Source organism: Rutilus rutilus (assembly GCF_951802725.1).
Source record: "Rutilus rutilus genome assembly, chromosome: 6".
NCBI lineage: Eukaryota > Metazoa > Chordata > Actinopteri > Cypriniformes > Leuciscidae > Rutilus > Rutilus rutilus.
Window position 1 is genome coordinate 29,398,537 of NC_140214.1, and position 72,089 is coordinate 29,470,625.

Consider the following 72,089-nt stretch of genomic DNA (forward strand, 5'->3'; position numbering starts at 1 on the left):
AATGGATCCTCTGCCATGTGTTGCAAACCATCCCGCCCATGATAAATAAATGAAAGCACAGATAAACAGCTCTCATTCATAACAACGCCTCAAACAAATGGAGGGAAATCAAAGTCTGCACATGTCAATTTGCTAGAGGGGGTTTGCTCAGAACCCATTGAAACACAAAGGGCATGTGGTAGCTTAATGGTTAAGGCATCTGGATTGCTAACACAAAGACCCCTTTACGTCTGGTACATCGGTCAGTGATCCGATCAGTGCTACAGTAAATACAGGAGTAAATGGTTTGTGATCCTCAATCCCATTTATAGGTAAAAACACATGTCAGCACAATGGATTTTTATATTGTAGATGCTGTATCCAGGCCAGGGCAACCGCAAAATACCTTTCTTTCCTCCTATTGAAAGTCATTGATTTTTTCTTTAGCTATTGTAGTAGATCTAAAAGTTTTTAATTAACCACTATAGAACTTTTCCCATCTATGACGACTGTTAAAAGAGTCCATTTGTAATTTTCCATATATATATATACTGTGCCCTCTAAACATTTGGAAATGCTCCAGTTTTCGAAATGGGTGTTTGGACATAATATTAGCTTAAATCCTTATCATTTATTAGCATAAATGTAATAAAGTAACTTGCAATTATCATTGAAAAACAGCAATAATATTTTTTTAATTGCATAATAATGCAGTATGCAGTCATAGCCAAAAGTTTTGGCAGTGACATACATTTTGTGTTTTGCAAAGTTTGCCTCTTCAGTGGTTGAGATATGAATTCACATATTGTGCAGAGTGATCAGATGCATTTTAAATAATTGCAAACAGCTTTACTGGAAAAAAATAATAATAATCACCTTATGTTGGCCCTGGCACAAAATGATCAGCTAACATCAATAATCATCAGCACATGGGAAAGTGACTTGCCTGAAGTATACTCACCTCTGTGTCCAGCTCCTCGTTCCTGTCTCCTCTTCAGTCTCCTAATTCCTCGTTCCCTGGTTCCCACATTGAAAACTTGCAAGACAAAGGAAAGTTATCATTGCTACTCAGTGACTGTTAATGTGTGTGTGGATCTTCACCTGCTTGTTCCCCCGTCTACATTCACTGTCATTGCTGCCTGTTGCTTTCACTCTGCCAGCTTCACCTTATTGTTCAATAAAGAGTTTAATTGTTTATACAGTACTTAATGATCTCTCCAGTCTGATGGAGATCAAGATCAGACCACAAACGACTGCAACATGAGCATACTTCTCTGCCTGATAGATCTATTGTACTCCCTTACTCAAAATGTCCATCCAGCTGAGTATGCTGAGGATTTCCTGGAGCTGGCTGCTACAGTTTACCTGGATGATGATATGCTTGTTTATTTTCCATGGAGGTTTAGATGAACCTTTGCGTTCTAGGATGACGCGGGATGTGCATAGCTGCAAGTTGGAGCAACACATTCTCTATGCTCTCCTATTCAGCAGAACCACTCCTGAAAGGCTGCTCATTCTTCCTGTGATCCCTGAGTCCAAGCCAAATCAGAGTCCAATCCAGTCTAAGCCAATCTGGAGTCTACTCCAGAGTTTGCTCAGATCCATGAGTCTGTCCAGGAATTCACTCCAGGCCATGAGTCTGCTCCAGAGTAACTCCTTCCTGTGAGATAACTCCAAAATGTGCTCCAGTCCTAGAATCAGTTCAAGAATTTCCCCAGACCAAGACTTCTACTCTAAACCATGAGTCAGCTGATGAGCCCGTTCATGTTCCCGAGCTCAGTCAAGAGTCGGCTCCAGCGTCGGCTCCAGCCCCTAGAGCGAGTCCCATCGCAGACCTCAGCCCAGTACCCGTCAAGGCTGAATTGGCCGTTCCTGTTCCCCATGCATCTGGGTCCCACGTCTCGGCGCCTTAGGACAGCCTAGTCTCCTGTCGTCCTGCTCCTCCGTTGCGGTCATGGTGACCATCATGAGCATCCTCGTCACGGCCATTGCAACCATTAGAAACTCCTGTCTCCTGTGTTCCAGCCACGGCAGCCATTAAAAAACTCCTTTCTCCTGTGACAAGGCCACGGAGGCCGTCGCAGAGACGCCGCTCTCCCTGACACGGCCACCAGTCAGTCAATACATTGCTAAATCACCAATATGGATCATAAATATTTTTAGACCTGTACAAATTTGCTTAGATGTAACTGCCATTACATCTGTTATGCAAAAAAATGATCTGACAAGCCAAAAACAGTTTTTAAAATAAATGGGTGCCTTCCACTCCTCCCATGTGTTTCTACTTTTCACAGTTTGGCTAATGTGATTGGTGGTTCCAAAATATATGGTCACATGGCAATAGAAGTGTACAGTTGTCAAGATAAAAGGGGGTGGGTCAACTTACCCACTGGCTCATCTTACCCCACTACCTATTTTAATCACAAAAGCGACTGAAATGCGTACACTGGCGAGCCCTGTGTTAAATGTTTCATAGTTTGTTTCACCACAAAATAGGAATTTATGCTCATATTGTTTAAAACCTCTTGTCAAACCCCACAATACTTTATCTTGGATATGGCACCTGCCACTGAAAAAACAGGACCAAAGGGTTTTTATTTTTTTATTTTGCAGCCCTCACTTGGGCACTTAATCTCAGCCTTCTCCAGGGGGCCGGTCTCTCAATCACACAGTATGTTGCTGATAATAAAAAAGCATATTCTGAATTTAAAGAAATCAAGTAACAGATTTTAGGCTCAGCATGATTTTTCATTTCTTTTCTAGTTGCCTCCAAAGATCATTCATGGCTGAAATTAATAGGTCATGTTCTGTGAAGTACATGATTGTGTGATACAATCACATCAGATTCCAGATGTTTCAAAAAGAGCGTACAGTACAATAAAGGTAAATTAATGTAAGAAATCCCTTATGTATCTTTTACAATGCAGACTAAGGAATATGAGAGATGTTAATAGTAAAGTGTTCATTTTCAGTCATGCACACGCTGCGACAGTGATGCTTGCCCTGCCAAAGGTTAATAACAACCCATGGAACTACATGGGATATAATTAAAGAACTGGGACTTGGCAGTATTCCAGTGCAAAACATTATGAACCTGAAGAGAAAACTACTATTTCCAATAATTATCCAGCATGCAGAAGCCAAATTATTTGAGAAACACCCTGAGGCAAAGGCAAAACAATGATGGTCATCTAACAGGTTGTCCTCATCATTTTGCAAAGCATAACTTACTGTACATCTAGAAAGGAAAAAAAAAAAAACTCCTCTTCTTTATCCCGCAGCAGCGGTTAGAACGGGCTGTGAGTCTGTCCAAGGACTATTGCCTTGAGAATTTCAGATTACTATTCCCTCTAGTGACATTGAGTTGTAAATCATTCTCATGTTACATGTTGACCTCTATTTTGACATAACTGCATTTACATGAAGTTGTTATCTTCAGATAGACACGTCCCTTGGGAAAGTCAGCGGCCGTTCTACAATGTGGTCAGCACTGATATGAAGAAGAATATGACTGTGTGTGTGTTGAATACTAAGCAATGCAGCATATGGGCTGTGATTTAATTCAAATCACACATAGTGAGATTAGTTTCATCTTAGATTAAAACTCACTGTTGGATTTCATATCAAATACATCCTTATATGAGTTTAGTCAAATTAGCTTATTTTCAACCATTGTACATGGACAAAAATGGATGCATATCAGCTATATCTTTTTAAGAACAGGAAATCCTCTCTTTTTTCAATAATAATTTTTTGTGTGCCATTCTGAATTAAATTGTGAATGTCTTTTGAATACTAAAAGGCATTATCAATAGAATTCAATTCTTGAATTTGCGAATTTGAATTGAGTTTTAAACAGGCAGCCAAATTGTTTTGGAAAAAAAGGTCTGAAATGTGTCCTTAAACAGAAATTGTGATAAAACAAAAAATTTTTTTTGTAAATGTAAATTTCTCTTCCTGTTTAAATCACCTTTATGAATCAATATGGAGCCACTTTCTTCAATTCTGAATTTTGCAAGGATAAATAAATAGGGAAGCTGCCACTGTATCTTCTTTTTCTGAGCAATAACAGTGGAAATGTTTTAAGACTTTAAGGTATATCAGAGAAATGATAAAAAAAAATTACCCCGAAATATGAATTGGAGTAAAAGTTGTAGCCTTGGCCTCCCCTAGATTTTAGTTTGTATTCAACTGCATTATAATAAACTTCATACATTAGTAATGGTGTGGGTGACTGACTCATATTGCCGTGAGGCATGATTAAACGCCATGGCTGAACGCTGACCCACAAGCAGCCTAAGGCGAACCGCTTTACTAATACTTTCTAAATATCTTGCCATTAATGCCATGTAGTGCAGACTCTTGATATTTACTCTAACATGTAATGACAATAGCTGATCTTCTGCACGGCCCTGTGACTCAATATAACCAGAAGCGCTGTTCAGTTTTGTATTACAGGATTACGTGTTAAATTACACGGCTCATTTTGTAAGATGGCAGTTCTCTCACCTCACCACATCAGAGGTCAGGAGTCACCGGTGATTTCATGTGCGAAAGGCGACGCGCAGAATTCGATCGAAATCCGTTGCATTCCACAAGGATGATTCTGTTTCAAGGTATTACTTTTTATTACTTAATTTTCTTTCCTCCAGGCTTTGCTGTGTTCATTTTGCCCCTCGAACGGAGGCTGAGTAAGCAAATCGATGCGGTAGCCCAGCATGTTGCCTGGGGTTTAATTTGCTGTGCAGATGTAAGTAATCGAAGAATCTAGAGAAAACTATTCAAGGTAAAGGACCAAATCCATTCACACTTAAAATAGAAAGACCCTACAGTACTGTACTTCACGAATACCGCAAGCCACATATGTCTACCTGAGAGGATTGCATCAGATCTCGTAACAGATCAGCAACACCGGACTCCACTACAAAGAGCATTTAACTCCGATTTTGAATACTGCACATTGAAATGCCTCAAAGAACGTTTGTCAAGTGATGTAACAGAAGAGAAAAGGGGTGATTGTGAGTGCTCTTGTGTTTTGCTCCTCTGCCCAATTTAAAATGCTCTAGGTCCTTTGCTGTGGAAATGTGACTCAAGACACAAAGGGCATGTAGACATGCAGTGCAGAAACGGTAACCGAGAAACAGTGCGGTGTCAGAGCTTTGATACATATTGTGATGTTTCCGTTCAGTACCACTAATGAGCCAAGTCAAGACAGAGGGCTGGAAAATGATTTCCTTTCCCTTTGATTGTCCAGCATTTCTGAGGACAAAGCTTGTGCGGAAAAGAAGGAGAGTTTTTTTATTTTAAGGGGAAAGATGTTCACAGACTAACTTCCACTGTTTCAGTTTTTCCGAAAGCATTGTTAGCTATCTGTGGTCGCAAGATACGTCGTTACCAACATAGTTCAACATTTTGGCATTTCCTGAAAACAAAGCTCCAACGAAGATTCCCAAACTTCACTACAGCTACAGCCCTCAACCTGTGGTTAGAAACTGTACGTGATAAATGAAACATCAAATAAAGTAAAATGACAGAGAACAAAAAAAGTGAAGATGTTCATTACAACAGCACACGCTCTGAGAGATTACGTAGAGGATAAAGATGCTGAATGAATGAACCACATGTGTATGGTAGTAAAGTGTATGCCAATTACATACTGCATGTTAACATGATTACAAAAAAAAAGGGTTACACTTTATTTTGATGGGCCACATTAGATATTCTACCAACTATAATATGTGTACATCAGAGGTGTCAAGTAACGAAGTACAAATACTTCGTTACCTTACTTAAGTAGAAATTTGGGGTATCTATACTTTACTGGAGTATAATTATTTTTCCGACGACTTTTTACTTCTACTCCTTACATTTTCACGCAATTATCTGTACTTTCTACTCCTTACATTTTAAAAATAGCCTTGTTACTCTATTTAATTTCGGCTTGTTTTCATTCCGGCTTGTCGTCGTTAAAAAAATTGGCCAATTACACAAACGGTTTAGAGTCCCACGTCTTGAATACACATCGCTAAACTGATTGGCGTTGTGGGTCTTTCTAACTTGTGAGAGGCTGTAGTCACATTTGGTTGTGCAAAGCGCCAAAACTCCTCCGAAGGAAACCTAGATGCGGTAAGCGAGGGAGAAATCGGGGCAAATCGCGTCAAATTAATCACAGAGAGAGAGAGAGAGAGAGAGAGAGAGAATTGCATTTTTTTTTCTTACATTACTTTTACTTTTATACTTTAAGTAGTTCTGAAACAAGTACTTTTATACTTTAACTTGAGTAAAAAACTTGAGTTGATACTTCAACTTCTACAGAAGTATTTTTAAACCCTAGTATCTATACTTCTACCTGAGTAATGAATGTGAATACTTTTGACACCTCTGGTGTACATCAGTGGCATCTGAAATATAAAAACAGCGCTTGCTTTTTTTGAATCTCATTCACGCTGATCACTTTCTTCATTCCAGTCGGCTCATGTTATTATGAAAATTTGTGCATTCGAATGCTCAGGTAAGATGATGTGCAAGAGATAATGTACATCCAGCCATGTTGCTATCACAGAATAAACCCTGACAGGGTGATCAGGACCCCGACACGAAGCAGGTGCATCATTTGGATGGCGCAATTGACCAATTAGAAGCAAGTATTCCACAGACCTGTGTGATAAAAAATTATAGCCTTCTGTCTGTACACTGTACAAGTCTGTCACTTTCACTTTTATTCTTGTGCACTGACTCGTTCGCTAAGTTGAACGGCCAATCAGAGTTCTCTCTCTCACCAACAGACCGACGCCGATGCAAAACATCCAAAAGCCAAACTTTACTTGGTGCCTAAATAGTAAAACCACAGCTGACCGCGATGATTCACACAGATCTCTTACTAGCCCTGTAGTCAAGCCTGTGACGTAACTAAAGCTTACTACATTTATAACAGGATTTGGGGAGGGAATGAGAAGTAATTATTTCTGTTCAACCTTTAACTTTGCTGCTCCTTCAGAAGCAGTGAAAGCCAACTATAATCTGCGGTTTAATAATCATGCAGGGCCATTTCATGATTTCATTGTAAATAAGATCAACTGTGCTGCTTAAATCATACCATACCAATGTCTCAGTGGTTAAAGTCTGCTGGTTTCAAAGCATTTTGCTGTAGATGGTTTCCCGTTGTTTTTTTATGTGCCGCTTTCAGACTTGTCACTTTGGGAATGTTGTTTTTTTCTCATTAATATGAGTTCTGAGAGCTAAGCCTTATTGTTTCTAAATTGTGCATTTCAGTTCACAAACTTCCTACAAAGTGTCTCATCTCTCAAAAAATAATGGCCATTTCTATCAGTACATAAGGCAAGTGTATTTCTCAATTTAAAATGGAGAAATCTTGACAGATTATTATAATGGTTCCACATACTATTTCTTTCTCATTAAAATTACATTTAACGCTTTCACTGCAAATGTCACATCCGTTGAGATGGATTGTTCTTTCATTTGTAACTAACTGCTCTTCAATTATTATTATTATTGTGAATGTGAATCATTTTTAACACATTCACGCAACATTTCTGTAGCTCAATGGGAACACGATGAGTTCCAAAGAGATGCTTGCCTCACTCTGATCTTTTGTCTTCTGCAGAGTTTCTATAGAAAATGAATCATTTACACACTATTTCTTCACATTTTTCATGATATTTGGTTTATTTTCTTTTTTTACTGTTATTTTTACAGTACTGTTACTGTTATTTCCCGGCAGTGCCGGCAGAAGGCAGTGCCTCTGAATTTGAGGCACTGCCTTCATTAAATTCTCTGAGCAAACATCTTAAAGCCAAACCAACAACACAAAACACAATTCATATTTATATTTTTGGTATATTTGTATGATCTCATTTGTGTCACTGGTTGATTGAAGCAGAATCTAAATGCAGTAGTTTTAATTTCAATTACAAGAACACACTCAAATCTCTACAAAACAGAATCTTAGGAAAAAGGATCACGAACAGAACAACCAACTTAACATAGAACCGACAATGATCTGGAAGACACAGAGGATTTAAATACACAGCAGACAGAGGAACTAATGAGACTAATTAACGAGACATAGGCTACCTGAACAGAACTAACTCAGTCAGTAACCAGAGACAAAGAGGGAGAGACTGAAAACTGAACTAATTAACAAACTGACAGAAAAAACTTTTGTTTTCGTCTGATATTCTTATGTGTTACGTTAGGAGTGGATCTTCATGCTCTTCATGCTTAATTTTTTTAAGTTTAAATATAAAAATCCACACGAAATCACCAGTTACGTTTTCCCATGAGGCTGGGTAGCAAAAGGCCTTAAAATCAAATAAAACAAGAGAGGTTTGGGTGATATTGATCCTATAAATATACAGAGATCAGTGTATCAATGTAAGAACTCTCAATGTATCATGACTCAGCAATAAACCACTGCTTAAATGAATACTTCACTCAAAAATATGAAAATGAAAACAATTATGAACCCACGTTTACAGAGCCCAATTCAACGTCAATAACATCAAACTTAGTTCTTTGTGTTGTGTGTTGTTACGACACCAACATCAATAAGCCAAGATGTTATTGACGTGTAGGGATATTTGATTTGGGCTCTGTGTATACATGAACTGATCAATGATTTGATTTTTTTGCGAATGAATAACCACATGAATTTCTTGTCGTCATCAAAAGTGATTGTATTGCTTCAGAACACTTGGATTAAACCAAAAAGTTGTTTGGATTACCCTTCACGTCCTTTTTGGGTTTTTTGGACCCCACTGATTTTCCAGCTTCATAGGGACAAAAACAACTGAAACATTCTACAAAGACATCTTAATGAAGTATAAAATAAAGTCATTTGAAACGATAAGTAAATGGGTTAGTAAATGATGACTGAATGTTACATTTTACGTGAAGTAATTCCTTCAGCTGTCTCTGCATTACATTTTACAAACAGCAAATTCCTTTCTGACCATATAAAGTCAGCATGAAATCAATTTATTCAATTTAAGTGAAAAGGCTTCTTAACCCTTGTTTGTTCGGGTCATTTTGACCTGGAGAGGATTTTCTTTTTCCTGAAAACTGTTAGTTAGTGTTATCGCATTAGACTAAAACTTACTGACTTTGCTCACACAGGTTATAACTACTTCCCAAAAAATGTGTGATTATTTACAAAAAAAAAATTGCTTATAAATCTCTCGTTATGCTATTATCACCAAATATTGGATTCAATATTTTTGTCAACTTGTTTTCTTTCAATTAGGACAGGTTTTGTATTTCTTTTTGAAACTGACTGATTGTAGAACTCATTGATCTGAGTTTATATTAGTCAAAAATGACCATTCATTGAAAATGAATGGGGGAGATCGAAAATAAGAGAAACATTTAGTGTTCAGGATTGCAAAAATGAAGGCCTCGAACCTGTGGATATATGCACCCTCGTGCTACACACACACACAAGCGATTTTTAAAAGGCGGGTCATTTTTGACCAGGAACATGGGAGGGGATGTTTTTTTGATTAAAGATTACAAGGGCACTTGAATAAAAAAAAAGAATGATGTGCACAGATAAATAATGTATAATAAATACTACAATATTCCATAACAAAATAAGAACATCATACATAATTATTTTTTTATTTTTTTGGGGGGGGGGGCTTGATTACGATCCTGCTCCGCACAGGCTTGAGATATATTTTGCACTAACAAACAAACACAGTTTTTTTATTCATGAAGTATTGCTGCATAAAATTCTTAACTTGCCATGACTCTTCAAGAACTCAATTTAATGTCATGCATCCAGCCAAAGTCCTGCAGCGACCCAAACCAACAATCCTATTTCCTGGAGATAGATGGATACACACATCTCCACATTCTTTTGGTTTGGTTTAAAAAGGAATACTTCCTTCCTTCCATAATGGAGGACATATACCTCTGCCAGCTGTGCTACTGAGGTGCAGGAGATGATTACCACACAAATAAGCTACAGTGCCTGAATCCCTCAGCTCAGCTGGAAGCACGAGGAAAACAACCAAAGAAAGCGGAGCAACAAAGAGTCGGGAAGGAACAGGGAGTAGAGGGTAAAGTGAGCAACAGAGAGTGAAATGAACAGACAGAGGGAATGGGAAACAGGGAAAAGGGGAAGAGTAAGGCAGGGCAAAGGTTTGGGAACATTTCAATTACTGTGTAAACAGACAACAAAAGCCCGGAACACTAGAAACTATAACAGTCTTTAGCCTCAAGGGAAACTCATTTCCCCTCCTCAACTCTGCTCCTCACAGAAATAATGTCAGAGACGCACAGCAAACATTTGATGTTCTGTCTCTGCTGACAGACTTTTATTACATCTGAAATTATCTTCGAAAGCTTGGGGGTAATGAATTGCCCGTAAAGATTAAATGCAAGCAACTTTCCCAAAAGCAGAGGTCACTTTTAAGGTGTTAGTGGAGAAGTGTCTAGAGTATTTTTAATTTCACTTTAATTAATGTTGTAATTGCTTTTGTAATTGGTTGGAGATTTAGGTCACACACAGCTAATAGTTCACTGATTCTTCAGAAATTGGACAAAAACATGACCCACAACTTTACCTCCAATTAATTTTTGGAAAAGCACATTTTCCACATTTCCACATATATTTAGTTATGATGACATTACATGAGCACATTCCATCTGAACCACCTCAAACCATAATTTCTAAACACTACTGTTGAAAGTTGGGGTCAGATCAGCAAGGATGCATTCAATTATCAAAAATTGACAGTTAAGTCATTTATAATGTTACCAAATATTTATTTTGTTTCTATATTCATCAAAGAATCCTAGAAAAAAAAAAAAAACATTAGGCAGCACAACTGTTTCAAAATTGATAATAACATCAGATATTTAAGTGCTCTTTCCATATGTGACCCTGGATCACAAAACCAGTCATAAGTAGAACCGGGTATATTTGTGGCAATAGCCAACAATACATTGTATGGGTCAAAATTAATGATTTTTCTTTTATGCCAAAAATCATTAGGATATTAAGTAAAGATCATGTTCCATGAAGATATTTAGTAAATTTCATACCGTAAATATATAAAACATTTATTTTTGTGAGTGAATGCAGCACAATCGCGAACATAAATGGACAACTTTAAAGGCGATTTTCTCAATGTTTTTTGCACCCTCAGATTCCAGATTTTCAAATAGTGGTATTTCAGCCAAATATTGTCCTATCGAATTCCATACGTCAATGGAAAACTTATTTATTCAGCTTTCAGATGATTTATAAATCTCAATTTCAAAACATCCTAATTGGATACTATATTTAATGCAAATGTGACAAGCAAAATGTGGCTATTTTGTCAGCTCTATCTGTCAACGCTCACATTTTCTGTAGCATCGTTTATGTGACTCGATTATACTGTACAAACACTCATGATGCTCTTTCAGTCATGCTGGAGAACATGATCATCAGGTTTTACACAAACTTGTGGAGTTCCTGTAAATTAAGTGCTGCTGGTATTAAAACGAAAAGGGGACATACATACAATTTCTGACATTTTTCAATTAAACTTTGTTATGCTAATAATATAATTTGTAATAAAAAATATTCAGGCCTATTTAATTAGAAAAAAATGCAAAATAGAATAATTCTACTGGGCTTAGACTTTTGGCATCACTTAAAATATTAATAAATACCAGAAGATGTGTGGTAACTCTGCATCTAAAGTGCATAACACGTTCAGAAGTCAAAACATTTCCAATTACAAATCCAAAAGATCAGCACTAAAATAGGATGAAGATATTCCAGCACTTTACAGATATCCCATGCATGATTGATTTAGTCTCTTTGTGAATACGAAACTGTTCTTCTTCCTCCTATCTTAACAAACCAAATTTTGAAATTGTAATTAATGCTTTATACTCACAGTGCTGAAAAGGGAACCCTCTTGAGAGAGTATACTGTGAAGAAGGATGGAAATATTTTTTAGTATGCTTTTGAGCTATTTAAATAGCTGATGCCTCTCAAACCTCAAACAGAACATAAAGACTATGTAACACCTGATACAATAAGCCCCATTAGCCAAAGCAAGTGACTTACCTTTTTAAATTCTGTAACTAAAGGAAATATAATGTACATCAATGTACTTTTTTTTCAGGGCACATTCTCCAACAACAACAAAAAAAAAAAAAAAAAAAAAAAAAAAGAAATGAATGCGCAGAAGGAGGGGCATGCAGGGAGAGAGGAATAGAAAAAGGGTGGGGGCACAATAGTTATGCTTTATATGTATTGCTCAGTGTGAAAGTGTTAAGGCAGGAGACGCACTCGTGGGGAAACCAGCATTCATGCTCCATCCCATTTAACAGCTGACCCGAGAGAGAGAGAACATCCAACCTGCTACCCCCTAGAGAACAGAGGGAACTAAAGACATTTCACTTTTCATTCCTGCGAAAAGCGGTTTCAGTTGAGCATTTTCTCTCTTTCTCTACCTCTGTCAGACGTGCGTCAACTTCTTCCATTGCGCGCGAGCGGGGATTTGTGAAGGCGCGCGCACCTGCTTTCAACTGATTTGAGAAAACAATATTGATCGAGATAATTTAGACATCTTCCGAAAGGATTGTTTTCCATTTCGAACAGTTGCTCGGAGGATTTCCAAGTGTTGTTCTGTGTCTCGGATACCCCAAGTGTAACTCATGTCAGGTAGTGCCCCTCTTTCCGAAATCTGTGTGATGGTGATGTTAACTTGAGAGCGCGGTTTGAAAACATCTATGATTCTGAGTTGCAGGACACAAAGGGGATTTGAGAGGAGGAAGCATGTATGGCTGAAGGATGTGGGCTCGGAGTGTTGGTCCTAGACCGCCTGACCTGATGCTCTTATGGGAGGGGATGGTGATCTGTCTCCGCTGGGCTTGTGTGCTCGTCTCTCTGGCTGTGTATGTGGGCTCCGTGGAGCCGCTCGGGTGGCTGCTCTCCGATAAAGGTCCTTTCCACCGCTCTCAGGAATTCATTGAGTTCACCGAGCGATACCAACACGGCTTCACAACCAGATACAAAATATACAGGTACGACAGCTCTGAAATACAGTAATGGGAAAGAATGAATTCTGAGGTAACTCTCCTTTGGTTGTGTGAACTGTCGCCGAAGTGTATGAAGCCAGGGTCAGATTCTAACCTCGTAAGGTTTGCCCTTTAAACCCCTATAGTGTATATTTAACCCGGACTAAGAGTGCTTCTGTACTGAATATCAGCATGACTGATTCGCCGTAAACTCGAGGATACAGGTAACCACTAGTGACTCGAATTTCTTGATTCTGTTCACTAAAAAAGATTTGTTCTTCGTATCATAGCCTATTCATATTCAGCTCTTAATAATTAATTGACGACTTTAGTTGGTTTGTAGCAAAATTTCTTATTTGCCAATCAAAATCCAAGTGATGTGAATGCATACAATAACTTTGGGTGAGGAACAGGGCAAAATCTAAGTTGGTTATTTTTTTCATTGATAATCATAACCAGTCAATCATTCAAAAAGACACATTGGCATGTCACAAGGGGTCACAAGACGAGCGTGAGCCAATTAATTTGATGTCACTGACGTCAAATCTGTCATAACACTTCCTTTTGAATTTTAAAGTGCCCCTCATTTGTGCTTTTTCATTACCTTTCATAGTCTAACGTAGCCAGACCTTCAGACATGACAGAAGGACTGCACCACATAGCAGCTTTCATTGGTCAAGGACCGCCCAAGAGGATGTTTGACTGACATGTAATGCAACCAATCACAGTTCATTTTGTTCTGCGTCATGTTTAGAGGCGTAAAAATCTAAAGTCGATGTCCCTACGATAACAGACCAGCGTGTATTTAATAAATTAGTCATTAAAGATTGTTGTGCAAATTTACAGCAACAATGGAGCCTCAAACTTAACATTGAAAATCCAGCATTTAGTTTATCCTGGTAAGCGCTCATTGTCACAGTCGTAAACAGAAACCACGGATTTGGTTTCAGACGAGCCATTAAGAACGCGACACACACGTTCAACCAATCAGATGACGACTTCGAAAATCCCGAAGTGTTTCCAGTTAAGTGTGCCATATGCATCAGACCTTCAGCCAACGGTTGATGTGCTGAGGCTGAGACTATCTTCCATGTATTGTGTAATATAGCTGTTTGTGCATGTAGAAGTTTTAAAGATGAAAGTGCACGATAAATGGGTTATTGACTCCCAAAAAACCTACTTAGGTTATGTATAAGACCATTGTGGTAGAAATTACCCTACGCACCTGATTCCAGGTGCCCCAGAAATCTATAAATACTCTACTAGGCGTACTTCGATACCTGTTAAAGTCGACGTCTCGTCCCTTTCAAACACTATCAATTTGGAATAAGGTCTCTAGTATGCTATTACTTGATTACTTGAACAATATTACTTGATAATAGAAGTAAAATCTCTAGTGTCTCGCCTGCTGCGCAGCAATAAGACTCCAACCGATGCCTTTGAATCTGCTTTAATCACACTGTATCAATCACAGAGAATCCCACCAGCAAAAAGAATACAACAGTTTATATAGGATAGGTACATAGCAAAGGTAACAAGTTACTCATCACATGATTTTTGTCTAATATGATTGATTCTTTATATGTGCAAATTCAGCAAACCCCTCCCTTCTCTGTTACTGGCAAAGCAAATTTAGTTCTACCCAAATCATGGAGTTATTAGTTCTTTGATTACTCAGCGTCATGGGGTTTTTATATTTAGATAGCTGTCAAGCCATGTCCCTATGTTTCCAATATTTCAACATACCAACTTTGGCTAAAGTGTTAGTACATTTTGTTCTTAAATGTTAAGCCTGCAAGAAAAAGAAATGTTATTTAGGGTGTATTCACACCAGGAAAGTCCGATAGTTCACTTGCTTTGGTCCGGACCAAATACAATGTTGATTTTTTTTTTTTTTTTTTGTATGGTTCGCTTTCACACTGCTCTTTTTGCAAGTGAACCAAAATTTGTAAACAAAACCACACGTGTGCTAAGGTCGTCTATTCATTGGACAGGAATTCTCAAGCAGGGAAAAGCAGGAAGTGCAAAAACAGGCTCAGCATGGAGATATTTCGTAATGCAATATTTGTTCTTTTGCTGATTTGGTGTTATTCTCTACAAATGCAATATGAAGAAACTAATGAGCATCATATGATACAATGTCATCTATAGGATGTTGTAATTAGGATTTTGCGAAGACGAAGATGTGCTGCAAGATGGTTCTGGCGGAGAGAGCACGCTCTTAACTGATAAAGTTAAAATATTATTAAAAACAAGTGAACAGTCAGTAATAAAATAAGAACAAATACACAAATTACAAGCAGAGATAAATACTAAATAACAAAGTTACAAAGTCTAACGTAGTATTTAGGCTACAGAAATTATTAAGCCTAAATGTAAAATTACACTATTTGTTTACTGAAGAAATGAAATATAGTTGTATCTTTCTTAAAGTTGTATTTTGTTATTTTATTAATATTAAAAATGACACAGACAACAGTAGGAATATTGGGTGTCTGCTGTCACTTTAAGACCGAATGCATGGACCGAATTTTTTTTACAAACATCAACTATGACATATTACCGAGAAAATACTTGCTGAGACGGTTAGACGAGTTTTTAACATAATTTTGTGTGCATGTGTGTCCATTCAAGGGCAAGGAAACGCAAAAGAGGAATCAATTCGATGTTCGAGCGCTGTCTGAAACGCGCCTCTCTCTCTCTCTCTCTCTCTCTCTCTCTCTCTCTCTCTCTCTCTCTGCGTGTGTGCGCGCACTTCGGGTAACGCGTGAGTCCCGATTTTCACCTCTTTTGCGTTTAAAATTGTTTGAACACGTCCAAATGATAAACTTTCACTCTATGATGGTTAAATGTAGTAGTTAATCCGCGAATCACATGCGTGCCGAACCGTGTGGCAGCTGGTCCGGACGGATCACAGATTAATGTAGCCTATAGGCATTTCATCACCCCAAATTACATAGTAAAAATCTGACCCTGTCAAAAAAGGCGGAGTGCTTTTTGCAATTGGGTCGGTTCATGTTCACACCTTAAACGAACCGTACCAGAGTTCGTTTGGAACCGTACCGATTGCTGTATTCACACCTGCCCAAAAGATCCGCACCAAGGGGGGAAACGAACTTGAGTTCGATTCAATCGGACCAAACAAGTCAGGTGTGAATACACCCTTAATTAAATAATTCTTTCACACTATATACCTATGTTCTTCATTGTTTGCCCATGAACATCTATTTTGACCCTCCCTCAAACACTAGTTGTAGCTTAGGCCTGGAAGAGTTTGGTTCATTCTCGAGAAGACGCTGTTTTCTGCGCTGTAAAAGCAAATCAACTTTGCGTATACTTCCAAATGATGAGGACTGAGGCTTGAATTGATACAGTAAAACCGACTATGTTCGTATTACTGTAAATCAAGCAGTGGTGGCTGGTGGGTTTTAAAATAGAGGAGGCACACAAAATTTTAGCGGTCGGATCCCCTCCAAAAGGATTTTTTTCTCACCTAACTGTTTTAAAATGGCTTTTTTGTCACGTTTTGACAGAAAATTTTAAGAATAATGACACATACAGCAAGGTATTAAAACTATAGTGAAGCTGATGGCTGACGACCAAGGGAGGCTAGCCTCCTCTGCCATGTTTCTTTTCTCAACACTCCTAGTCGCTGAAAGTAAAAACCCTCGATGTTGATTGGCTAATTATACATTTTTTTACCAATGGAGGCACAAGTCTCCGGCTATGGATTTGCCTCCCCCTCTCCTTCTCTATCCCTTTAGACTCGCGTTAGCACAGTTTTCCAAACGACTGTCATTACATCAACACATTCGGGGAAGAGCTTTAGTGGTTACAGTTACAGTGGTGAAATTACAAACAAGAAATACAAATTCTGAGTTATGAATTGGGAATTTTATTAACATTAAATCGTCCTTTTCCCATTTACGCCGCAAGATTTTGGGTAGGCTGTGCCTCTCTTGCCTCCCCAGACGAGCCGCCACTGGCATCAAGTGCTGAGGAAGCGTCCGGAGCTGAAATTCAGATATGGTAATGGCTGTTTATTTTAACGACACTGGGCCATCTGACCAATCAGAGCAGAGAAGGCTCTCAGAAAGTAAGGGTTTAGAAAGACCAACTCCTTTATTGAATCGTTTCAGACACTATGAGAAAGCACTATGCTGCAGTGTATATTATGAGAAAATTAAACTTTTTTTGACATTGGGGGCTTGTAAACCTATTGCAAGAGACCTCCAAACCAAAATCAGGAACCTTTAAAATCGCATAATTGGGGCACTTTAAATCTGGGAAATTTGAGTGTTATACCAGAAGGGGAAATTATCAGTTAAATTGATCCAATTCATCACAATTACTCTGGTCCTCGAACAAAGCTGTTATATGACTTCTGAACAAATGGCACAAATATAATGGACTACGGTTCTAATACTTGTATGGTGATTTTTGACGTGGTTTTTGACAAACTGCAGCTCAGAGATTAAAACAAATCTGCATTAACTAACATTAACAATGAGCAATACATTTTTTTAACGTTAGTTGATAAAAACACAACTGTTCCTTGTTTGTTAATGCTAGCTCAGGTACGTCAAATAATATTAAGAGATAGAACTTTTGATTTTAATAATCTATTAGTAAATGTTTAAAATAACATCTAAGATTAATTCATGCTTTAGAAGTATTTTTCATTGATAGTTCATGTTAGCTAATGCTGTTAATTAATGTTAACAAATGGAACCTTTTGTAAAGTGTTGCCTAGTAAATTACATGATTGTCATTCATTTCAATTGAACATTTTAAAGTACCAGAGTGGCATTTTGGTACTGCAGGATAAAAGTGGCTAGAGTGATGTTTCCTTATGAAAGTGTGTTCTGTTGATGAAATGACATCTGTACATATGGATTTTCAATGGAGTGTTTTTCGCTCTAAAAATACTAAATATATTATTAATTCATGGTTAAGTAACTGGGATTTGCTCCCCCTCACCAAACCACGCAGGATATTCTGGCCAAAAACTGCCCACTTAAACAAGAACTGTCTGACATGTAAAACAACCGACCACAAATCACCTTTTTACGAGTAGTTCAGAGGCAGCTTTATCAGAAAAGAGTGTAGACTTTACAATCATACATTCTAATACATGATAATTATTTAACAGATATAACACAGAAAATAATGTGGAATGTACAAGTCTGCTCAGCGATTTAATTTGCTTGTATACGTGCCTCAAAAAAAAGTCTTTGAGTATTTTTCAAAAGATTTGATGCCACAGCCTCGCAAACTCTGATAAATGCAGTGATACGTTCTTCCTCAAAAGTGCTCATTTCAGCAACCCTGTACCTTGCGAGCATGACTTGCTGTGCTGTGGACTCCTGGAAACTGTGTATAGCCATGCGACCAATCAGATTTGAGCTTGTCTGATCGAGAAAGTGCTTGCTATTTTTTCTCTCTCATGATACGAAACAGCACCGTAAACTATTACGCAGTTTGTCGAGTGTATATTTATTCTCATGGGCCCATATATTAGCTTAAACTAAATTCAGACATAACCAAACAAATCATAATACAATCCTTTATAACATCCCAGCTGAATAAAAAAATGTCAAGCGCCATAAACTCACCACAGCACTCAGAAATCACTAATAAATACCATCTTCAAACAATAATGAGTAATAATGCATAAACACCTCCACAGCTTTCAGGAAGCCTTGCAGCAGAACTCTAGATTATTATTAGCATAATTTTCCTTTTGATCTCATCTTCATTTGCAACACTGGTTTCTGCTTCTGATTACAAAATAGCTTGTGGCTTTTGATTACATGTTGCCCTCAGGTCTGCACTGCAGGCTCTCAGAGAGCTCTCCAGTAAAGGAGCGTTTTGCCCTCTCTGGTTTGTCGGTGGTGATCAGTGGCTTAGGTGCTCAACGCAAGTGCTCATCAGGCACCTCATCTGATACTTACACCATCCCTCGTCGGGCTGATTGGTGATAATGACGTCCTCCATTCCCTTCATGATTGTTCTCTGGATAGGGCTCTTCATGTGAGTGATTGGATTGGTTCCCATGAGTTTTAAACTCTGTCACTGGTGCAGAGGGCTGTGGTTTAATTGCTAATCTCCAAAGAGAGATTTCTTCAACCAAGGTTGGGGAACCTCCTGTGTTTTCACCGGTGTGGAGACTAATAACCTTGTAATGGAGATAGGGAATGCGGGAAATAGGACGAGAGAAAATAATAAATATTGATCTCATGGTGTGGTCTAGCAGAACCTGAGAAGAAGAGGCATGGTTTTTTTGCTTGCTATGCAATTTGTTCACTGCTTGGATAACAGTGACTTCATATGTATATAAATCATGAGATATATTCCCCTGAGGGAAAACTTACTGGATACAAATCTAATTTGCTGTTATTTGACACACTGATATTAAATGATCTTTTACAATACAATATGTGATGCATGAAAAGTCTCTTATGCTCTGCAAGGATGCATTTATCTGATCAAAAATACAGTACAAACAGGAATATTATGAAATATTATTACAATGTAAAATAACTGTTTTGTATTTGAATATATTTTCAAATGTAATTTCTTCCTGTGATGCAAAGCTGAATTTTCAACACCATTACTCGTCTTCAGTGTCACATGATCCTTCAGAAATCATTCTGATATGATGATCAATGTTGAAAACTGCTTAATAGTTTTGTGGAAACCAAAGTTGTGTTTTCAAGATTCTTTGATTAACAGAAAGTTCAAAAGAACAGCATTTATAGGAAATATAAATCTTTTGTAACATGTTTTTAGTGTCATGTCTGATCAATTTAATGCATCCTTGATATTATACCTTTTGATCTAAAAGTCAAAAACAAACAAACTTATATATATATATATTTACATACATTCACATTCCAACTTTGCCTATTTGTACAACCAGTCAAAATTACATAGGCTACAAGTTTATACAAAAAGTTATATTTCTTTAAACTATTAAACCATTTTTTATGATCTTGCTCATGCTGAATTTTTGCCAAGTATAAATTAAGTCATAATTAAATCATGTAAATGCCTTTACAATATAAAATGTCCCTACTTTGAATGCCATTTATCTACCACTGGGGGCAAATGCTAACAAAACTTGACCCCTTGCTTAATTAAATGAAACTGCATGTAAACATTATGATATGTTCCCATGAGGCAAAAACTGACTGAAACCTTGTTCCCTAAAAAAGGGGGAACGAGATGTTGCGGGAAAGCATTATTGGAAAACATTTCTGTTTGACCGGTTGTGAACACGTGTGGCATCATCAGAGGTTATTCAAGCCAAATTTTCAGTGTGTTTGGCACACATGTTCACAACCAGTCAAACAAAGACGTTTTCCCATAGCGCTTTCAGCAGCATTGAGAGTAGCTTTTGAAAGGGAACACACTCTCTGTGAAATTCTTTAATGCATCTCTTACGGATCAAATGTCACGAAGCTGGAATGTGATGCTTTAAATGAGTGTGTCATTTCCACACACAAAGAAAGTTGAGAAATATTTCCAAAAAAAAGAGAAAAGTTTAACAATCTCTCTCAATTTTTTGCTAAAGCTTTTAGGGAGACACGAGTAGGATGCTTTGTTTGAAGATCTACCATCTGAATGTTAGCTTCAGGGAACGCTACAAATTATGTCCGACCGGATTAGAACAGAATGTTAGATGACTAAACTTTGAAAACAGAGCTCTCTTGCTGCGTAATAATAGATGCCAACTTATTTAAATGGAAAGAAAGTAGATTCACTTCTCCATCCAACACCTATTTCATAGTTTAGTGGGTGTACAATGCATTTTAGTTGGCATCCTTTAGTCGAGGAAGCGATTGCTGTTATCCCGTGTGAGTGGGGAATGGTTTCGAAAGGAAATTAACCAACATTATAACACACTGTGCTGCCTCGGTATTTGGTTAGATCTGTTGAACAAGTACAGCTTTTCCTTGAACAACAAGAAGGATTGTTCAAGGTACTAATATGCACAATTTGAAATGCAGAGGCACCAAACAGAATTAAAAAGGAGGATTTTAAAGGATTACATCCTCAGTGGTTTGTAAAAAATGTGTTCAGATTGTGCACCTGGCTCCCCACAGAGGCTCTTCAAGCCTTAAACAATGAAATACCACCTACCGTCATGGCTTCACTGTTGAGCCCAAAACAGCTTTATGCGATAGAAATAGAGCAAACAAACAGATGTGGAGGAGAGCCAGATTAAGCCGAACATGCTGAGAGGGTGACGTGAATGTGACTGTAATGACTAATGTGAGGGATGTGCAGATTACTTGTGCTACGATATCGGCTCATACGACATCTCACGTGAATGATTATGAACTCACAGGGAGTTTGGCCGATGGAAGGTCAACAGCCTCGCTGCGGAGAGACAAGAAGGCAATGGGGTGGCCGTGCCCTTTGACCCAGACTTTATCCATAACATCAGACTTCTGGGGAGAAGGCCAAGCCTGCAGAAAATTACTGACACCATCATTAAGAAATACGGGACTCATTTCCTGCTCTCTGCTACTCTGGGAGGTAAGAAAACTCTATTATGTGTTAGCTAGTTATTATCCCTGCGAAATAGATTTTCATTCCTGTCTTGTGCTTGAGTTTGCAAGGTCATCTTTATATAGTCTCAGTAGAGGTTGACATGACATATGCATTATTGAACACTGGGGTTAGTGTTGTCTAATGAATGTGACACTCATAACTCATGTTCCTGAATTATTGTAATGGGTCAGACAAATAACTCAAAATTCACCCTGTTTTTCTTTTTTAATTATTATTAAAGCACAATTCTGGTCTTGATTCATCAGTGCATGCTATTCCTAAGAAAAATACTTGTCTTTGAAAGCTTGTTATTTTGCTAAATCTTTTCTCTGCCTCTGAAATGACTTTGGTTCCCTATCGTCCGGTCACTACGACGTACGTCGTGGTGAACGACGAATAGGAATCTCGCTAGAGAGGCCAATCTACTTCGAGTGAAACTAAAACAAGCCAATACACATTGGCGTGCAATCATTTGCATCAGCTGCGCAGCCTCGCAGCGCGGGTATTTAACGAGCAGCTGGTGTGATTGCACTTCAGCTTTTTGCTTCGGAGCCAAGCACTTCGATGCGTTCTACAAACAGAGTGACAAGACGAGCCTTTTTGGACCTCTCCTTCCCGGTGCGGGCGTTACAGCACGGCAGCGCGAGCAGTCTTCTTCTCTCTCTCTACCTTCTCTGTCTTTTTTGTTTTACATACTGAGCAAACAAAAAAGCTGTTATAACAGCTGGTAAGGTGCGCCATTAGAGCGCTCAAAGGCTGTTCTAACAGCTGGTAAGAGAGAGACAGCGCACAGACAGGTGCACATTCCTGTCTGTGTTCGCAGTGACTGTTCCCCTGCGTGTTTCAGCACCAGTGAGAGCAGTCCCTAAAAGAGCTTACACAGATAGAGAGCGTCTTTTTAAAGATGACTTTCTATCTGTGTGTTTCTGGATGCGGTCGTTACCTGGGCTCACAGGATGGTCACAAACGCTGCCTCGTGTGTCTGGGCATTGAACACGCTGAGGCAGCGTTTGTGGATGAGTCATGTACCCATTGTGGGAAGATGACCATCGCGGAGCTGCGGTCGAGACTCACGTTCCTGCAAAGGGGCGGAGTCCCCGTGCCGCTGCCTCGATCCAATCCTCCTCAGAGGGTTGCTTCGGGCAGTGACATGGGTGACCTGAGGATCACGGTGAGCGCGTCTCCTTCGGGGAACCAACCCCCTAGGAGCCCTCACCCCTCTCATGCTCCGCAGCCAGTTGAGCCCCCATTGGAGAAAGCTGGACCATCCTCGCGGTGTGTACCGGTTGTCTCCTTTGGGGCTCCCTGTGAGGATCAGATGTCGATCGCGGCATCGGAGGGTGGGTCAGATGTCTCTGCGGATGACGACTCAGCGCCGTTACCTCCTTCGGGTGTGTCAACGATGCCTGAGACGGACCCGGAGATGATGGCCATGCTTTCCCGGGCCGCCAACGGGGTCGGGCTCGTGTGGAATCCTCCACCGTGTCCCGAACCCTCGAGGTTGGACGATTGGTATCTCGGGGTGGCGCGTGCTGGTTCTCAGCAACCCACCCCAGTGCCTTTCTTCCTGGAAGTGCATGAGGAGCTTACGGGGACGTGGACGGCACCTTTCACTGCCAGAAACCGTCCCGGTGGCTCCTCCTCCCTCACCACCCTTGATGGCGGGGCAGCTAAGGGATACACGCGCATCCCGCCAGTGGAACGGGCCGTTGCTATGCAACTGTGCCCTAACTCCACTTGGCGTGGAGAACCGTGTCTCCCTTCACGGGCCTGTAAGTACTCGTCGGATCTAACCGGCAAGGCTTACAAGGCCTGTGGGGAAGCTGCCTCTGCCATGCACGCCATGGCGTTGCTGCAGGTTCATCAGGCCAAGGCACTGAAGAACCTGCACGAGGGTGGTCATGATCCCCAAGTTCTTCAGGAACTTCGTATCGCGACGGACCTCGCGCTTCGTGCGACGAAGGTGACCGCGCGGTCGGTGGGTCGTGCGATGTCCACCATGGTGGTCCAGGAACGCCATCTCTGGCTGTGTCTGGCGGACATGCGGGAGACCGACAAGCTCCGGTTCCTTAACGCCCCCGTGTCCCAGACCGGCCTCTTCGGCGACGCGGTCGAGAACTTCGCCCAGCAGTTCTCGGCTGTACAAAAGCAGACTGAGGCCATCCGTCACATCCTGCCGCGGCGGCCAGCTGCTGCTCCCAACCCTCCGTCTGCGGCTCCTCAGTCTGCTCGTCGCCGAGGGCGGCCTCCTGCGTCTGCCCCTGCTCCCGCGCCGCCGCAGCAGCCTCCATCTAAACGGCGCCGTGGAGCCAGTCGCAGGCGGGCCGCCCCGCCCGTCCAGGACCCCGCTAAGAAGGGCGGCAAAGCCAGGAGCAAGCGGCCCTAGGACGGGCGACCCAGAGATGGCAGGGACTGCTCTCCAGGAGACGATGGCCGCATCGCTCCATCCCCCGGAAGAGGGCCGGGTGGAAAATCCTTGTTTTCCTTTTGTTTTTGTTCCGCCGCTGGCCTCAAAACCAGCGGTACCCAAATTTTCAATAAAAGAGCAGTTTCTTCCATCTCTGGGTCCGAAGAGGGCCCGGAGAGCAGTGGGGGGAGAGAATCCTCACCACTCTCATCCGCCTCTTCTATCGCCAGCAGGCAGCAGTGTGCAGTTCGAGAACGCAACCAAGCCGCCTCCTGCACCTCCGGCCTCGTGGAATCAGGTAAGTGTTGCACAGCACACTCAGACTCCGCTACGGGTTGCCTCCCAGAGAGAGCCTCCCGAGCCGAGCCCCTGTGTTCCACCTCGCTGCCCCACTCCGGGTACGCCTACGGTCCCTTTGGTCCCGCTTGTACGGTCTCTGCGAGCCTGGCTAGCGCTCCCCAGTCCGTCTCGCTGGCTCATTCGGACCATCAGGCTCGGCTATGCGATTCAGTTCGCCCGGCGTCCCCCCAAGTTTCGGGCCATCCACTCCACTACAGTGAGAGCAGCCGATGCCCATGTCTTGCGCGCGGAGATCGCAGTCCTACTGGCGAAGGATGCGATAGAGCCGGTCCCTCCAGCCGATATGAGGTCAGGGCACTACAGTCCCTACTTCATTGTACCCAAGAAAGGAGGTGGGTTACGACCGATCTTGGACCTGCGAGTTTTGAATCGGAGCCTTCACAAGCTACCGTTCAAAATGCTTACGCAGAAACGCATTTTCGAATGCATCCGTCCCCAAGATTGGTTTGCAGCGATCGACCTGAAGGACGCGTACTTTCATGTCTCGATTCTTCCTCGACACAGGCCGTTTCTGCGCTTTGCATTCGAGGGTCGAGCATATCAGTACAAGGTCCTGCCCTTCGGGCTGGCCCTGTCTCCCCGTGTCTTCACGAAAGTCACGGAGGGGGCCCTTGTTCCCATGAGAGAACAGGGCGTTCGCATTCTCAACTATCTCGACGACTGGCTCATACTGGCACACTCTCGAGATCAGTTATGCGAACACAGGGACCTCGTGCTCAGGCACCTCAGCCAGCTGGGCCTTCAGGTCAACTGGGAGAAGAGCAAACTCGCCCCCGTGCAGAGGATCTCTTATCTCGGTATGGAGTTGGATTCGGTCGCTCAGACAGCGCGTCTCACAGAGCAACGCGCTCAGTCGGTGCTGAACTGCTTGAACACGTTCAAAGGCAGGACGGCGGTCCCACTGAAATTCTTTCAGAGGCTCCTGGGGCATATGGCAGCGGCAGCAGCGGTAACTCCGCTCGGGCTGCTTCATATGAGACCGCTTCAGCACTGGCTTCACGGCCGAGTCCCGAGATGGGCGTGGCATCACGGCACTCACCGGGTGGCAATCACACCGGAGTGCCGCCAGACCTTCAGTCCGTGGTCAGATCCCTCGTTCCTTCGGGCAGGAGTCCCCTTGGAACAGGTGTCCAGGCATGCTGTGGTGTTCACAGATGCCTCTGCCACCGGCTGGGGTGCCACGTACAACGGGCATGCAGTATCAGGGGTGTGGACGGGCCCCCAACTGCACTGGCACATCAACTGCCTCGAGTTGCTAGCAGTTCGTCTCGCTCTGAGCCGCCTAAAAAGGCCGCTACAGGGCAGAGACGTGCTGGTCCGTACGGACAACACTGCGACCGTTGCGTACATCAACCGACAAGGTGGTCTACGCTCCCGTCGCATGTCGCAACTCGCCCGCCATCTCCTCCTTTGGAGTCAGAAGCATCTGAGGTCACTTCGAGCCATGTATGTCCCCGGTGTGCTCAACCGTGTGGCCGACGAGCTATCACGAGCTGTGCTCCCGGGAGAATGGCGACTCCACCCCCAGGTGGTTCAGCTGATCTGGAGAGAGTTCGGAGAGGCTCAGGTAGACCTGTTTGCCTCCTCAGAGACCTCCCACTGCCAGTTGTTTTACTCCCTGACCGAGGGAACACTCGGCACGGATGCACTGGCACACAGCTGGCCCCGGGGCCTCCGCAAATATGCATTTCCCCCAGTGAGCCTACTTGCACAGACCCTGTGCAAAGTCAGGGAGGACGAGGAGCAGGTCCTTCTGGTGGCTCCCTATTGGCCCACCCGGACTTGGTTCCCAGAACTCATGCTCCTCGTGACAGTCCCTCCCTGGCCCATTCCTCTGAGGAAGGATCTTCTGACTCAGAGACGGGGCACCCTATGGCACCCGCGTCCGGACCTCTGGAAACTCCATGTCTGGTCCCTGGACGGGACGCGGAGGTTCTAGGTGACTTACCCCCAGAGGTACTTAACACCATCGCTTCTGCGCGAGCGCCGTCTACGAGACGTGTGTACGCCTTGAAGTGGAACCTGTTCGTCGATTGGTGTTCCTCCCGTAGAGAGGACCCCCGAAGATGTTCGATAGGGTCAGTGCTTTCCTTCTTGCAGCAAGGGTTGGAGCGAAGGCTGTCTCCCTCCACCCTTAAAGTACATGCTGCTGCTATTTCAGCATATCATGACCACATAGATGGCAAAACAGTAGGAAAGCACGACCTGCTCGTCAGGTTCCTTAGGGGGGCGAGACGATTAAATCCTCCTCGTCCTCCCTCCATACCCTCTTGGGACCTTTCCCTGGTGCTTCGAGCACTTCAGGATGCTCCCTTTGAGCCTTTGCAGTCAGCAGACTTAAAGCTTCTCTCCTTGAAGACTTTGTTGCTGATTGCACTGGCCTCGATCAAGAGGGTAGGGGACCTGCAAGCATTTTCGGTCGACGAATCGTGCCTAGAGTTCGGGCCGGGTGACAACCATGTTGTACTGAGACCCCGGCCTGGCTATGTGCCCAAGGTTCCTACCACTCCCTTTAGAGATCAGGTAGTGAACCTGCAAGCGCTGCCCCTGGAGGAGGCAGACCCAGCCCTGGCTTTGCTCTGTCCCGTTCGCGCTCTGCGTATGTACGTGGACAGAACTCAAAGCATCAGGACCTCAGACCAGCTCTTTGTCTGTTACGGAGGCCAGCAGAAGGGAAAGGCTGTCTCCAAGCAGAGGATGGCCCACTGGATAGTGGATGCCATCGCCTTGGCTTACCAAGCTCAAGGCGTGCCCTGCCCGCTCAGGTTGCATGCACACTCCACGAGAGGCGTTGCATCCTCCTGGGCGCTGGCACGTGGCTCCTCGCTAACAGATATCTGTAGAGCTGCGGGCTGGGCGACACCTAACACGTTCGCTAGATTCTATAGCCTACGTGTAGAGCCCGTGTCCTCCCGTATTCTCACCCTAAACGGGTAGAAGCACTGTGAGTACCGGCTCTGTCGGCTTGCTGCATCCTACTGTGCACCCTTATTACTCCAGAGTCAAAACCTGTTGAGTCCTCCAAACACCCTCGGCCCGGACATGGCGGAGTGTCCGGTGCCAGGCCTTGTCCGCTGAATCCTTGAGAACCGGGTCTAGGCTGGGTCCCATATGTGTGACCCTACGGGGATCCCATATGTGTATTTTCTCCACGGCTGCTCCTAATGGAAGCCCGTGTCTTTCCCTTGGGCTAAGTCACCCATTACTCATATGCAGTACAACCCTCGGGTTAGTCCATATGTCTATTCCCACATAACTCTCCTTAAGAATGTGGCTCCCGCAGCGTTTCCCTCCCTCAGATCGGGCACGCTTTCCCAGTGTTATCCAATAATCTCACTGTATGGGTTATAACGGAACAACAGTGACGGATACTCTCGGTGTAAGCCCTCTCCTATCGTCCTTCCAGGCAAGAAGGTGTGGAGGCTTACACGGGGCGCTGGATGGGGTGCAGCAGCTGTGGCGCTTTACTAGGGATTCCTATTCGTCGTTCACCACGACGTACGTCGTAGTGACCGGACGATAGGGAACGTCTCGGTTACATATGGTAACCCTCGTTCCCTGAGGGAGGGAACGGAGACGTACGTCCCGTCGCCACATCTGCTGCTACCCGCCGGGGCGACCAGCTTTTCAGGCTTGGCTCCTCAGCAAAAAACTGAAGTGCAATCACACCAGCTGCTCGTTAAATACCCGCGCTGCGAGGCTGCGCAGCTGATGCAAATGATTGCACGCCAATGTGTATTGGCTTGTTTTAGTTTCACTCGAAGTAGATTGGCCTCTCTAGCGAGATTCCTATTCGTCGTTCACCACGACGTACGTCTCCGTTCCCTCCCTCAGGGAACGAGGGTTACCATATGTAACCGAGACGTTTTTGGCTGATGCCACCTAGGCCAGTGGTTTACAACTGGGGACCGGGGCCCACAAGGGGACCTCAGCAAAAAATATTAATAATAAAAATATTGTTATTATCATATTAAAACAGTCTAATTTAAAATGCTAAAAAAACAAACATATAAACAATATGGAAACTATACATTTACCTATATCGACTCCCCCAGTTTCTTTCGATTATAGTTACAATTTGTAATTATAGTTAATATTGTTGTAAAATGGGTGGCCTTTAAATATTGGGTTGCACATATGGAGGCCTTTGAGTCAAAAAGGTTGAGAACTTCTGACAAAGGCAATTAGTTACCCAAATAGCTATTTAGGAAATGCTGTAGGCTACTGTTACAGGTAATTCAGCCATTCTAAAATAGGTGTCGTTCCCCTTGTCTTGTGTGGACTTATGTTATTTCCTGTTCTGTACCATGTTTTGTCCTTTGTAGTTTTTCTTGTTGATTAGTTCATGATTGTTCCCAGGTGTGTCTTGTTTGTCAATCTCCCCTTGAGTGTGTGTGTGTGTGTGTGTGTGTGTGTGGATATATACCCAAGTGTTTATCATGTTCTTTGTCTGGTGTTGTCCTTCTATGGATGTTATGTGTGCGCTTGTTGCCAGGTTTGTTTGCCTTCCTTGCCCGTGTCTGCATTTATCAGTTTTGCCTGGATTTACTTTTATGTTTGTTTGAATAAATGTTTGCTGCATCTGGATCCCACTCTCGTTCCTCTGAAACAGCCACTGTTACAATAGGCAACACAATACATTTAAAGCAATCTAATAGAAGTTACATTAATGCTCCCTTTCCACCTGGCAATACAATGTTCCTTGCTGTATCATTTTCATAATTTTTAGACTTGTCTACCAAGTTTTTAACACATTGACATACAGTGTAACCCTTTTTCTCTTTTGCATTTTCTTTTTTGCAAAATCTCTGAGTAAGTTTGATGTTAGGGGTTTGAAGTGAAGAAAAAGAAGATTACAGGTGTAATTCGGTGAAATAATTCAACATAATTGGAAATTGTTGATTGAATTAAGTGAGAGCAAGACCTCAGTGCTTGAATGTGAAAATGATTCATGATTTTTTTTCCACCATGACCTCATCATATACTAGTTTCATCTCTGCATGAGGATAATGAAAATGCATTTGCGTTTACACCTTCATTTTCAGTAAATTGATCCATTCCAGAAGATCTCCAAATGCGTTCACAATGATCCAATCAAAATCCGTCTTTCATCTGGCTTTTGGCTGTGGATATGGATAAGTCTGCTGATTGTGATTCAATCACAGAAAATGCATATTAATGCCCAGGTATGCATGGAACCATAGATTTTGACAACAACAACAACATTACCCTTAACCAGTGGTGGACGAAGTTGAGTACTTGAGTAAAAGTACAGTTACCCGCATAAAATATTACTCCAGTGAAAGTACTACAGTAAGTACTCCATTTCAATTTTACTTGAGTAAAAGTACAAAAGTACTTGATTTTGAATGTACTTAAGTATTAAAAGTAAAAAGTACTGATCGATATTTAATAATTTTATATGTAAATATTTTCTATAATCCTACTGCTAAAAATACCTTGGGGTGGTGGGGTTGCTGGGCCTGACATCATGAATTATTATGAATTGTCAAGTAGCCAACACTAGTCAGTAAGGAAGATTAGTGGATGCAGATACATAATATGTATGTACGTACATCATATTGATCAGCAAGAAAAGTATGATTTCATTCTTTGGAATGTAGTGAAGTAAAAGTTCCTCAGAATAAAAATACTCTGGTAAAGTACATATACTTGAAAAATGTACTTAAGTAGTACAGTAAAAATACTTTGTTACTGTCCACCACTGCCCTTAGCGTATGTTGAGATGCTCTTGAGTAACTTAACCTCAAAAAGTCAAGAAGTGCTGGTGGAGTATTTCCCACTTTTCCATGTCTAATCGGTTCCCCTATATATAACTAAGCACCTTCCTTTCTTTTCTTTGAATGTTTTATGTTCTGTTGTAAAAACATACATTTTTGCCAAAGTAAAATGTAGGCTATTACTGCCTTGTCAGTTTCCAGAGGCAAGATGAAGAGTGTGGAAAGGTACATCCCTGTTTGTTTAGCTGGTGTTCATCCCTCTTCTAACTCATCTTCAATTGTAGATATACTGCAGAGTTGTAGTCCTTTGGTTCTGCATAGTCTTTTATACCTTGCCTACCGAGAGATTGTTTACAGTACACACCTCTTCAAAAGAGACATTCTCATTCGTCAATATCTCGCTCCATAAATAAACCGCTTTTATACCATGACTGAGGCTGAAAGTGGGGATCCATTGAAGGTCTGGCTAATGCTCCACGGGACACATTTTGACTCCACCATTATTTCGTAGGCGTTTATTCTCTCCAAACAAACCCACCAGCTGAGTCAATTGATTTTCATTGGATCCCTCTCAAAGATAAAGGATACTCTCATCTGTACCATGCGTGTAATGAGAGCTGACGCATCAGATGGAGAAGAGCTCCATAGCTTTGTGGGCCCCCGACGGGCCGAGGCGAGCCGAACTCATGCTGTAGATGATTAGGGTTGATTAGCTTCTCCAGCTGAGATGATCTTTTCTGTCTGGCTTTTGATTAGGCGAGGAGTCCTTGACCATTTTCGTGGACAAAAGCAAGCTTAGCAGAGGTCAGCAGAATGGCGGTGCCTCCAACGCTACAGCTGGTTCGCTGACCCTCGAAGCCCTCCACCAACTGGCTGCATCCTATTTCATCGACAGAGACAGCACGCTCCGGAAGCTCCATCACCTCCAGATCGCCTCCACCGCCATTAAGGTACGACCCCCATGGAACCGACCAGGGTTTGAACTGTGATGGCACTCGATCAGGGCTAAATAAACGCAAAAATCAATTATGCTTCAATATAGGGCTGGGGCGATACATATATATTAGCGATATTATTGTGATATCTTTGCTGATTGTATAAAATTAGGGAATATTGTGTTTATCACAATAATCTTAAAAGTTTTTCTTACTGTATAAAGACAGTAAGCCAATTTCACTCTCCTTTTTCATCCCACGACCGTCACAGCTAATAGGTGTCTGTTTTCAAACACACTTTTCTCACTTCCTGTTATAAAATTTTTGGTAACACTTTATTTTAATGGTCCCTTTTGAACATTCTGTTGACTTTTTTTCACACCTGAAAGTCCGCACCAAGGTCCGAACCAAAGTTCATGTTTTGATACATTTTATACATTCGGTAAGTTTTGGTTTGGTTTCACATTGCAATTATACGAGCGCACTTAAGACCTTCACATGACATTTTTGCGTCCTGTCGTCATCATCTATGTGGGCTGCATCTTGACATTGATTGGTTTGTAAACGGATGTGCGTCTGACATCAGCATGTTGTCAATTCGGCGGGTAACTTTGACAAGAATGAATAAACAGACGCATATCATTGCCACTATACTGTTATTATTACGGCATTACTACCTGCAGCACCAACTATACTCGAGGCTAGTCCAAATTCGCCAAATGAACGTCCTCGTTGTGTGAACATTTTATCGTCGCCAGCAGGAAAGGAGAAGAAGACTGCAAGCAAACCTGCGAGATCCACCAGAACTTCCTGTAAATGGTCTGAAAGTCACACAGAAAATGCTTTCACACTAGAAACGAACCAAACCTTTGTTCAATTTGATCCGGACCGAGACTACCTCTTTTCGTCTGACCAAATTTCATCTGTTTGGTCCGGACCGTGGTCCGCGGGAGGTTTCACACCTGTAATTTTGATCTGGATCAAACTGAAAAGTCTGAAAAATCCGGACCAAACAAGGTAGGTGTGAAAGGGCCCTAAGTAACTTTGCAACTACATGCAACCTTTACAACTTTGCAACTACGTGACAACTAACTCTCATTACTGTCTGCTTAAGATCTGCTAACTCTTTATTGTGATGGTCCTCTCCAACAGACATTCTACTGACTATAAGTAACTTTGCAACTACATGTCAATTTATTCTAACCCTAACCCTAGCAGTCTACTAATACTCTACTGACACTCTAATGAGAGTTAGCAGACATGTACTGTAGGTGCAACTTTATTATAAATATTTAACTGAATGTGTTAAAGGGACCATCAAAATAAATTGAAACCCAATTTGTATTTCTAAATGCTAAAAGCTACACACTGCAAAATATCTAGACTGACAACCATATTTATTGAATTCTATGTGGGATTGGGATTGAATTCGAAAATGCTATGATTGACAGTGATAAACATGGTAACAAACGGGACAAAAATATAATAATACATGCCATGTATTGGACAATTGTATACAAGCTGTTCTATGAAGATCATGCCTTTTAATGGGGGGCAAAAAAATATACATTTGAAATTTTTTTGAGAGCAAATGCAAAAAATATCTATGTACTGATTATTGTTAAAATGTTAAAAAGCTATATCGCCCAGCCTTAGTAGCGTATCCAACACACACAATCCTGCTTAACTAATATTAAATAATAAAATATCGATGAACTCACATACTAATTCTTTTATTTATTTATTTTTTATTACAATGTTCTTGTTGATCATGAGGAATATGTGTTTTATTGGGCCATAGGTTGATTTTGGGTTCAAATCCCCATTACATATTAAATTACCATTTTGTAATCAACTAAAATGTATAAATTACTTGTGGACTTGCCTTTTTGGCAGCTTTGATTAAACCTAATCGTTAAACCTAATCAACCTGCTATAGTATGTCATCAGCGTCGGGTAAGTTACTCTAAAATGAAATTAATTGCAAGCTACTAATTACATCTTTAACAGAGTAATTCGATTACTGTTCTAATTACTCTCTCTAAAAAAATATTGCATTACTTGTTTCTAATTACTTCCTAAATCCCATCAACCTCGACCAGTTGAACAATACAAGGATAGACATGAAACCACTCTTTTAATTATTTCGCATAAATAATATAAAATTGTATCAATTATTCTTGAACTGACCAAAATATTTAAAGGAAGAAGGTTACATTAAATATTATTAAATCCACTATTGTTTTATATAGAATTGTTATACTATAGTCTATACAGTATTTAATGCACTTACATCAGAAGTAACTGTAACTACAGAAAAAAAATAAGAGTAATCCCTTACTTTACCTTTTCAAGGGAAAAGTAATTAAATTACAGAGTTACACCTAACACTGTTTGTTAAAAAAACTGACTGATCAGCACAGTCAATAATTAAAGACGTAACTTCATTTTTAATGTGAAGAAGAGAACCTGCAGTGTCAGTCCCATTTTGTAACAGCCTCACAAAACTGCATGTGCCGCACCGGGACATTTAGACCTTCCTGGAAGAACCAATTTTGGACTTCACACACCCCACCCCCAAAAACGGGAGCCTCAAATAAATTTTTGTTTCTAATTTCTTTTAGGGTCCCTTAACTCTTATAGGGGATTTGGGACCAGACATGTTAACACCTTGCTTAATCCCATGTCGCAGGACTCAAGTCTTTTGGTGATAAGTTCCTCTATGTTGTAGGTTAGTTTTATGGACTCTGTTGTAGCAAAAGAAAGAGTATTATTTTGCAAAATATCCTTGTTCATTAAGCCATACTTATCCAAATGTAAGTCTTGGAGGTTTAACTTGAATCAACAGACCATTTTATCTTAATACCATGTACTATTAAAATGGAAAGCTTATTCATTACTCATTATCCAAGTCAGCAAGGGAGCAATTAAAAAGGAAATCCACTGAACAACAGGCATGCCTTTATTTCCTTGAATGGCCACTGATTTGGAAATCTCAATGGATAACTGTGTTAACAGGGATTTGTTTTCCCTCATGCCAAACCAACCACCCATAGCGTCGTATCAATGATATACATTTAATGTCATGAATTGTTCTGTTTTTCTAGCATGTTTTAAATGGTGACCGGCCGATCTATCAGTGAAAAAGAAGCCACATGATTGTTGTCTGCTGTTTTTCTCTACACTGTATTTTAGTCTCTTTAAACCTTAGGATGCTGTGCCAGCTGTGGCCACTGAATTGAAATGCTGCTGTGGAGCAAATGGCCACACCTGGGGAACCTTATTCTGAATCAGTTCAATTTATTTTTAAACATATCACTGACTGTAGTCTCTTTCCTGAATGAAATCTCAGTAAAACCAGTGAAGCCTGATTTAGGAACCAATGACTCTTTTGAATTGGTTCTTTTAAGTGAATCAAAAACATACAGCACAACCAATGTAGTTTGTTATATATATTTGTTATATATACACAAACCAGTTTTGTTTTACTGAATCAAACGCATACCGCTGAATTTACTGTATTTAGTTGTTCTTAAAACTAGTTAGTAATTGACTGATTGTGCATATGACAACATGTTAGTTATAGATAAGCATTATGATTTTGTCAATGTTATTTTTATATCAATAGATTTTTTGTTTGTTTAGTATTGCCATTCGATACACATTTTTAAGGCCACTTGGCGCTTATAAAAAGCAGTTGCCAATTTAACAAACTTTTCACACTCTTTTAGTGATTTTTTTTTTTTTACTTTTTCAAAAAAACCGACCAGCGACAAATCAGCTTTTGGACTACTGGTTAACATTTAGTCAGTCACTATATCATACTCATTGCATTATCTGAGAAAATATGCAAATGAGAACAGCTTTATTGGACATTCAGCCATATATTATATAAAAATACAGTATGTGAGCACAGATTAGGAGAGAAAACAAATGTAAAGTTCCGGCAATTGGCGCATTACGTCATCATCTAGTGAAATTGAACTCCTTTTTGAGCAGGCTTTACCTACGTTCCATTCAAAATAGTAACTGCTAAAAAGTCATTACAAAAAATAATCATTAAAGGAACAATAAAGGAATCATAACTAGAACTGATTCCTTACGATTCTCATCTTTATACAGTAGTATTCAGAGAAGACTCGTATTGTGCAAAAGTCTCTAGTTTTGAAGCCTTAAGTCAGTTTCTTTGCAACTTAAAACTTATCTCACTGGTACCAACGCAGGAAAACCTGGAACGATGTTCAACCTGAATTTATGTTGGATTCACGCATACAACCGCAGGCGATGCATACGAGCAAACGTCTTCCACTTGCATACAATCATTACTGCCTCGAAGGTGAGTTCATTATTCAATACGCAGTTATCAGCAGCGTAACCTTGCGCCTGCGGCGTTCGTGATAGACTCCACACTGATCTCATTTGCGCAGGCTTTGTTTAAAGTGCCCGTGCCAAGTACAGCCTTTAAATATAAATCCGTGCCTAAACCACTGAAGTGCTTCAGATATGAATGACCCAAGGTTTCCTTTGAAAAAGTCTCAAGCAGTCATCAGTAAAGCAGCGACTTAATCCAATACAGCAGTTTTCAATTCAAAGGCTATTTCCAACTCTGTCCTGCCACATTCAGTCATTTGCAATCTCAGTCAGGCAAACTGTTTTGGGGTCTGAGCCCGATTGCTAAGAGGATCCCGGGCTAAATTGCTATTAATGAGGACAAAGCGCCTGTCGGTGTTAGTCACAACATGCATCACAGTGATGGATCAGCCTGGCTCTTCCATTAAGATTTCTTTCTGCATTGACTAATTCAACTCATTAGTTGCATCTAGCATGAAGTGAGCTCTGAGGCACAAAAACAGATGTATGGAAGATGCATTATAAGGTTAGCCGAGATGTTAAATGGAGCTAGTTGGATGATTCTTCAGTGTTTCTCTTATGGATGATCAGGTGAGGGAGGACGGTATTCGAAAGGTGTTTGAGAGCATAAATTAGAGGTTTGATTATGATGCACCACTGCTGAATCAACTGGCCTCATTAGTTTAGCTGGGTCTTCGGTATAGTCACAGATGGCATCGGTAACTGACCTCATTGGTGCTTTGAACAATTGTCTGTCTTAACACTAATTAATGGATTAAATGTGTTCAGAAGAATAATGATTTGTCTGTGAGCAATAATAGTTTTTTTAATGATATATGTTATTCATTAAGGTTATTGATTCTCTTATAAGGTGGTGATTTCTCGCTGTTTGAATTAGTTTTTTAATATTAACACAGACAATGAAAGCAGGGGTGAAATACTCGTTCTGGCTTTGTATTAATCAAAGCTGTAAATCCAGAGTGTTTGGAAAGAGGCTTTAAACACAGTCACATTATTCACAGTTTTTTACTCTTCAGTAAAGCGGAAGAAAAGGCCAAACAACATTAACCTTCACATGATGCTTTCTGGCTCCTAAATTAAACATGATCACGGGACACCATCATTTAGATATATAATGGAAATCCATATTCACTACCAAAGTGTCTTTAAGTTCACCAGTAAAGATTTGTTTTAGCATTGATTTCCCAATGTTTGGGCAAATGTTGTCATTCAGTGTCAATCAGTGCTTTGAAAGAAACAGTTCACTCAAAAATGAAAATTCGGTCATTATTTACTAACCTTTGTCGTTCCAAATGGTCAAAGATGTGACACTTAAATAGGTTTAATAACAATAATAATAATAATGTAATTTATTCATTTATTCAAAAATGCATTAAAATGCCATGTATACATGCAGTGACTTCTCCATTACACAGACAAAAATCTAAAACAGGCAATGATATCATGACTCTGAGCCAATGACTCTTTCCCCACCATCAGAGGTGTCAAAAGTATTCACATTCATTACTCAAGTAGAAGTATAGATACTAGGGTTTAAAAAGACTTCTGTAGAAGTTGAAGTATCAACTCAAGCTTTTTACTCAAGTAAAAGTGTAAAAGTACTGGGTTCAAAACTACTTAAAGTATAAAAGTAAAAGTAATGCAAGGAAAAAAAATGGCATTAAGGACAAAAGCTTAGGCCGCGCCACAGGGGCCTATAGTGCACTACTCCACCTCCTCAAAAAAACATTTTTCTAAAGGCCATAATGACTATAATGTTATATTAAAATGTTAATGTTGAAAAATGTGGGATGCACTAGGCTACTGTTTCAGCCGCATTGAAAATGAACGAATTAACGACAGGGGGAGGGTGTTGTGAGGTTTTGAGCCAGCTTCTTCTTCAGCTCTGACTTCACGTGCAGCCGTACACGAGCACAAAACCTCACAACACCCTCCCCCTGTCGGTGATTGGTTGGAACACTATTTGTTTTGGTTTTGAGTGGTTGGTGAAACCAATTGTTTTTGTGTGCAGATCTCAGAGCCTAGGCTGCCTACAGAGACGCGTTTTTTTGACGGCATGCTTATGGGGCGGGCAGCTAGCGGATCGTTAGGAAAGATTAGATGAATGTGATTTTTTTTGGGGGGGGGCCTGAAATCACTGATACAACCTTTAAGTTAATGGTGTTTGCGGTCACAGTTTCATTCGCGAATCCTTTATGTCGGATACGACTTGAGCTTGGATAAGATTTCTAAAAGTTTCACATTACAGACATTGATGCACAAACGTGGAAATGATCTACATGTCTTAAGTATATAGAAAGAATAAACCAGTCTTATAAACTCCTTAATTCTGCTTAACAACTTAAAATATAATCTGAAGTAAAATGTATGTACTGTACATCTCTCGACAGAAAGGTTTTTGCAGGTTTTAATAAAACTTTATTGCCACAGGCTTGCATATTATCATCAACTCACTCACTCAGACTCCTCAGTAATCCTCGGCAAACTTCCACAGTTGGTTGAACCGGCTTATTGGGTTCTTTTTGAGTCTGACGTGCTACTCTAGGTGTGTGTCTTGCGTCATCAACCCGGAAACAAAAGTTTGATTCAGTTCGATAAGTGAACCGGCTCTCCAGAATACTTCCTGACAAAAAGACGTGAAGAAGAAGCAGAAACACGCAATAGCTTATGTAATCATATGCATATGATTACAGTACATAAGCTATTGCTTGTTTCTGCTTCTTGCTTTCTGCTTCTACATATATGTGAAAAAACGTGATCATCAACATTAAACAGCATAATCAAAACTGCCTAATGTTACTGAATGAAATGTCGACCCAGGACGAGCTATTGGACTGTGAAGTTTTGTGGGTGTTGATGGACTCGATCTACTCCATCTGTGTTTTGATCATCGGTCTGAATTCAAGTGTTGATAAAAAAAAGAATTCATTAAGCTAGAATCAAACTTTTTTTTGATTGTTTAAAAGGCTTTGTTCTTTCTTTTGATATATTGCATGTTCAGATATCCATGAAACTTTTGTGAAAATGATCAGAAATGCTGGCGGCGGCTGGCAACTTAAAAAAAAAAAAACGCTGGCGGGGAAATAGTTAAAGGTGTCATATGATGCTTTTTAATGTTTTCCTTTTCCTTTATTGTGTAATGTTTAAGCATATCTGCAACGTGACAAAGCAGTGTCCCACAAAGGGATTTATTCTATCAAACAGACCTTCCTAAATCTCGAAGTCTTCCTCAAACGTCACAATGTAAAATATAAGCAAAATGCTCGCCCAAAGGCATACGCAAAGAAAGAAGACGAGGCTTCATGTCAGAGATATGCTGTGTGTCTGATGTGAAGTTTGGTCTTTCAAAAATGGATGAATTTAGGAATCATACGTTAAGATGTATTTATAAAGCTGTTCCTGCAGCAGTACAACCCACATTTTACAGAGGACAGTTTCCTGAACCTGGGAGAGTACAACACAGGCTATTTACAAAGACAAATTACCACTGTGAAACAGTGTGAAAAACTTGGATTCGATCAATCGGCTTGATCGTCCGCATTTTCAGAATCGGGCTCGAACTGATCACTGACATTATTAACTGTGTGTTTACATTTGCTTAACGCCTTGGAAGCTGAAGCTTGCGATTATGGTAAGGTGCTTTCACATTTCTGACACACACTGGAGGTGTGGCCAATCACAACGCACTGGGTCAGCTGGCCAATCAGAGCACTCTGAGCTTTTCAGAAGGAGGGGCTTTGTAGAAATCAACATGTGCCAGGGGTGCGTTTCCCGAAAGCATCGTTAGCCAACTATGGTCGCAAGTTCCGTCGTTATCAGCATAGTTCAACGATTTGGTGTTTCCCGAAACCATCGTTCCAACGAACGTTCGCAAACAGCATCGCAAACTTGTGTGGTTGGAACGACAGCTCTCGAGCTGTGGTTAGAAGCAGAGTTTCTAGTTTACATGAGATGTAGACTGAATAAATCCTTATCTTTAGCAAAATTAGCAAGCTGACATTCAGTACAACCCGTGTTATTTATTTAGAATACATACGAATGTAATTTACGTCTTTTAGTTTGTCAAGAGATTTAAAGCACCGTTTTTGAAGACTGCGCATGTGCGAACGTGCTCTACTATGTAAGAACGAGCCAAATATTGAGTCTGGTAATTAAGCAAAATAACTGAGAAAAATTAGAAATGGTCTTCAGATGCCATGTCTGTAGCTTATATGACAAAATCTAGCGTTAATTCAATCTCAGACAGATTAATTAAAATAAGTTATTAGTCCACCACGTGCGAGACGTCATAAACCAACGTGGTTGAACGATCACTTTGCGACATACGGTTTCGGGAAACAGTCGTGACTAGCTAGTTGATTTCTCCATTGATGCATCGTACTATGGTAGTTAAGCAACGAGCTATATAGTTGCACCCCAGTCTGGTTTCCCGAACAACGACGTAACTCGCTGCTGAACTACCATAGTACACGATGCATCATTGAAGAAATCAACTAGCTAGTCACGACTGTTTCTCGAAACCGTATTGTCACAAAGTGGTCGTTCAGCCACGTTGGTTTATGATGTCACGCACGTGGTGGAGTTATAACTTCTTTTAATGAATCTGTTTGAGATCAAATTAACGCTAGATGTTTTGCTATAAAATACAGACATGGCATCTGAGGACTATTTCTAATTTTTCTCAGTTATTTTGCTTTATTTCCAGACTCAATCATAGGCTTGTTCTTACGTACTAGAACACGTTCGCACATGCGCAGTCTTCAAAAACGGTGCTTTAAATCTCTTGACAAACGTAAATGACATTTGTATGTATTCTAAATAAAAGACACAGGTTATACTGAATGTCAGCTTGCTTATTTTGCTCAAGATAAGGATTTAATTAAGTCCACATGTCATGCAAACTAGAAACTATGCTTCTAACCACAGGTTGAGAGCTGTCGTTCCAACCACACAACTTTGCGATGCTGTTTGCGAATGTTCGTTAGAACGATGGTTTCGGGAAACACAGACTCGTTGAACTATGCTGATAAAGGCGGAACTTGTGAACATAGTTGGCTAACAATGAAACGCACCCCTGAATAGAGGAACTGCAATTAAAGCATGTTAACTTACTCCATTACACTCAATATTTAAAAATAGCATCATATGACCTTAAAAATATCAGATGATTTTACCTTTTTATTAGCTTTTTTTATGAGCATATAGTTAGTTCAGGTTGTAAAATGTCATATAATCCCCCCACACGTAATAATAATAAAATTCACCCTACAGTATATGCTGAAGCCATTAAATTATAGCTTTGCATGAAGAACAGACAAGTAAAATCTTCCCTTCCTCCATATTCACAACAAACATTATATTTTTGTAATTTTACCACGTTCAGAATACGAAATTCCTCATTTATTTGTTTGATGTACAATTACATGCAGAGTGCAACAACAGGCCTATTGTGTGTTTGGCCTTTCCAGGGACAATGAGCTGGCTCGGACCTCAGAGAGAATTTTCCGGATTTAATGAATCTCCCTCCAGAAGCGTAAGAGCCTGCTGTGGGTGTAATGAAGTTGTGATTTTTCACTCTCTGTTTCTCTCACACTCCGCTGATTCTTGCCCTTGACTTCATGTCGTTTGAATACTTTTTATAGCTTTTTTTTTTTTTTTTTTACATAAATGATAAACTATCTCAGCTTTTACATTATTTTGCTGAATAAAATCCATAGTTTTATGCCATCACATAATAAAGAGACAAACAGTGCTCTCTAGGCTGCGCAAAGATAATAAAAATGTTAATTAAATACAGTGATGTTAACCTAATTAGTTTCATGATAAATTAGGACCAGATGCAACCAACTATTGCATCATTACACAAACAGAAGTAGAACTACATAGTTTGTTGCTTTTGCAAGTACAAAAAGTGCTGTTTTTTTACTAAACTTTTAAAAAGATAATGATTTAAATAATATTTAAAAACAGAAAATAGACAGAGTGAAGTGAATGAGAACTAGTCATGGAGTACCTGGAAATATTAGGAGGGTTTTTTTACATTTGAGTTGAAAACAATGAATTAAAAATTAATACAATTTATGCTCAGATATAAAATATTAAACATAGTAAAAAAATAAAAAAGAGTAATATATTCAAAAGTTTCAGTCTTCAGTGTCACATGATCCTTCATAAATAATTCTAATATGCTGATTTGCTGCTCAAGAAACATTTATTATCAATGATGAAAACAGTCGTGCTGATTTAAAAAAAAAATGGTGGACTGAGTTTTTCATGATTCTTTGATGATTAAAAAGATGAAAAGATCCAAAGAATAATTTTGATGATTAAAAAGATCAAAAGAAAAGAAATATTTTGCAATATTTCTATTGCAAATTAATTAGAAAGCATTAATTTGCAATATATATATTTTTACAAACACACACACACACTTTAGTAAAACTTTATGGTCCAATTCTCACTATTAACTATTTTATTAGCATTAATATTACTAGGATATTGGCTGTTTATTAGAACACAATTATTTATTAAAGCACATATTAATGCCTTATTCTGCATGACCATATTCTACATCCCTTAATCCAACCCAATACCTAAACTTAAAGGTATAGTGGAGGATTTTCTTTTTCCGGGTGGATCATCAAGACTATTGGTCCTCCTAAGTGTCAATCATTCTGGTTCTTTTCTAAAATTCGTGAAAATCCTCCGCTATACCTTTAACAGCTACCTTACAAACTCTAATTAAGTCATAGCTAATAGTTAGTAGAGAATTGCACCCTTATCTAAAGTGTGACCAAATTTAACATAAGTGTATATAAATAATGTCAGTTTGAATGTCTGGTTGAGGAAAGCGATGTCTTTGTCCTTTTCAGTTCAGAGTATTTTACATTACAGCTCTAGTCAATGCAAGTTGCGTCATATTGTTTACAACCTTAAGTCCCATTTAATGTACTGTAAAAGTCTTTGCTCTTGACTCACTCTTAAAGACAGTCTTTGCAGCCATCTAATGGTGCAATAACGTAGCTAACTTTCACTGAAGTCGAAATCACAATCACTAACGTACCCTTTCTCAATGCCAAATACGGCATGTTAAAAAATATTATTTATTGAAAAATAATATTTAAATAAACAAAAGTATAAGACATTTGTACAATAGGAAATAAACAGTTCAGTCAAAAGTACAAAAGCAGCTAGTATAGGATTTCATTTAAATATAAAGTTATGAAACTTAACTTTGCCCTTGGCCAAATCAATTTGCTCTGGAAAAAGTAGGCCTAAAAGATTAATAAGACCAAAGATTGCCCGCTTATGATATATAAAATGAATAATACCTCATGTTTAAACTATGCAAATAAGAGCCAGCAGCAAAGTCCCGTAGGACTGCCAAGAGGAAGCTGTTTTTGGCGAGTACATGATCGAGCCAAAACAAATTGTTAAATATGCACTATGTTTACATGTAAGTCGCATATTTGAGATCTAAATAACTACATTCTCACCTAAAAAACTCTTAAAACTACATTCCGTGACACAATAACAGTAGTATTTGTAAAATGATGGTGGTTTTGCCATAACACTCTCAGCGAGAAATGTTGCAAGCGGAGTGATACAAACGGTGAAATGGTTCCAATGCTGATACTGGGGGAATATCGCACGGCTGAAAAAGGCTCTCAGCCAATCAGATTCAAGAACCAGAAAGAACTGTTGTATATATAATCAAGTTAAAATTGCTTCTAATGAGGGCAAACTCTAGTAGTTTTTTTTTTTTTTTTTATGGAAATCCACAAATAAATAGTGTTGATTGTTGAGATGGTTACATTGAAAATCGCTCACCCACTTGTCCAGGTGTATTTAATATTCACCAGCCGCTTTAATCAATTTATTAGACAAAGCCAATAATTGCTTCTCTCTCTCTCTATCTCCAGGTAACTGAGACAAGGACCGGCCCTTTGGGGTGCAGTAACTATGACAACCTCGACTCTGTCAGCTCCGTTCTGGTTCACAGCCAGGAGAACAAAGTTCAGTTGCAAGGTAGGGAGATATACAATCCCACACTTCCTCATAAAACACTTCCCCTCATTCTGCTGTAAATTCTAAAGTGTTTTCCCGAGGTTGTGGTTGTTTGATGAGCCATGGTAGCAACATGATCAAAGTGTTGATGCCGCCGTTGTCTAATTAGCCTGCTAATTATACACAAAACTTGAATGTTGATAGATGACTGTGCTTGCTAATTAGATTAGAGGATTTAGCAACTGACGAGACTGAGGCCCTTTTGACTCTCAGCCATGGAAAAGCAAAGGCATGTGTGGTCGACCTCACACTTCTGTATTTCTCCTTCCAGGACTTCAGGCTATTCTGCCTAGTTATTTAAGTAGCAGCTTTGTTCAGGCTGCCTTAGGTTACATAGGCTGCAATGCTGAAGGCCAGTTTGTGTGCAAAGACAATGACTGCTGGTGCCAATGCAGCAAGGAGTTTCCCCAGTGTAACTGCCCCGAGGCTGATATCCGCTCCCAGGAAAGCTACCTGGAGCGCATGAGGGAGGCCTGGAGACAGGAGAACCAGGAATTTCAAGACTCAGGTGCCATTACATCTTGATTTTCTCTTTTTCTCTGTGGAGCATTTCTTGTCCCCTCCATTCATGAGGTGCTGGTGTCCCCATTAGGCCGCAAGACTGCTTAACCAGCAAGACTCCCTTCCTTGGGAACCTCACCAAAAATTCTCTTCTGAAAGTGTTTTTTTTTTTTTTTGGAATACTGACTGTACATTATCCCACTTATTACCTGATACCAGTGTAGTTATTATCAACCAAAGCTATTAAACTATTACAAATAATTAATATAATCATAATCAGTAATATTTACTAATATATCTTTAGTAATATTATTTCTAAAACTTGACCTGAAATAAAAATGTAAAAGCTAGAAATAATAAAATAAAATAAAATAAAAATCAGAAATATATATATTTTTTTAAATGACAAAATATTAAACTAAAATGAAAACTGAAAACCTACAATAGTTTATAAATAATACTAAAATAACACAATGGCTACTCATGAAAATATACAATTTGATTTGATTAATTTAAGTAAAATAATTTTTAAATTGACATTGTATTACATGTACATTTGTATTAATTATTTATCATTTCTCTTTTTTTCAGTTATCTTAAAGATTGCTCTAAGAAAAAAATTGTGTTACAATATACAAAACAATCGGCCTATAGCAACCAGACGAACACTATTACAGTTAGGGATGCACCGATGCACTTTTTTTCAGACCAAGTACAAGTACTTACATTTGGGTACTTGCCGATACCAAGTACCGAGATGAGTATTTAATAATAGCCTACCATTACAGTTCTTCTAACAATGTTTTATTTTCATCAGATGTTTTTCACTTTCTGACTGTAACAAAGTAAATAGGCCTATTCAACTTGTATAATCAAATTGCTTGTGTTAAAGGAGCTATTTCTCACCCCTCCTCTTGACAATTTAGCAGAGAACAGTTTGCAGTCTACTCTACTTTTTTCATCATTGCTTATCTTAAAATATCTCCAAACGGCAAACTACCTGCTCAACTGATGAGAGGTTAGGCTATAAGGGGCCGTTCACATATCGTGTTTTTTGTGCATGCAAATTCGTTATTTCAAATGTAGGCGCGCGGCAATCACGCTCATAATAGAAGTGACGCGCATGCGAACGGCCCCTTAAAGTGGTATCGGGTGCGGTTGTATCGGGGTACTTTTACAAGTACAAGTACGAGTACATGAGCACAGTATCGGACCGACACCCGAGTACTGAAATAACTTTTTATAGTAATAAAAAACTCTTGGATGTATTTTAATGCCGCAAACTTTACATATTTTTGAAAACCCAGCGTTTAGTTGAGCCTGATAAGCGCTCATTATGACGGCATTCTTCTTCGATGAGGGAGTTTGGATTCACAACATATTTGTTTCCATGTGGACCGTTAAAGAACGTGACACGCATGTCTCCCAGAAATCCTGTAGAATTCAACCAGTCAACCAACGGTCCGTGGGCTTATGTCTGAGGCTGAGACAGTATTTTGTATTTTGCTGACAACTACATTTTGAAAATCTTCACAAAAATGCTGTTAATTCACATTTCCATTTTCATCAGATGAGTTCCAGAGCTTCATGGGTAAATTACCAACACAGAGCGCTCTAAATTCATCAAGAATCCAGCAATTGTGGAGGACAGACATCGCTCTACAGCAACGCTACAGGCAGCTAGAAAGCCGCGTTAGCCTCCTGCTCTCCAAGACCCGACGAACTGCTAACAAGCTCTTCAGCCTCAGCAAGAGATGCCGCATTCAGCCCAAAATAGTGTCTCTAAGGGAGAGGTAAAATGTATTTATAGGCACACATTATACCCATGAATCCTAATTTTTTGTTGTATAATTATGCATGCTATGCAAATGAAGCTACATGAAAAGCTGCAAAGTTTTAGTCTATAAGGAATTCAGAATTTTTGTGCATCATTAAACTGAAGAAGTTCCAGATTTATTTAGTTTTAGCTGAAATTGTATGTTTTTCTATCCCATCCCATAGGGAATCACAAATATGATCCCTGCAATATCTCAGTTGTTTCTCCTAGACAGTAATCAAAAAGACAACCAATAGAGACTTTTTCTTTTAGGGATAATACACCCCCAAAAATGGGAGTGAGTAAATCAATATTTGGGGTCCATATGCATCAAAAAGTTTTAAAAACCAACAATGGTTTCTTTTGGGTCTATTTTTTATGTAATGTGTCGATGATACATAAATTAAACATAAGAAAAATCTCGATCAATCTATAGAGCTTTGAAGGGGTAACCTCTGAGCAATTTAATTTACCTCTGAGATTGTGAAAACACTTTGAATGAGTATTACACTACTGGATTTTGATTTGAAAGCGCAATTGTTTAGCCAAGCCCGATCTCCAAGCGAGTATAAAAGACTAATGACTAATCTATTGTTTAACCACCCACTACAGCCTCTGAGGCTACTGCTGCACTAATGGATTACTTTTGTCCTACCAGTGCTTTCAAAGGCAGATATTACCAGAGCTGAAGGTTAGAAACCAATTAGTGCTGTTGCTAAACAAAACTGTCTATTGGCAGTCACCGTTTGTTGCGAATCATTGCCTTATGATCTTTGCAATTATTTGAATACATTACAAGCTATACAATTATTTCCTCACATTTTTGTTTGTTTGTTTACTGTTGGTTTTCCCAGACCCTTGGGCTACTGGCTACAGTTCACCCTGTCCATCCTGTACTGCAGTGAGAATAACCAACTGGGATTTTACACGGAGGAATTACGGACTTGTGCCTGTCCGTACGAGAACCCCTCGTGCCAGGGTGTCGTCCCATGCGAAGTGGGTGACGGCCACCGTTGCGCTTCCTGCTCCGTGGACAACCGCACCCGCTGCTCCAGCTGCAACCCAGGTTACGTTCTCAGTCATGGAGTTTGTAAATACGCCGTCCCCAACCCCACAGACCACTACCTGGGCTTTGAGACGGACCTACAAGACCTGGAGCTACGCTACCTACTGCAACACAGAGACGGCCGCATCACCACACATGCAATCTTCGTCAGCAACGACGTGCGCCTCAACGTTTGGTTCGACCCGTCTTGGAGAAAGAGGATGCTGCTTACGCTAAAGAGCAACAAGTTCAAATCCAACCGTGTCCACATGCTCCTGGGCATCTCGCTGCAAATCTGCATGACCAAGAACTCCACCTTAGAGCCCGCGCTGTCCGTCTACGTCAACCCTTTTGGCGGTAGCCATTCAGAAAGCTGGACTATGCCCATCAATCAAAACAGCTACCCGGACTGGGAGAAAACCAAGCTGGACATTCCTTTGGATTGCTTCAACTGGACCTTGACTTTAGGCAACCGGTGGAAGAGCTTTTTTGAGACTGTTCACTTTTACCTGAGGAGCCGCATTCGGACCGAGTCCTCTCAGGGGAACGATACGGTCTACTTCGAGCCTCTAGAAGCTATGGATTCCTCCCAGAACTTTGGATACATGAAGATCAACAGCATGCAGCTGTTTGGTTACAGTATGCACTTTGACCCCGAGGCTATCCAGGACCTGATCCTACAGTTGGACTATCCGTACACTCAGGGATCTCAAGACTCTGCCCTGCTGCAGCTAATGGAGATCCGATACCGGGTCAATAGACTGTCTCCTCCTGGACCACTGCCATTAGATCTGTTCTCCTGCCTACTCCGACATAGGCTCAAACTGTCCAGCTCCGAGGTACAGAGAATACTCACCACACTGCAGACTTTTAGTGCCAAACAGCCGTTCTACAAAGAGTACGAAGCTGCGAAACTTTGTAGTTAGAAAGCAAACCAATTTATTTTTGCCATTGATGTTTTGCTTTACTCGCTGAGAAGTTAATTTAACTGTTGCTGTTTGATATGAAGTCATTACTGTTCATAGACATGGTATATATTTGATGTCTTTGGTTCAAATGGTAGTTCAGATTAAACAAAGTTTTGCACAATTTTATCAATTCTGCCATATTTGAATTAAATAAAATAGGCAAAAAAGACCTAGTTAAAAAAAGATCTAACATTTTGTTTTGTTTTTGTAGCACACTGATTATGGTTGGCTGGATCCCAACTCTGCAATAGAAAATGTTAAGTTAACAAAAACTTACCATTTGCATATAAGTCAATCTAAAGAAACTCCTCAATAACACATCAAGATATGGAAGCTTGTTTTCCATCACATAATAGTAAAAATGAAAGATAAGTGCAACTTTTTATCTCACAATTCTGACTTTTTTTCCTCAGAATTCCATGATATAAAGTCACAATTGTGAGTTATGGGGTCAGAACTGGATGATATATCATGCAATTCTGACATTATGACACGCATTTGTTACTTTATATCATGGAATTCTGAGAAAAAAAAAGTCAGAATTGTGAGATAAAAAGTTGCAATTATCTTTTTTTTACTATTTTTACTATTTAAGCAACTGTTTTCAGCATTGATAATAATAAAAGAATATTTCTCGAGCAGCAATATAAAAATGATTTCTGAAGGATAATGTGACACTGAAGACTGGAGTAATTCAGCTTTGCATCACAGGAATACATTTCATTTTAAAGTATTTAAAAAGAAAATAGTTCTTTTAAATTGTAATGATATTTCACAATATTACTGTTTTTATCAAAATGCCTTGGTGAGCACAAGATACTTCTTTCAAAAACATTAAAACATCTTACCGACACCAAATGATTCTCATTACATTATATATATATCTCACTACATTTTTGTCCCCTTCATTTTGGGGTGAAACGCGACCTGAACATGTTTGGTCACAATTACACTTCTAGTCATGCATGTTACATCCCTTTTGTATTGCTTTCAATTACAATTACACCAAGACAAAGTAATAATTCATCCCCTACTTTTAGATATATATATATAAAATATGAATGTAGGGAATGTATTTTAAATCCAGTCCTGTAAGTTTTGAAAGAGAATACTCAAGTACACCATTAAAAGTTATATTGGCACTGAAAGCAGAGGTGCTGCTATTCCTTCAAATGTGTCATTCCAGTTGAAATCCAGATCTACAGCATAAAGACATCAGGTGAAGCGAACAAGCTAGCAATGGCTTCAGGTGTACACGGATATTCAAATGAATTAATTTGCTGAAATACATAAATATGTATTGATCTGTCAATGGAGAGCAATTTTCCCATTCCTGAGATTCATTTTAAAATTCACGCCAAAATCAGATTTGCGTTCTGAAACATCAATCACATGGTCATTAATAAACATTATTTCCTGCCTGATTCACATGGCATATTCCAACTCATCCTTCAACGTTCCATCACACCTTAGTGTGTGAAGAGGTTCTTAACAACCCCTAAAGACGGACGGCATATGGTCTCCTCCTACTTTCTTTGTGGCAAATTTAGTGCCCTAAATGCGCGGTCCTCAAGAGACGAGCGCTGGCACTTATCAGCAGGCGAATAACGATGAGGAGAGTGACCTCCCTCAGTCCTCCACTCCGTCATCGCTCCCAGTGTGATGGATGAGCACTGAGGAGATGGAGACATGCGGCGCTCGAAAGGCTGGCACCCTGGACAGAGCCCATTATCCAACATCCTTCTCCACGGCAGCAGGAGTCTGTTCAAAGCGTGTGAGCTATTTACCTCGGTTGCTGGGGTTCAGATGAATTTGTTTTTGGTTCTGCGAAACCATCTGCTGCTCCAGAGTGCTGCGTGGTCGTGATTGACAGCAGCATTGTGAAGTAAATGTCCTCATGTTTCTATCTCGCAGACAAGCGTGACTCGCCACATAAGGTGACCAGATTTCCAGTGTGTCAGTGTGGTTCACTATGGGTACACGCAGAAATTCAACCATAGTGATGGCATGCTAAAATGCTGGAAGAAAACATAAAAGTGCAAGGGGTCGCAAGTCTGATCTGATTGGATCACAGACAGCAGGGAAGAAACGACACTGAATGCAAATAATTAAAATGCAAAGTATCTTTTTGCTGATGTCAAAGGCCATGCATCCAATCAAACTCTATGGTATTTGGCCACGCATTCATCTATCATTTGGTTGAAGCTATAGTCAATTCGGCAGATGTCAACATGGACAGGTGGTGTGACATGCACTTATCATCCGAAACCGTTACTTAAAGAGATAGTTCACCCATGTTCTCACCCTCATGTCGTTCCAAGCTAATATGACTTTCTTTCTTCTGCTGAACACAAAAGAAAATCTTTTTAAGAACGTCCATAACCAAACAAATATAGGTTCCCGTCGACTTTCATAGAGTGGAAGTTCAGGAAATGACATAAGGATCAATGGTGAGATGCTCATCCATCAGTTTATTTAAAATACATTACGAATGCAATTTATACATTGACTTAGACTTGAATATGGTTTTAATTTCTGAATTTAAATTCATTTTCGTATTTTAAGTCATGAAGTCAGAAATGTCAGGGTGATATACAGTATCTGCCCTGAAAAGGCTCGTCAAAGGATGAAATTCTTTGAGGAGAAAAAGTTGTTTCTAGAAACTGCATCGCTGCATATTAATATTTGAAAGTCAACAAATCTTAAGAAGTCAGTGTGTGTCGAGATCAATACCTCTTTTAAAGTCAGCAGGAAATGAACATTCATCTATTTTCTAAATGTATGCTATAGATAGTATTGTAATGATCCATTCAAAATCCAAACACTCCCGACCTACGTTTTTTCTTTTTCGATAATCTGTTAAACTCGGATGTCACGAATGATACGCTGCTACTTCAGTTTCATTCTGACTATCAGATCTCATTCCGAATATCAGATAATTAGACTTTTTTAAGATGACAGGGTGTGACTTCCCAAAAACGTAATAATTCATGCTATTTGTGAAAATACTTTTTTCCTTGAAAATATATTTGAACCTTTCTGAAAATAATGATTAAGATGTATAAGAATTATTTATTTATTTTTTTGACTTGATTGTTACACCACATTTACATTGTTATTAAACTGAAACTTTTTTGGAAAATAGTATAGTGGGTTTTCACGACGCATCATCAGACCGGAAGTCGCCGTTTTGGAGGCACTCCGCATCACAACAAAGCACAGGCACTGAAGTATATCCCGAACGTCGTCAAGGAAAATGGTTATATTGCCGTGTTTTAGGTTGTACCAATAGGACAGACCGTGAAAAACATTCGGAATATTATCGACTTCCAAAAGTTATTAAAAACCAGGGAGAGTAATGCCAGAAGTTATCAGAGGAAAGGAGGCGCTTGTGGTTGGCAGAGCTCAACCAGGATCTACGAGGGAAAAATCTGGACAACATCCGGATTTGTTCGGCACATTTCTTGTCAGGTAAGTGAAATGTTGATTGCAGCGGCTCATAACAAATTTTCTAGTGTAATGATATAATAATATTTTTAATAGTAAATAGTAAAAACAATTATTGCTTTTATTGTTTGCTTATTTTACTGTAAAGCACTTTGGTAGGACACTGGCTATTTTAAATGTGCTACATAAATAAAGCTGACATTGACATAATATAATTCATATTCAATGACTTAATATGTTATTCTCATCGTTCTTAAAATGAGCTAAAATGTGCTGTATTTTTCATTGTATTCCAGGTACAAAGTCTGACCTTAACAAAAGGATGACCTATTATTGAGTGTTTTGAGGTTTTTATAGAACGTCCGTCTAACCTTACAGCCAGAGCAGAAACATGGTCTTCCTACAAGCACCATAACATAGTTAAATTCTTGATTGGTATTACACCCCAGGGCACAGTCTCCTACATTTCAAATGCATGTGACACATACATAACAGAAAACGGTGGCTTTTTGGACAACATACTTCCTGGTGATCTAGTTCTTGCTGACCGTGACTTTAATATTCAGGCCACTTTAGGTTGTAGAACGGCTCATGTACAAATTCCAGCCTTCACTCGTGGAAAGTCACAGTTAGCTCCTGTTGACTTAGAAACCACAAGGAAAATTGCCCACATCAGGATTCATGTTGAGCGTGTGATTGGTTGTGTGCGCCAGAAATATACTTTTTTGGAGGGGAATTTGCCCATTGATTTCTTGATGTGCAAAGATAGTGATGGGTATTGTACCAGAGATAGGACTTGTCTGTTGTGCTCTGGTGAACTTTTGTCCATCAGTAGTTGATTTTGACTAAAGTATATTTTTTAGCCTAAAATGATCTATAAATGATTGTTAATTTACAGTCATTAAGTCATTGCTGTTGTATTGTTGTGGAAGACAACATACAGCATATCACTATCATCAGAGCATAGATTTAGTAAAGGTAAAAAAAAAGGTTCACTAAATGTAAACACAATTTTGTATGTAACTTGAGTATAACTTTTTTTTGTTGTTGTCACAATTCTAAATGATTTAAATATAATTTAACCTACATTAAAACAAAGTGCCTGAAGTGCAAAACTTCACAGTAGCCAACTAAACATTGTTTTATTGCGTTGAAGGTTTCTTTCCTTTTTTTGGCAGAGACTGAGGTAGCTTTTGGCACTGTGGGCAATACCATTTTCCCTTTGGAGCAATCTTTACATTAATGCATGAGTTGTTGAAACCACTTAATATGACATTTTGCATTTTCAGATACAATCATCTTTCCAAACTCAACCTGGCCACAGAAACACCAGGTTTTTTCTTGGTCACTGGCACTTGCAGCACAATCAGAGCCATGTGATTCAGCTGAGGCAAATATTCCAGGTTGTGAGGACACAGTGGTCGTGGTAAATGAAAGCCTTGTGTAAAACTTGCCAACTAACTCTGGCATAATGGCTGTGTTGAAAATGTTATTGCTTTCCTGGCATATCATACCCCAGAATTCTTCATCAAACAAAATGAATTGCTCAACATGCAAATCCTTTTCTGTCCAAACAACAAAATGGGCAGATTCCAGTTTGCACACCCCAAGTTGAGTCTGCACCTGGTAGAAATACTGGTGATTTCGGTTAAGTCTCAGTTTCCCTTCACTGTCCTTCTCCAAGTAAGATACACTGTCTAACTTGTCACTTTTCACACAGAATGGACATTTCACTTCAATTACACTGATACCACAACAATTACACACTTGGATTTATGAAGAAACCTGTGTCGTGCAAATTTCTCATGATTACATCCCCAGGTAGTGGCTTTTGATGTGAATTTGTATGACTCAGGATTGCACACACTTTTGTTGAAGTTCTGTCATGGTTGTTTTGGATCAGTGCAACATGCAGTTTTAATTTTAGATGCTGCAATTCGACCAGCACGGAATCGAAACCACAGTTTAGAGGAAGCTTGATCCCTTGTAGCGGCCTCAACTGCCTTTGCTTGCCATTGTCATGTGACCTACCAGTGTCAGTTGCATGCTTCACTGCCATTCCCAAATCCTCTCTCACGGCCTCATGCCAGAAATAGTAGGTCATCTGGGTACTTTTAACATACTGTTTTATGAACACTGTGAATTTATAAATACTAATCTTTCACATAAGCTGTTTGAAATGGCATATACTGTCATACTACTCTTACTATTTCTGCAGTATCCAGTATGTATACTGTGTGTAGTATGCAAATTTTTTGTATGCATGGAATACCCGGATGATCTTCTATATTTGCCAGCATCTGCTACATACAACTCAAGAACACTGAAATCGGTATGGAAGCTATGTTCGGAATGGCATACTGCCACACAACTCCTACTATATTGCAGTATGCGATATTTGTACTGTGAATTGTATGAGAATTTTCCCACAACGCGACAAGCTCCATGTGACGTTTCATCTTCGTGAAGAGTGTGGCATCAGTGAACTGGAGGTGGGGAATAATATACATGTTAATGTAGAACAAGCAGTGTTTCTGTAAACACTAGCATTAGTAGCACATAAATTGTAGGCTACTTTTGGCACGTTTCCAATCAAGTCCAATCAAGTTGTCTTTAGCCTGCTTAGCGCTTTGTACAATAGATTTCAAAGCAGCTTCACAGTGATAAACAGGAAAATAATGATTCTGTGATGCAAACAGAGTTTAATGCTTCAATAGAGAAGAGTGTCACAAGCTGAATTCAAATGCTAGAAGGCATCAGTGTTTAGTAGAACCCTGTGTAAATTAACGAGAGCTTTTTAATTAAAGTGTTTTTTTTTTTTTTTTTTTTTTTTTTTAAGCTTTTAAATTCTTCAAATTTTTTGCGTTCTCATTCCGAGTTAACCAGAGACAAAACTGCCCCAGAATAAACTATAGTAATGGTTTATGATCTATGCACCAAGTGTATCCATAGTAGTTCATTTGCAGCGCGATGTGATCATGGCCATAAGTTTTAAGACGCACATTTTGGCTTGAAACAGAACCCGTTATAATGATAAGTTCCCACACCGCTTACGGGTCAATAGGGGGCGCTGTTGTGGGTATCCGTGGAAGGTGCGATTTGCATATGCTATGCTGTACCGACCATTCAGCATCCACCGCTCATCCAGCTCAACATAACCAGCATGAACGCATTTAAAGCAGATTTTCCAACGACCAACAACCACCTGCATGCCAAACGATTCAGGCATTGCAACATTCTACTCATGGGAACTGGTGTATATAAAGGCAAATTGCACCTTCTGCGGATACCCACAACAGCGCCCCCTATTGACTTGGCTACATATCAATAACTTTATATGCTTTTTATATAGCATATTTAACGAATGTGTATGGGGGCATAATCTATCAAACCCCAGCTATACTGAGTTATTTTTACCTATGTATAATTGAAGTATTCTACACAGTAAAAAATGGTATAGGTGTTCATGTAAGGAACTATACCTTACACTTAGCTAGCCTAATGTAGACAATTTGATTCAATAATGATAATTCTATGTTTGACTTGAATCAGACCAGTACATTTTTTCAGTGTACATTTAATTGTCGAGCAAAATAAAATGTAATCAACTGATTTTAAGTGAAAAACCTTTAATTTCACCAAATCAACTTGACTACACCAACAAACTGAATTTTTATCGGTCAAATCAAGACTGTTGGTGAGGACAGTCGAAAGGGTTTACACTCAGGGTTGCACATAAAAAAAGAATGGTTAGTACATTTGAGGTGTCATATTTGTAAGGTACTGAGTTAATGTTCAATGTTTGTCATTTGACAACACTGTAGCAAACTACTCTGAAACATTATTTGTTGCATATTGTATATCAAACACTATTCTTAAAATTATAGTAGGCAGTATGCACTGTGTACTGGGCAGTAAGCAGTAAGTTAGTGTGCCATTCCAAACAGCCATACTGTTTGGCATTAGTAGGTAAAATATGTCATTCTGCCACCCACTGGACTGGAGTTTGAAGCACTATAACAGGACATCAATGATGGCCGACACAATTGTACTGTGCAATTAAATATAAAGTAATAATAATGATTTTATTGAATTAAATCGTTTTTATCTTACTTTTTTATTATGAACTATTTTATTTGTAAATTGGGTCATCTTGATTTCCAAAGTAAAATCTGGGAGCAAATAATTTTAGAACCACTGCTCAAGGGCTCAATGGAGATGTGCATTATTCTGATGAAACCTGCTTGAAATATTTCAAAACAAGCAAACCTCATATCTTTTGTACGGGAGGAAGAATTTTCTACTTTTCAGACAGTAAAAAGAAAATGCAGTGACAAGACCGCGAGTCACTGAGATTAAGTGGACCAAAACTGACCGTTCTGAAATTCACAATGACTGTATAAATGCAGATGGACACAGGTTCTGCTGAATAACAACATCAGCAAAACCCACAGCATAATAAAATGCAGACTATGGGGATTAGGACTCCGGAAAACTGTACTGAGAAAATAACAAACAAGTATACCAATTAGTCATAAAGATAAAAGACTTCAAAACAGACCTAATATGCTAATATCACAATGCAATCAAATATGCATAGCGATCAGACAGAAAATCTCAGACAATATTTGCGGAGACAAAACAAAAATCCCATTCAGGGCTCTCAGATCTGTACTCGCGCTCATGACAAACGGCACTGTTGTTGACTCATTCAAGTCAAAAACAATACTTAATTCACTACATCTAAATAAAAAAAACATGAAACATAGAAAATATGCATTTTAGCTTTCTCTTTCCCTTCTGAGGTGGGCAATGTAGCAGTATAGCAAAAGAAAATCGTTATCTTACGATAAGCATTTCACCAAAATATGTATCACCAATTTTTTTGCAGGTAATGAGTGTGTGATTTCTCCAAATTACGGAAATCAAAATGTGCTTGTATAAAGTCACAATAAAAACCAAATGACATTTTCATAAAAAAAAATGTTTAAATTATTTTGATTTTGGGGTGAAATAGTAGCTTTACATCATCTTGACAGGTTTAGTGAGCTTCGCCCAAACACAGTTTGCATTAAAATGTATAGTCTATCTCTTATATTCTCTCTAGAGCCTGGTAAAGTACAAAAACTCATCTATGAAATATGGAATGTCACAATGATGTTTTTGATAAGAGTTGAAATATCTGGAGATCTGAATCTCAGCCCTCTTAAAAGGCTGTATAGCTTCACTCAAAGAAAAAAGCAGATGGAGGTGAAGGACATCAAAAATAAAATGTAAAAAGGCCAAAAACATTCTTCCACATTGTTTTTACGTTTTGAAAGATGCATTAGTGCTTGCTTTTACATGATAAATCTATTCCGTGGGCTTTCTCCCTGTTGCTGGGGTTTCAATGCTGCATGGGGGCAGGAGGTATGTGCTGGTGCAACACTATCTCACGACCTCACTCGTACGAATTTGTACGATTTGTCTAAACCCACGTGATGGGTAGGTTTAGGGGCGGGGTCAGGGGTAGGTCATTCGTATGAATTCATACGAATTGGGCAATTCGTAAAATATGTACGATTTAGCAAAAATCGTACTAATTCGTACGAGTGAGGTCGTATGAATTCGTACGAATTAGCCACCTCGTAGAATTCGTACGAATTGCCGTGAGATCAGGCTGGCTGGTGTTAATGAACAGTTGAGCCGTAAACGGGCTAAAAGCCTGAATGATCGATACAAAGGAAAGGTGCAAAAAAAGGAAAAGTGTCTCGTCTGGCTTTTCACCACAAGGTCCCGAGTCAATCTGCCTTATCCTGAATAACACCATTTCTTAAATGAATGTCAGCGATGCTCTGCAATTGTCAAGCAAATGGAGAAAAGAAAATGTAAGAATCAGCAGGCATTCACACTCACAAACATATACACACACTGTATGCAGCAGACGGGCAGCGAAACCTGGGGTGTTTTAGTAGCTCCCTCGCTGTGAACGACATATTCAGTGAGTTCTGGCACATTAATGGGGCACAGTGCAAAACATAATGGCCAAGAATTGGAGTCCTTGAGTGCTATTGTTAGGTTTGAATGAACGTTTCTCTGGCATTGTATGCTAGTGATGTAGTTTGTCGGGTGAGGTGCACCCACCATAGATGCTGAAAAATTAGAGGAATAACTAATCTTCAACAACCTTGAAGAGGGAAACTGTGAAAGATTTTGATAAAAACATATTCACAGGAACCATATTCTTTAATTGTAACGTGGCTGTAATGAAGCACACTAATAAAACTGAACAAAGAACTGACAGAACTCAGGGTTTAAATACACAGGGAATAATTAGCATAACTATAAACAGGTGTGGAACTAATTACAAACCATGACAATGAACGAACTGGAACTAAGGCAATGAAGACAAAAATTAAAATGACTTATTTGAAATGACTGAATCCCACCCACGACATTTCGATGATCAACGCTAACGTTTTTTTTTTTTTTTTTCTTGTTTATTGACCTGTAATTGAAAGCTGTATCACACTCGCAAAATCGTGTGACTTTTTTACTTCCCAGGAGTGACATCTGATGCATAGATCACAATTTCTTGAATTAAACTAATTTCAAGCAGTTAACAAAGGTTTTTAAGGTCATGAGAAACTTTTATCAAAGTTTGTCCAGACAGATTTTTAAGTTGCAGTGACAACCAGTAAGTGTTGAAAATCCATCTGCTCCTTTACCATGTATGCATGTGAATTCAGAACTTGTACAAACTCCCTTAAGAGAATTCAGTCCAGCAGAAGTCTTTCTTTTTTGGAGTGATAGGCTACAATACTGAAAGTAATGAAAAAACCAAGCAAAAGGCTGTTATTTACGCATTACTCACACCAACAGAGCATTATGCAAATGCTCGCTCACGCCCCATCAAACAGCATATTATTAGAACCTCCACTAGAGGAATTATGCAGCTTCCTCAGACTAGTGCAGTTATTACTCAACATTCAACAATAACACTGAATACAACAAAAGATAAAAGACAAGCTTACAATGGAATACAAAATAAGCATTGCTTTTGAGCAGTGGTCAAAAACCAAGAAAATACTATATTTAATAATCGTATTAAAGATCATTTGAAAGGAGTAAAACAGCAGCAGCGTGTTATCTGTTATAAGAGTAGAGTAAAACTGTAGGGGATTCAAATGCTCACCAACTGTAGCCTCAGGGAATTTTAGTTTATGAAAAACTCATTAAAAAATAACAACACACAAACACCACTACATAAATCAGACATCCACACAATTGCACCAAGGAAACAAGAGGGGACAGATTTGCAATTAAGGAACATGTAAAAAAATGTCCACGTCAGCATCTGTGCAGTCCACCGAGACATTGGAAGTCATAGCTTTCAAAACCTGGTGATAAATAATCACGCAATTTACTGCACCATGGCCGATCGCACTGTGGAAACAAACAATGCAACAAGGTGAGGGATCGGGAGTCAGTCGAGCCGAGACAGGAACACATTTTCTTTCAACGTCTGTAACGCTTTGTCTCAAATTTTGGCATTCCATTCTTGAATGTATTATTTCCAAATTATCTACAAATGCAAGTAGTCTAAAATCTACAACTCATCCCTAAACTGTGCAAATTAATGTCAAGTACAGCATTTTGCTGTTGTTACAACCTACCCTAGGTGGGCGGTAACAGTTTGTAACACTAGAAAACATTTTTATACAATAATTTAAGTAATCAAATTCACTTCAAAATGATTACAATTGTAAAGGAAACCGAGTCCAAAGCAAATATTGATATGTTAGAAACAGTTACGGATCCTAGGGTAATGTCACATGCCTGTCCTGTCTTGTGCTGCACATGGGTGTTTTGTTATTTTGGGCCATGTGCTCGTGTCTATTGTCTAGCCCCTCCCATCTTGTTATCTGATTATTGGTTAATTTGTCCCACCTGTCTTTCTCGTTACCCTCCTTTGTTTGTTCCCCTATTTAGCCTCCTTGTGTTTGTAGTCTTGTGCTGGTTCGTCCGAGTTTCTCGTTCCTGAGTTTTGAGTTTGTACCTTGTCTGCTTGTCACTAATAAATCTCCTCTGCATTTGTATCCTCGTCTCTCGTTCACTGTTCCGTGACAGGCTATTAATAACACCTTTAAAGCATTTTATTCCACACTTCTTCAGAGGTGGTTCTTGACAGACATACATGCAAAACATTTTTAGAGAACGTACTCGGTTACTAACGTAACCTCTGTTCTCTCTAGAGAGGGAACGAGTATTGCGTAAGCTAGCTTACGCTGCGGGAAAGTCTCCTTTCACGAGATACTGAAGCCAAAAATTATCCTAATTTTTTAAACTTTGTCAACGCAGTGCGGCAGCCTGCAGACCTAGGGCAAGCGAATCGCGTGCCCATTGGCTGCTCTGCGGCAACTGCAGCAGCCTATGGCTGAGCCTTGCGCGTGACGTCACGTCCAATGAGCGCGCTTGGCGCGCTTAGTGCGTCACAGCCCGTCATTAGGGGTGTGGCTTAGAGTATATAAGCAAGGAACAGAGGCTGCTTCGCTGGTTTCTGTCGCATGAAGCGAAAATGAGCTCGTGGCGAGAGCACGGCGGGTTACGCAATACTCGTTCCCTCTCTAGAGAGAACAGAGGTTACGTTAGTAACCGAGTACGTTCTCTTACGAGAGGTTCTCTCGTATTGCGTAAGCTAGCTTACGCTGCGGGAACACCTTTGTCAACGCCGTGCGCGCGCCCAGCATCCTGAATGAATCCCGTGGGAAGCCCAGGGAACGCGAAACGGAGCTGGGCGGCCAGATACCACAGTACACAAGCACATAATATGGGGCAGGGAGCGGCACAGCCGGTCCAACTAACACTTCCATATAGTGTAGCTCAACCAGTAGAGCTAAATCAGCAGCGTAGCCCGCGCACAGACAGTGGGCTGGCTTACGCGAGACTTAGACTGATAGCACTTTGGCCTGCAAAGCGGGAACTTCCAGGTTGTAAAACCTAACAAATGTGGAGGGGGAGGCCCAGCCCGCCGCTGCACAAATGTCATGAATGGGAATCCCACTGGACCACGCCCACGATGAGGCCATGCCTCTGGTGGAGTGTGCCCGAATGCCCAAGGGGCACTGCAGGTTTTTAGATGCGTAAGCAGCTGCGATAGCATCGACTATCCATCTGGACAGAGTGTGTTTCGAGGCGGCGAGACCCTTGGTGCGCCCACCAAACGAAACAAAAAGCTGCTCTGAACGCCTGAAGGCGGCGGAGCGCGAAATATAGCTTCTCAGCGCCCTAACTGGGCAGAGGAGGTGACTATCTGCCTCGCAGCCAGTAATCGGCAGGGCTGAGAGGGAAATGACCTGCGCTCTGAAGGGAGTGCCCAAAATTTTTGGGACGTACCCATGCCTCGGTCTGAGAATAACTTTAGAGTCATTAGGTCCGAACTCGAGGCACGCAGCGTTAGTGGATAACGCGTGAAGGTCTCCCACACGTTTTACTGAAGACAGTGCTATCAGAAAAACGGTTTTGAGCGTGAGGTATTTCATATCCACAGTTTCTAAAGGTTCAAAGGGATGTGCTTTCAGTGCGTCTAAGACCAGTGAAAGATCCCACATAGGAACCGAAGGGGGTCGCGGGGGGTTCATCCTCCTCGCTCCTCTAAGGAAGCGGATGACCAACTCGTTCCTTCCTAATGCGCGGCCCGGCTCTGACACAGAGAGCGCTGAAATGGCCGCGACATAGACTTTGAGCGTGGAGGGGGACCTGCCCGCGTCCAGTAGCTCTTGAAGGAAACACAATACTTGCGAGACCCCACATGTCTGTGGATTGAGCCCTTTGGTAGTGCACCATTTGTTAAACACAGACCACTTAGACGTGTAGAGCCGCCTCGTGGAGGGGGCTCTAGATTGTATGATCGTGTTCATCACCCCTTCTGGTAGATCAGCATGTAGTTGTTGAGGCTCCACGCATGCAGAGACCAGTGCTCTGGGTGGGGATGCCAAATCGAGCCGCGGGCTTGAGAGAGAAGGTCTCTCCGCACCGGAATCGGCCAGGGGGCTGAGTCTGCCAATTGTATGAGTTCCGGGAACCAAGCTTGGTTCTCCCAGAACGGGGCTATGAGGAGCACTGTGTGGCGCGCTTTCCTGACTCTCTCGATGACCTGAGGCAGCAGAGAGACTGGCGGAAACGCATATAGCGGGCCGCTGGGCCAAGACTGGGCCAGCGCGTCCTCGCTCTTTGAAAAGAACGCTGGGCAGTGTGCGTTGTCTATTGACGCAAAGAGGTCGACTTTCGCTCTGCCAAAGCGGCGCCACAGCGACTGGACTGTTTGAGGGTGTAGAGACCACTCCCCAGGGGGAACGTTGTCCCTGGACAGTCTGTCGGGGCCCTCGTTCAGATGGCCAGGCACATGCGATGCTCTCAGAGAGCGCAGAGAGTGCTGAGCCCATACGAGGAGGCGTTCCGTCAGGGCGCAGAGTTGCTTTGATCTGACACCGCCCTGGCGGTTCACATAGGCCATTACTGAAGTGTTGTCCGTGCGGACTAGAACATGGTGACCACGGAGGAAAGGGAGGAAGTGCATGAGCGCTTTCTCGACCGCGAGCATCTCTAGACAGTTTATGTGTAGGAGATTCTCCTGGTCTGACCAGTGGCCAAAGACCGGTCTGCCTTCGAAGAGCGCTCCCCAACCTAGGTTGGACGCGTCTGTAGAGACAACTTTCCGGTGTGAGACCACTCCCATATTCACTCCCGTGTGATACCATTCGGCTGCCAGCCAGGGCTGCAGGGCTGAGACACAGACCTGAGTCACTCTGATTAGCGAGCCGCCGGTCGCCCAGGCTCGATGGGATACGCGCGTTCTCAGCCAGCGTTGAAGCGGGCGCATGCGCAGTAAACCCAACTGAAGCACTGCTGCAGCTGAGGCCATATGCCCCAGAATGCGCTGAAATGCCTTCAGGGGAACCCGGTTGCCTTCTTTGAAGGATGCAGCGAGGCGCTGGATGCGGCGCGCGCGCTGCTCCGTCAATCTGGCCGTCATCGCCACCGAGTCCAGTTCTATTCCGAGAAAGGAAATCGACTGCCGGGGCGAGAGCGAGCTCTTTGTCCAGTTGACCGCTAGACCCAAAACCTCCAGGTGGTCGAGTAGCGCTGTTCTGTGAGACATAAGTTCTGTCTCTGACTGCGCTAGAACGAGCCAATCGTCCAAGTAGTTCAGAATTCGCATTCCCTGACTCCTCAGGGGAGCGAGAGCCGTGTCCATGCATTTCGTAAATGTACGGGGTGCTAAAGACAGGCCGAACGGCAGGACTGTGTATTGATAAGCTCGACCGTCGAAGGCGAATCTCAAAAATGGCCTGTGACGGGGAGTTATCTGGATCTGGAAATAAGCGTCCTTCAGATCGAGAGAGATAAACCAGTCTCCTGGGCGAATTTGCGCGAGGATCTGTCTGGTTGTAATCATCCTGAACGGCCGTCTCATGAGGGCTTTGTTCAGATGTCTCAGATCTAAAATAGGTCTTAATGCTCCGTCCTTCTTGGGAACGAGGAAGTAACGGCTGTAAAAGCCTGACTCGCTCAGAGAAGGATGCACCTGTTCTATGGCCCCTTTTCGCAGCAGCTTTGTTACCTCTGCTTGAAGCAGATGTGCTGTTTCCAAACTCACTTTCGTTTCCGTCTGCGCTAGAAAGCGCGGAGGGCGACGAGCAAATTGGAGCGAATAACCGTGTCTTATGGTGTTGAGCACCCATTCTGACGCGCCCTGAATAGCCTCCCATGCTTTTGCATGCATAGCTAGGGGTCGAATGGTCTCTGGGTTCAGATCGCCGCGTTGCGCGGGATGGGGAACCTGTATCAGAGAAGACGGGGCGGCGCGCGCGCCGCCGATGCTCGGACACGAGGGCAGAAGAACAGGGCTGGCCGACTGTGCAGAATTTAGTAGCTCGATCTCGGACGATGGAGCGTGAACTGCTGTCAAACAACCCAGGCGCGAGGGCGGCGTGGGGATTATGGTGTCTGAAAGTGGGCGCGCGTGCTCGTGAGCTGGCGCGGGATATGCACTTATGACACGGCCAGTGTTTGGGGGCTTTATGAGGTTTGCAACCTGTCTGGCAGAGCGGGCAGTGGGCAGGTGTGAGCACAGGGCTGTGGGCACATTTCCTACACTTGATGCTCGAGCGGAAAGTTTCCGCTTTAAGAGATAGCGCTCTGGACGCGTTGCCATGGGAACCTGGTCTGTGTGAGGCAGTGAGCACACGGGAGTGGGCACTTTTTCTACACTTAAAACCCCTGCGGCTTGAGCCGTAACAATTTGAGGTAACTGAGTGACAGAGCGAGCAGCGAGTAGTTGTGAGCACGGAAGTGTGGGCACTTTTACTACATTTAGTGCTCGAGCGGTGTGAGGCCGCTTTATGAGAGAGCGCTCTGGGCGCGTTACCATGGGGATTGCACTTGTGTGAAGCAGTGAGCACATGGGTGTGGGCACATTTTCTACACTTAAAGCACTTATACTCTTTTTGAGATTTATCTGGGTCGCCGTGAAAACGGCGTTTGTGTGCAGGCGAGCGAGTGTAATTACTGGCTCGTTGGCTGCGGTGTGTGCTGCTGCAGTAGCCTGAACATAGGGGACTGACAGAGCTGTGCGTTTTGATGGCGGTCCGGCCGTAGCGGGACTCAACCATCTTTTCCTCCTTGCGGATGCTAGGAGGACTTCGCGGGCTCGGGCTTCAACGCGATCTTGGACCGCGGGCCCCGTGGGGGCGGCGGTCTGTGACGGCTGGTCGAGCGCGACCTGGGGCGATTGCCCTGGCGCCGCTGCGAAGCGTTGGGGGGCCTGGAAGAGCGCTGGTTAGAGCTGCGCACAGGAGGCTGAGTTTGAGGGCGGCCTGTGGCTGAGCTCGAACGGCGGGGCAGGAAGAGGTCCATCGCCTGCGACGCCTTCTGTACCTCAGAGAACCGATCCACAATTCCGCTGACCGCAGGGCCAAAGAGGCCGGTGGGCGAGAGTGGTGCGTTCAGAAACACAGCGCGCTCTGACTCACTCATGTCCGCGAGCGTCAACCATAGATGTCTGTCGATGACGGTGAGCGCGGCCATGGATCTGCCGATGGCTTGAGCAGCGGTCTTGGTAGCGCGCAGCGCGAGATCCGTAGCGCTGCGGAGATCGGTAAAGGCAGACTGATCCGAGCCCTTCTCGTCCAGTTCACGGAGGAGGTCGGCTTGAAGGATCTGAAGAATAGCCATTGAGTGCAGGGCGGAAGCAGCCTGGCCGGAGGCGGCGAAAGCGCGGCCGGCGAGAGCTGAAGTGGTCCTGCAGGCTTTAGACGGCAGGGCAGACTTTGAGCGCCATCTAGCAGACGGCGGGCAAAGGTGCGTTGCCACAGCATCCTCAACGGCGGGGATGCCGTTATAGCCGTTCTCGGCGGCTCCGTCCACCTGGGAGAGAGCCGAGGAGACTGGCGAGCGGAGTCTGGTGGAGAACGGAGCGTTCCAGGACTTAGAGAGCTCGGCGTGGAGCTCAGGCAGGAAGGGTGCTGACCTAGAGGCAGGCGCAGGGCGGCGGCTAGGCAGAAAAAACCCGTCAAGGCGATTGGGCTCCGGCTCCTTAGGTGGAGACCAATCCAGTCCCATTCTCTCGACCGCTAAAGTGAGGAGGCGGAGAAGCTCTGCGTCAACACTAGCGCGGGTTCGAGAAGACTCCAGAGTAGAGGGGGCGGAGCGGTGAGAGCCCGACCACTCCTCGCTGTCAGACGCGAGCAGAGAGCAGCTGTCAGCGGCATCATCTGCATCATCCCCCAGGGCGACGGCAGTGCGGGCAGTGGCCGGCCGCTGCGCGTCGGAGAAGGGTGGGGGGGAAGGAGAGAGCGAGGCTCGCGGGAGAGGTTCCGGCGAGCGCTCAGCTGTAGCGTCCAGTTCCGGCGGCCTTTGAGAGCGACGCTTTTTCTTCCGTGGCCCGGAAGAAGCGGCCGGAGAAGATGGAGTGTCTTCGAATTTAGCGAGTCGAGCCCGTAGGGTCGACATCGGTAAATCTTCACACTGTTCGCAGCCGCCCTCGGAGAGAGCGCGAACAGCGTGGTCAAAACCCAGGCAGAGAGCGCACAGCACGTGGCGGTCTCCGTCGCTGAGCGAGGCTCTGCACGAGCCACAGGATGTGCGAGGCATTTGAAACAACGCCTCGCGCTCTTATAGATGCAAGTGTGTCGCGGCGGACACACACACACACAAAACAGAGCAGAAAAAGGATATAAGTGCCGGATGGCGCAGCAGGCAGGGAAGGCTGAAGGCGGCGAGCGGCCGGCGTCCTCAGGCTGAGATCCTCGGCGTGCTGGTCGCTGGATTCAACGGCGGCTTCCTCGGAGATCAGCGATGCGAAGAGCTTCGCTGAAGAGACAGAAATCAGCGAAGCAGCCTCTGTTCCTTGCTTATATACTCTAAGCCACACCCCTAATGACGGGCTGTGACGCACTAAGCGCGCCAAGCGCGCTCATTGGACGTGACGTCACGCGCAAGGCTCAGCCATAGGCTGCTGCAGTTGCCGCAGAGCAGCCAATGGGCACGCGATTCGCTTGCCCTAGGTCTGCAGGCTGCCGCACTGCGTTGACAAAGTTTAAAAAATTAGGATAATTTTTGGCTTCAGTATCTCGTGAAAGGAGACTTTCCCGCAGCGTAAGCTAGCTTACGCAATACGAGAGAACCTCTCGTAAGAGAACTTGAACCTGCCTATCTTACCAGAAGAAGACAGAGACCTTCTAGAATCTAGAAGAACCTCTAATGTTGGAGGAATTTCATAATGCGGCCAAATCTCTTAAAAAAGGGAAATCCCCCGGTCCCGATGGAATTCCCCCGGAGCTCTACCTGGCTGTTTGGGATGCTGTTGGGCCCTTAATCTTGAATTCTATGAATTATGCTATTAAACATGGTATGCTTCATAGGGACCAGAACATAGCGCTTATCATTGTGTTACAACAGAAAAATAAAGAACCATTGAATTGTTCTAGTTACCGTCCAATATCTTTAATTAATAGTGATGTCAAAATTCTGGCAAAAGCCTTGGTTTCCCGGATTGAGCCCTTCATGGATACTTTGATTCATTTTGACCAAACTGGATTTCTTAGAGGGCGGCTGGCCGCAGACAATATGCGACGTTTATTGCACATCATTGAACATTCTCACACATATAGCCTACTGACACTTGTGCAGTTTTTTCCCTTGACGCGCTCAAAGCTTTTGACAGACTTGAGTGGGACTTTCTATGGACAGTACTGGAACATTTTGGTTTCGGTCCTAAATTCATATATGCCATTCAAACTCTTTATAGTAACCCAACAGCTTCTATTTCAACAGGCACTTATCAGTCTCTACCCTTTCCATTACAGAGGGGTTGTCGTCAAGGCTGACCCCTATCACCACTTCTTTTTGCACTTTCACTGGAACCCTTAGACCAAGCTCTCAGACAAAGCCAAGTTATTGCACCAATTACTTTACTTGGTTCTCAGCATTATACATCATTGTATGCGGATGACATCATTTTGTACCTTTCAGACTTAAAAAACTCTACTTAAAACTCAGACTTAAAGTTATTCCACCACTTCAGCAGCATGTCTGGATACATGATAAATTGGGATAAATCCTCCTTAATGGCCCTTAACAATATCTCTCACCACATTTCCCTTCCTAACAATATTGTGTTCACTAAATCATTCACATACCTAGGAATCAAAATAACGGATTCTCTGTCAAGAATCATCCAATTAAATTTCAGTGAATTCAGCCAGAAAATAAAACTTTATCTTCAAAGATGGATTAACCTTCAGATCTCAATGCAAGCCAGAATCAGGACAGTCAAGATGAATATTCTACCATGCCTGAACTTCTTGTTCTTTATGATCCCATTCGCACCACCTCCCAAATATTTTAAAGAGTTAAACTCTGCAGTTTTGCAGCGCACAAAATTAGAAGGTGGCCTTGCCCTCCCTAATTTTCAGATTTATTACTGGGCATTCCAGATTAGAGCTATGCGAACATGGACGGACAAAGACAGTAAAGTGCCATGGAGAAGCATAGAATCAGCTATTGTACATCCCCATAGACTTCAAGATCTGCCCTTCACAGGTATAGGACGTCGCAACTCGCACCATAAATTTGGTAATGTTATTTCATCCACTTTAGCTGCATGGTACAGTGCTGAAAAGGCAATAGGCCATTCAAAGAAATTCTCTCAGCAATCTCCTCTATGGAACAATGCTCACTTCTTATCTGATCAACAACCTTTTGTTTACCCTTTGTGGTCGTCTAAAGGGGTTTTTACTTTTTCCAGGGTTTTTTACTTTTCTTTTCACGTAGTGTTTAAGCGTAGCGCGTTTGTGTTGCACGTCACCACGTAGGCTCACTTTTGGGCGACTTTGGTCATGTGTGTGATACGTGGTGACGTGCAACACAGAGGCGCTACGCTTAAACACTACGTAAAAAGACTCGAGGCCCAGAGAGAAGGAAATGAAAAGTGGAATAAAGTTGTTATTTTTGTTCATTTTTGCGCACAAAAAGTATTCTCGTCGCTTTATAAACTTAAGATTGAGCCACTGGAGTCACTTGGACTATATTAACGATGTCTTTAATACATTTTCTGGGCCAGCAAGTTATAGTGTCTTAGAAGCCTATGGAGGAGTGATCCAGCGCTCAGATTTAATCAAAAATATCTTAATTTGTGTTCCGAAGATGAACGAAAGTCTTACGGGGTTGGAACAACATGAGGGTGAGTAATTACTGACAGAATTTTCATTTTTGGGTGAACTAACCCTTTAAGTGTGTTGTGGTCTGTGCATATGTGTTTTTTTTTTGTTTTGTTTTTTACTTTATTTTAATTTTATTTCTATTCTCATCCGAATGCTCTCTCTGTATGATATGTGTTGTTTATTGATTGAAAATAAAAAATCATAATCACAAAAAAAATGTATAAATTATTCTTAAATGATTTATATTTTAATTGAAATAATATGAAATAAATACAATTTAATTTTAATTTTGTATTATTATTACAAAATTATAATAAAAATAATAATAATAATAAAACATATACCTTGTTTTATTGTACGTTACAACTTTCCCTATCTGGTCAGCCATGATATGTGTAGTCTGCCGTAGATTGTTTGTATAATACTTATCTGTTGAATAATAGAGAACCTGCTGCTTCAGATTATACTACTTTTTGTTCTGTTCTATTTACACTGGTACAAAAACAAGAAGCAACATGTTTGAAGCCAACGCTTTTAATGTTACATCCCCATATGCAAAACAGTTTGCAATCTGATTCAAACATGAATCCATCTAGCCTTGTTAAAACCAGACCATTCTCAGTAGTAACTGAGTTATGGTCTGGCAAAGCTTCATTAATAACTCATTCCCAAAGGGGCGTCACCAACGGACGTCGCTCAAATGCCTCTGGGCGCAATTGGATAGACCTAAAACCAATCAGAGCGATCGTCATCATGTAAAGCCATATGCTGCGTCCCAATTTGCCTAAGTTACACTACGCCATAAAAGTATGTACACTCTTTTTGTGAAGAAAAGGTATTTACTTTTGAATGTGTAGCAAAAAAGTAGGCAAGCTTTGGGACATACTACTTCGTCATCTTTATCGGACGGATCTGTCGCGTGCATCCTGTCACGTAAACTGCCCTGTCAATCACCTTGTCACAAATCCTCTATTAAATCTAATTTAATTTCCTACCGGTTCGGAGAGAAATGTAGTAGCACGTTCATCTGCCAGTGGGTCTTTCATGGAGACTGTCCTCATGTGTTTGCAATTTGAATATAATAATGCATTTAAAAGTTGAACGGACGTCGCTCAAATGCCTCTGGGCGCAATTGGATAGACCTAAAACCAATCAGAGCGATCGTCATTGTGTAAAGCCCGCCCCAACGTTTCTGATTGGTGCCGCGATTTCGACAGATTAGAAATGGGCTTGAATGAGCTCTTTGCCAGACTACTTGCAGAGCAAATCTAAATTTGCCGGAAGTTGTCTGGGTTTTCCCAGGCCAGAATCTATCATAAAAGTGGCTGAAAACTCTTGTTTTGCTCCGTTGCTGCTTGAAAGCTACATGTCTAATTGAAAGGCCGGAGGGGTCAGACAGGTCAAGAGCAGCTTGGGCAGGGGGGCATTTGGTGCGCTGGGCTCTAGCAGATGAGAAAAAAAAAAAAAAACTGAGCTTTCCATCAAATCAACCCTCAACGAAAGAATCCTCAGGGTTTTAAAGTCTGAACAGCCAATAGATACTTTCTTCAAAAGTATTGTAAAAGCGGTCAAAATCACTGGTGCAGTATATTCGCTATTGAAATTATAAAGTAGTTTTGTGTGAAACCGAAATATTTTATCAGTTGTTATTATAATCTTCCCAGCCAATGAAGCTCACAAATTGCTTTCAAACTTGGAAGCCTGATCTCCTACAAATGTGTACATAGCATTTACACAGACATTTTTGCACTCTTGGGAAAACGTTCAAATGCAAATACAATATGGACGTATATTTACAGCATCTAAAACAGTATTTGTGTACTCAGTTTTACTAATCTTTTTTAAATATTTTATTATTTATGATAATATAATGGTGCATTGGATATATTTTAAGGCTGAGAATCTTTTGGCTGACAGCGAATTGATTCATTTCACAATTAATAACATTTCGATTCGATTCAAGAACGTTTTTTGCAAATTCTGACTGATTCGATTGGAGACGATTCACATTAAAATTCAATGCGGTTCGATTAACGATTCAGTTCAGCATTTTTTAAGTGCATTCATAGGATTATTTAATAATAACACTTATTATTCTTTTCTATCTATTTATTTACTTTTTATTCATTAAAAAAAAAACTGTGCTAACTAACTGAGACTAGTCACAGCACTTTCATATTGTTGCCCTGTATAGTTGGTTTGATTGCTTCTATTGTTCTCCTCATTTTTAAAGGCGCAGTGAAGTGCCTTGGAACGCACAGCTTTGTATGCGTAATTTCCACTGAAACAGGAAGCTAAGGCAGGACATATTGAATGGCTCCGCCCACTTTTCAAATAGCCAATAGTGTTTAGTTTACCTCACAGACTGCAAGTCGTACTTGACAGCGCCATGGAAGCGAATCCGAGCACAGATGATACGTTGGATTCAATAGCAGAGGTGTGAATAAATTCTAGCCATTTCATTCTTAACCAACATACGGTTGGAAAACGGAATAAAACTTGAGGGTTTGAGCAACCGAACTCACATCTCCAACCCATATTGCTCTTTGACGTTTCAACGGTCGCTTTGGCCAGGTAGTATTTATAGCATAGGGGGCGGGACGCTTTAGATTCTAGAGAGCATTTGATTGGACAGAAGATGTGATAAGAAGGTGACGTCTGTGGTGACGTCATAGAAATCCGTGATCCATTTTAGCGGAACTGAGAGACTGTAAGTTCTTAATGCTAATATCTCCTAAATGCGAATTTTGCATTGTTTTGGAACACACCAACTTATTCATAACCTTAAGGCTAACATATTCATACTAACTTATTTACAACCTTAAGGCTAATATAGGCTAACATATTCATACTAACTTATTCATAACCTTAAGGCTAACATATTCATACTAAAAGCTAAAAAACTTTTGATTTCAGTGGGCCTTTAAGTCGCTTTGCATACTTAAACTCCATCATCTAAGTGATGTCTGCTAAATGATTCAGTATTAAAGGGTGTCGTAGATTTTTCCCTAAACCTAGCTAAGTCCTATCTCATCTGACCTAAGTCTACCTGGGCCTATAATATTTATACTCTAGCACATCTACACATCGACGTCAGCTGAGTATAACCCTATACCCTAGCGCGTCTACACATCGACGTCGGCTGGGTGCTAATCCTATATTTTAGCGTCTACACATCGACGTCGGCTGAGTCTAATCCTATACTTTAGCGCGTCTACACATCGACGTCGGCTGAGTCTAATCCTATACCCTAGCGCGTCTACACATCGACGTTGACTGGGTGCTAATACCTGTTCCCCTAACTAGCTTACTTCCTGCGCAGGAATATTCGACAAACTGACTTCTGCAAATGTCCTCTAGATGCTTTAATCACGGCCGGAGGATCTCTCGAGCAGTTCTCAGAGAATCTCCCCCAAGAAGAAGCAAGGCCGGAGAATCTCAGACAAATTCCATTGAGAATCCCACCAGCTAACACGAATACAACAGTTTTTATAGAATAGGCAAAATGATATGAATTTGATTGGTTCTTCATAGACAAACCCTTCTGTTACTAGCTAAAGCAAACTTTGTTTTAATGATTACTTCATTGTTAATCAAACTTAGGTTCAAACTTAGTCATCTGTCTACTTTCAATTCCCATATTTGTTATTTTTACACTCACACAACCAAAGTAAAAGGGGTATGGCAACACAACATACAACATCCAAAAACACAGGACAGAATGTTTTAGTACAGTACATTGTGAAGTATGGTTAGATGTTAGAAACATGGTTAGTTTAATATTCAGTTTACTATTTTATCTATTAAAAAACCACCACAAGGGTTAGTTCACCCAAAAATGAAAATTCTGTCAGTAATCACCCACCCTCATGTTGTTCCAACCCTGTAATACTTTCGTTCATCTTCAGAATACAAATTAAGATATTTTTGATGAAATCTGAGAGCTGTCTCACTCCTTCATAGGCTGCTAGGTAATCGATATCTGCCAGCCCAGAAAAGCCCAAGAGTCCAATAGTCCAAAAAGTATTCTCGTCGCTTGATAAACTTTAGGTTGAGCCACTTTAGTCACTTGGACTATTTTAACAGATTTCATCAAAAATATCTTAAATTGTGTTCCGAAGATGAACGAAAGTCTTACGGGGTTGGAAC

At 41.2% G+C, this 72,089-nt stretch overlaps 1 protein-coding gene across 1 annotated transcript; it reads left to right on the top strand.

Annotated features, from left to right (window-relative positions):
* The first annotated feature begins 12,259 nt into the window (after positions 1-12,259).
* brinp3b (bone morphogenetic protein/retinoic acid inducible neural-specific 3b) lies at positions 12,260-47,966 on the top strand. Its single transcript, XM_084412383.1, has 8 exons — positions 12,260-12,664; positions 12,750-13,026; positions 21,374-21,564; positions 30,844-31,037; positions 43,316-43,421; positions 43,732-43,968; positions 45,532-45,754; positions 46,632-47,966. Exons 2-8 carry the CDS (start codon positions 12,794-12,796, stop codon positions 47,746-47,748), a joined length of 2,301 nt encoding a protein of 766 aa, XP_084268509.1. The 5' UTR covers positions 12,260-12,664; positions 12,750-12,793; the 3' UTR covers positions 47,749-47,966.
* Positions 47,967-72,089: the final 24,123 nt, after the last annotated feature.

Excerpts from the sequence above, each read along its gene's own strand:
- brinp3b (XM_084412383.1), top strand. The coding sequence starts at position 12,794 with ATGTGGGCTCGGAGTGTTGGTCCTAGACCGCCTGACCTGATGCTCTTA. Across the intron at positions 43,422-43,731 it reads GAACAAAGTTCAGTTGCAAG|GACTTCAGGCTATTCTGCCT; the intron begins GTAGGGAGATAT and ends TTCTCCTTCCAG. Across the intron at positions 45,755-46,631 it reads ATAGTGTCTCTAAGGGAGAG|ACCCTTGGGCTACTGGCTAC; the intron begins GTAAAATGTATT and ends TGGTTTTCCCAG.